The sequence below is a fragment of the Myotis nattereri genome, assembly GCF_964212035.1.
Source record: "Myotis nattereri genome assembly, chromosome: 10".
NCBI lineage: Eukaryota > Metazoa > Chordata > Mammalia > Chiroptera > Vespertilionidae > Myotis > Myotis nattereri.
In genome coordinates this window covers 31067286-31139374 of record NC_138085.1, presented here as the reverse complement: position 1 = coordinate 31139374, position 72089 = coordinate 31067286, and the positions used below count along the sequence as shown (strand labels likewise).

At 43.5% G+C, this 72089-nt stretch overlaps 1 protein-coding gene across 1 annotated transcript; it reads right to left on the bottom strand.

Moving 5' to 3' along the window:
• Nucleotides 1–32177: 32177 nt before the first annotated feature.
• On the bottom strand, nucleotides 32178–69635 carry SUCLG1 (succinate-CoA ligase GDP/ADP-forming subunit alpha). Its single transcript, XM_081101320.1, has 9 exons — nucleotides 69519–69635; nucleotides 59045–59148; nucleotides 52285–52401; nucleotides 47528–47740; nucleotides 47331–47388; nucleotides 41444–41527; nucleotides 39179–39330; nucleotides 34117–34305; nucleotides 32178–32418 (listed from the first exon to the last, which is right to left on the bottom strand). Exons 1-9 carry the CDS (start codon nucleotides 69574–69576, stop codon nucleotides 32392–32394), a joined length of 1002 nt encoding a protein of 333 aa, XP_080957446.1. The 5' UTR covers nucleotides 69577–69635; the 3' UTR covers nucleotides 32178–32391.
• Between the last annotated feature and the right edge of the window lie 2454 nt (nucleotides 69636–72089).

The window sequence follows — 72089 nt, the reverse complement described above, 5'->3', positions numbered from 1 at the left end:
GTTCTAGTTCTTTCGTGGATAAAATAAAAGCGATGAGCCCCACCAAGTGGCTCAGCTGGTTGGAGCGTTGTCCCAGACACCAAAAGGTTTCAGATTCAACTCCAGTCAGGGCACATACCTAGGTTGCAGGTTCAGTCCCCAGAGGGGGGTGGCATGCGAGAGGCAACCAATATCTCTCTCTAATCTCTCTCTCTCTCTCTCTCCCCACCCCCCTTGGGTGAGGGCTTTAAAAGAGATGAAAATCTGGGCTTAGCATCACGTGTGAGAACTGGAATGATCAAAATTGCTGCTGTTGGAATTATTATTGCTATTGGACCTTTTTTTTTTTTAGCTGGAATATCTCTTTGCTTTTAAGGTTATGATTTACACTGATCTCTGCAATCCGGCATGTTTTCTTGCTGTACCAAACTTTCTTTTAGTCCATGGTTTTACTGATTACTAAGACGTTCTTTTCTCTCTCTCTCCCACATGGATTCTTGCAGGTTTGGGTTCTGGCTGCTGACGCACTGCCCTCCACCTCAAGTTGTCACTAATTGAGAAAAACAGGAGAACAATTATGGTCTTTAACTTAAAAAAAAAAAAGCTATATTACAGAACATACTTGTGGACGAAAGGAACAAAATTGAATTCAACATCTGTGTTAATGGAAGGCATCCTGCTGACCCAGAAATCCCAACCTGATGTTCCCACCATATAAGAAGGGAAAGTGAAGGAGGGGGGGAAGAAAGGAGCAGTGAGGAGAGAGGGGAGAAAAGAGAAGGAATAGCAGAGGAAAAGGAGAGCAAGGACAAGAAAGCTATTTCCTTGTATGTAAATAATTGTGTTGCCAGTGAGATTAAATCACATGCTGTCCACAGTGCCAGGCACAGGTAAATGCTTCTAAAAGGCAGCTGACAAGGATGCTTATAGAGAACAGTTCTGATCACGCGTTGAACATAGTTATCCTTTACTCTCTTGGGTCAATTTCTAGAACCAGGGGTTCTGAGCACACGAGTATAGAGCTTAAATTATTAATACGTATTGCAAACGGCCCTTTAGAAAAACTGTCAATATTTTAAACGTTTCCATCCTGAGAGATGAAAAGAACCACTACATTTATTACCACTTCTTTCTGAATTTAACCTTGTCAAAGTTACTTACAGACATTATTTAGAGAGTCTGTTCTCCCCCTCATAGCCCCACCACCACCACCACCATTGCCTGCTCCTTATAAGCAATTACTTTTAGTGCTTATTTTAGTCCTTCATTTTACTAAGTAATATGAGACAATGTTAGGAATTGTTGAGGTTTCCTTTTCATCATTATCTACCTATTTCCTATATTAATTTTCTTTCATATCAATGCCTCTCTTCCTAACCATACACATGCTCATTTCCCCACCTGCCCAATATGGACCTTTATAATTCACATTATATCAATATTTAGTGTTAACATTATTATGACTAATAGGCTCAGAAAGAATTAACCCCCTAACCTGGATCTATCAGTACCTCCCCTCACTGTACACTCCCCACTCCACTCACTCATTTGTCCCTCAAATATTTCTTCAATCACATCACTCCTCCCCTGAACCGAATCCAGCATGGCCAGGGGTGAACCTGAGTAGGGGCGGTGAAGGATTAAAGAAAACAGACAAGAGAATACAGTTGGGTCCAGGTGGATCACTGTGCCTGGATGAGGAAACAGTGACAGAGCCTGTAGGCTGAGTCTTTATGTTATAGTCAGATCACACAAAGCAAAACAAGGGCAAGATGTTTACAATGTTCTTGAGAGTTTCAAATCTGCTTCTTTCCTGTTGTTGCCATTCTCTGAACTCTATCAAGCCTTGTTTAGGCAATACTTGCTGCACCCCCCACAGCCCACATCCCTTAGCTACCTAGGACTGCAGGGTCAGACTATAAGGTCAAGTTTACAACCATAGCCTTTTGGCTATAATTGTGCTGGGAGGGCTTTGCCCTCCAAGCTGGGACTTGTATGTGGCTTTGCCACAAATTAGTCCGAGTCTTGATCCAAACACTATAGCTTCTCTCCACACTCCCCTCAAAATCATTTTATTGTGCTCAGCAATGTTTGGAATAAATATGAGTCTTCACAATCTAACCCCACTTCAAACACCAAAACACACTCCTCCCAAATACTGAAGGAAAAGTTTACTGAATCCACCCACCCAAGTCTCCTCTCTGATCTAGTCCCCAGAAATTCTGAAGATCTATAATAATAAAATATGCTAATTAGATCGGACATCCTTCTGGATGACCTTCTGGACAAAGCCAGGGGAAGGCCTACTCTTGCATGAATTTCGTGCATTGGGCCTCTAGTTTATAAATAAGTGTTTTGACTGAAAGTCTCTCTACCATCAATTCCTTCCACAATTATATGGATCTTTCCTGTCTTCCAAAGCATAAACCCACCTCTTTCAAAATGTTTTTCCTGATACACATTTTTTTTCCTGAGATAACTCCTTTAGTAGATGTGCTATGTATACCTATACTTAACCATGCTCTTCTTGTTTCTATAAATTCTGAAGGTTAGAAACCGTATTACTCACCTCTTTCTAATCCTGGAGTAACTACTCCATGTGCCCTACATATGGGCTTCCCTGTGGGGAGGTCGAGTCAGACCATCTGAATTATAGCCACTAATTTTTTAAAGTGCTGATGAAAACAACACCTACCTTATTCCCGTCCATGATTTGGGTTCAGAGACGTGCATATATTTATGATGTGTGAACTGTGAGGGCTTTGAGGAAAGACCCGGTTAGGGGTTGAGTTGTACCCCAAAATTCACACGTTGAAATCGTAGGCCCCAGTAGCTCAGAATGTGAGCTTATTTGGAGACAGGCTCTCTACAGAGACAACCAAGTTAGACTTAGGTCACGAGGGTGAGCCCGAGCCCTATGTGACGGGTGTGCTTCCAAAAGGGGGAAATTTGGACACAGAGACATTCGTAGGGGAATATGATGTAAGGAGACACAGGGAGAAGATGGCATCTACAAGCCAGGGAGAGGGGCCTGGAACAGATCCTTCCCTCACAGCCTCCAAAAGGAGCCAACGTTGCCGACACTTAAATTTCAGAATTTCAAAATTTTTGTTCTGTACACCACCCAGTTTGTGGTACCTTTGTTAGAGCAACCCTAGCAAACTAATACAGATCCAGTAATTAAACATGTGTACATGCTTGTAGCAGCAAAACCTCTTCACTCTGTAATGGCTCTTTTTCTTCTTTTTCTTTTGTCAAGGTCAAGTTATATTTATTGTAATATTTATGTATTTCATAACAATTTCCATGTGGAAAACTATGCTATCATTGTCATCATGAACTAAGTTCAGACTTTGTCCAGATTTTCTTCGTTTTTACCTAATGCCTTTTGTTTCTTTTGTAGTTAAATTTATTTGGGTGGCATCGTGTATTTGTGTGTTTTTCTTCAAACCCGTTCTCCTTCATTTATATGTAACACTAGAGCAAGCAAGAAAATGATGCAGAAACTTACAACCACCTGAGCGACTGCTCACTGGTGTGCACAGGTGGTTTCAATGGTGGTCATTAGTGGAGCCCATTCTTCCCTGACAGGAAGGTACCAACACAATCAGTCTGGATTGTCCCCCTAGAGCAGCATCTTCCAGCAGTGAAGGTATGGATCCAAGGTGAAGAATATGGCCCTCCATGGCAGGGCTGGCAGAAATGACATCTCTGGAATGAGGATTGTGTGGGAACAGGAAGTACCAGAGAGAATGATCAGAGAAGTAGAGATAGAAACAAAGGCATGTCCTGGGAAGAGAGACTGGCTGCTGATTTTGATGAAACAGCAGCCAAGGCATCAGCCAAAGGCTACGGGTAACCTCATCGAAGGCTTTGACTGAACAACAGAGTCGCAGCAGTTTGAGTAGACGTATAAAAGACAGCGCAAGGGCCATTAGAGCTGTTCTTGTCCAGAGGTGAAAATCCATATTGATTCCACGATTGTGCAATAACCAACAATGCAAAAGCAAAGGCTTATGGAAATAAAAGCTACCTTCCTAGGTAGGGGATGGGGGAGTGAGCAGAAGGCAAAAGGAAACTTCTTACTATCTCCTTTGGGGACCGTCTTTCCCTGAGAGTTTTAGACCAGATCCATCTATATTAAAAAATGAGATCATAACTTTCAAATGGGGTTTCTTTGAGGCCTTGTGAAATTTAATCACATGGGTAGTTAACATGAAGATCATCATGAGGTTCTGGGCATTTTGGGAACCAAAAATGAAGAGAACAAGTTTTTTGGGGATGGGACAAGGAGTGGAAGTACTACGCCCAGGAGAGAAGAACCAAACATTACAAAATGGATTGATTGTGTTCTGGGCAAAGGGAAGGGGGTGCAGATGCTTGTTCTGGTTTGTCAGTTTCAACTGGGTGTGCCACAAGCTTAGTTAGTGAAGCACATTATTGCTTCCGCTCCCCACCAAACCCGGACACATTAAGGGGAGGGCATACATATGGGGTTGCTGGGCCTGTGGGCCCTGAGGACAGCCTCCAATCAGAAGAAGTGTTTCTATATTGCGGAGATGCCATCTCCTAAGTCACAGACAATTCAAGGCATGTCTGGCCTACCTGTAATTGTTCATGAGAAGTGTATGCCGCCTAGAATGCTGGAGAAGCAAGCAAGGTGAAAAAGGCATCTTATTTGCAAGCTTCTAGTCTGGGAAGGGCTACCAGAAGGTTGCTATGTGTAGAACAAGAACAAAGTTTCTCCCCTAGCCGGTTTGGCTCAGTGGATAGAGCATCAGTCTGTGAACCAAAAGGTCCCAAGTTCAATTCCAGTCAAGGGCATGTACCTTGGTTGCATCTCCTCCCCGGCCGGGCCCTGGTTGGGGCTCGGTGCAGGAGGAAACCAATTGACATTGATATTTCTCTCTGTCTTTCCTTCTCTCTTCCACTCTTCCTAAAGATCAATGGGAAAATATCCTCCGGTAAGGATTAACAAAAAAAAAACAAAAAAAAAGTTAAAAAAATAAAAAAATAACAAAGTTTCCAGGAAGTCCAATGTAATCTAACTCACTTTGTATGATTTGGGATTTTAGTCTTGGGAAATTCTGGTCTATGTGAAATGGAAGCCTTGATGGGAAGAAAGTTAAAAGAAATTGCCTGTCGATATCTATTATTATGAACAAGAAAGTAGAACCAAGATGCATCACTAAAATATTTGGATTATGACAGGAAAAGAAGGCAAGCCTGTGCACCTACCATTTGAAGATCCTGTAGGAATTAGGTCTTTAACTGGCAGAATGCAGCAGGGAAAACATGATTGACACCAGCTGCAAGCAATTTGAGGCGATTTGGGAAGGACCCAGCTCACAGGATATCCATTGATTTTCGCTGGTGGGCAGGGTAAGTGAGTCTGACCTCATTTATACTTCGAGGCGAAAGGGTGGGTGGTATAAGATGCAGAGGCAGATGTTCTTTAATGAGCAAAGGTTATTAGAAAAGAGGCTCTGCAGAGGGAAATTAAACACAAAGAATTCCTGCTCAGAAAAGAGGGGCATCTCATTTTACAGAAGATCTAGCAGATTCATAGGAGAAAATGGGTTTAGGGGGAAATTATGTTGGTCAGAAATAGATGGGAAAGAGATGTTTGCACGCGATGTTTGCATGAGCATGCGATGTGTGTATCAGCATGCGATGATGTGATGGGAAATTTCTACTGCCCTAAATATTTCAGAGGCTCATGGAATATGGGGGAAACTCTGGTGCTTAGATCGAAGGAGATGGAAGGCTGGCCCCTACATCAACAAGGTACTTCATTTCAGCGTCGTTGAGGGAACAAAAACAAAGATGATGTTGCTACTTCCTGGGCTGCTCTGTTGTAAAAGAGGAGCTAAGGTTTGTGGGGGAAAGGTCAGTACAGGCAGGTGATTTTCTCTAATTGGCCACTGGTTTTTCAATTAACGTTCCTCTCTTTGCCAGGCATTTTCTGGGGCCTCTCTGCCTCTACTCCATCACAGCCTCCATCCTTCCCCTGAGGTTTTCCTACTCCCTTCCTGGAGCTTTAACACATTTTATTGGTAAGATCATCAGGTTAACAGGGAGGTTCTGTTTTCATAATTTGGCAAGCCAAGCCCTGGCCAGTTGCTCAGTGGTTAGAGTGTTCGTAGGAGACAGAAGGGTTCCCGCTTCCATTCTGGGTCAAGGGTTCGTACCTGGGTTGCAGGCTCAATCCCCAGCCCTGGGGCTCCCAGTCGATGTGTCTCTCTCACATGGATGTTCCTCTCTCTCTCACACCCCTCCTCTTTCCCCTCTACTCTCTCTAAAAAAAAACAACAGTCAATGGAAAAAATATCCTCGGGTGAGGATTTACATAAATAAATAATTTGGCAAGCCACGTAATATTCAGCTGGGTAGCAAGGAAATGGTTTTGGCTGTCAAAGATTACAGGTGGACTTACACTGTTCCTGAACCTCGGCCGCTAAGCTGGTCACAGAGCAGCACCGGAAGCAGCATGCAACTCCATCAAAGATTTGTTCCACGTTTTGAAGTCAGCTGCCACTCTGCTTCATTTAGCACAAGGTGGGTGGTAAGGCTCGTCGGAAAGGGGGCCCAGAATAAGACCCTGAGTGGCCCAGTCAGCCTCCAGGCTCACTCATTTCTGAGGCAGCATGGCACACGCACACACACACACACACACACACACACACGAGTCAGCAGGCTCAGAACATGTTTGTCTCCAGCTCTCCATGACATTTCTGAGGTCCTTTCTGGTTGTAGATGGTACTTTACTGAATTTCTGAGCAAATGCCCTGAGTGTTAGGTGTTTTGTGCAGATCCTGGTAGGGCATCTCTTAAAGACGTCAATATAGCCAAAGTGGAGGCAAATAACTTGGCATAAGTTATAGGGGTGCTGCCTGAGACATGGATTTTTTTAAACAAGTGTTTGTCTGGTCCAAAAAAAGAGAGTGAAGTTCTGCAGAGAAAGGTAAGATATCTGTTTGGGAGTTTGGGAATTCAGGGGTGGGGGAGTGCTGGTGCTGAAGTAGGAGATAACACATCAACCCCAGGGCTAGAATTTTGGGGCCCAATTGGAAACTACAGGGGGGTAGTTCTGATCATATTCACATTCTTCCTTAGGAATCTTAATATTACTTTTAGTTGGGGTCAGAATCTGAAATGTATATACTACTTTGGCTGTTTGCTTGTTTTTTTCACACCAGTCCAAGTAAGAGTTTCACTAAGTCTCGGGGACTAGAGCACCTACTGGATACATCCTTCAAGGGATGTTCCTGGCAGTACCACTTACTGACTCATCCCTGGAATGCCAATCCCATTCCAAAGAAAACTGCAATGCTGTCGCCTTGATGCGAGCACCTAAAATATGCTGGCATTTCTTTAGGTAAAGTAGGCACTTCCTTCAACGCACAGACTCCTATAAAGAATTCAAATTCCCAGACATGGGCAGCAACTCCTTGAGCATAGGGTCCCCCAACAACCCTCTGCCATGATCAGGCCTGGAGGTTATAAGACTGCAGGTGCTCAGTGGGTCTGGTTTTGGAAAACCCTTAACTGGCTCTAGCGCAGTGGTTCTCAACCTTCCTAATGCCGCGACCCTTTAATATAGTTTGTCATGTTGTGGTGACCCCCAATTTCATTGTTACAAATTGAACATAATTAAAGCATAGTGATTAATCACAAAAACAATATGTAATTATATGTGTTTTCCGATGGTCTTAGGCGACCTCTGTGAAAGGGTCGTTCGATTCCCAAAAGGGTCGCAACCCTCAGGTTGAGAACCGCTGCTAGAGTATGTGATGCACTGAGCTCCCGAGACAGGGGTTACCCTGAGCCTGGGAACTGGGCAAGGCTTACGTCCAGGTTCTATAATGATCCTGAAGGGACGGAATGGAACTGATAGTGAAAGGACAGAACGGAACTGAGAGCTGTGTCCCTAACTCCTCTCCCAGGAAAGCCACAGACTGTATCAGTTACTCAGCCTGCCCTTATCTCAGCCAATGGGAAAGCAAGGGAAACTAGCCCCCAGCCCTCACTCAACCAATCGGAATCAACCAAGTGCCTCCACCCCTCTCCCCAAGCCCTATAAATTCTTTGTTCTCTTGGGACTCGGGGCTCTCTCTCGCATCCAGTCATAGAAGCGGAGGGGGACCAAGCCCGGGCTTGAATAAATGACTCTATGCTTTTGCATCGGACTCGGCTGCCTGGTGGTCTGTCTTGGGGGATCTTGAAATCTGGGCATAACAATCTCAAGAAGTTAAGCCCCTGCCCTGGTGTGGAAGCACCTAAGATGCTTTATAAAGAAGCCCCATCAGATTCGTTGAGAAGCAATGTCTGCTGGGTGCTCAAGACAAGACAGCAGTCAGCACCCAGAGCACTTTCTGTCCTTAGATTCAGCTAATAAAGCAGGCATTTGGTGGGGGAATTAAAATGGGAAGAATATGTTCAAGCTAGGCAGCTTGAGGGGCCCCAACACTCACAGACACAGCCTTCCCCTAGTCTGTAAACTCTAGGGCAGCTGTTCTCAACACAGGCTATACAGTGTAACCAGCCAGTGGACTGGGACTTTTTTAAGCAACTGAAGCTATAACCAAGGAAGGAAGGAAGGAAGGAAGGAAGGAAGGAAGGAAGGAAGGAAGGAAGGAAGGAAGGAAGGAAGGAAGAGGGAGGGAGGGAGGGAGGGAGGAAGAAAGGAAGAAAGGAAGAGAGAGAGAGAAAGAAGAAAAAAGACAGACAGACAGACACCGGTGGTAAAAGAAAAAAAGACCACACCCCACATCAATTGAATGGCAGTTCCTGAAGATGAGGTAATGTTTCAAGCATCCGGGTAATTCTAATATGCAGTCCAGGTTCAATACCCATCTCTCTGGGCTACTTTTTGACCCAGGCATTACATTAGAAGTACCTGGGCACTTGATGACAATGTGGATATGGAGGTCTACCCCGGACTAATTGAATCCAAATATTTAAGGCTGCGGCCCAGGCATTGTTTAACTCCTCAGAGGATTTGTTTATGTAGCCAGCATTGACAATCATTGACTCCAGAGGAGAGCCCAATCCAGGTAAGTGGCCAGGGTGTCTAAGGAGACCTCTGTGACATTGCCTACGTCTACACACAGTTTTGGACTCTATGAAATCTCAACTCAGAAAAATCCCGGGCAAACCAGGTGTGCCTGCCTGTGCACAAACCAACTCGCTCCTGAGATTATCCTCCAGAGCCAGGTCCTCGTTAGGGGAGAGGCAGGAGGTAGCTGAGGCTGAAGCAGACTCGGCATTTGGCCTTGGACTAGATATAGTTAGGAATTAAGTCTTGACCTCAAGACTTATTTAGAATTAACAGAATAAGAGACTCACATACTGATAGTCCATTTAATTACTCTTCTTCTCTAAAGTAAGGTCTAGCTGCTAGACTAGTGCAGACAGTCTGGCCACAACAGACAAAAATTAGACCCAGGTGGCTTCTCATTAAAAGCCCCCAGTAGACACCGCAGCTGGTTGGGTTTAGTGGATAGAGCATCGGCCTGCGGACTGAAGAGTCCCAGGTTCAATTCCAGTCAGGGGCACATGTCCCTGTTGTGGGCTCGATCCTCCAGTAGGGGGTGTGCAGGAGGCAGCCGGTCAATGATTCTCATCATTGATGTTTCTACCTGATGTTTCTATCCTCTCTGAAATCAATAAAAAAAATAAATAGATAGGTAGATAGATGATAGATAGATGATAGATAGATAGATAGATAGATAGATAGATAGATAAGTAAATAAGAAAAAAAGAAAGCCCCCAGTAGAAATTTGAGAATGTCTCTTCTGCACTTCCTGGTGCCAGGCATTCAGTGATGAGTAGTCTGTCCCCCAGCCCCCAGCTGGTGCAGCCATACAGGCCCCCACCACATCTGTTTAAATAAAAGAAGGTTGTCATTGTATTTGGCTTGGTTCTTCTGCCAGACACATTACTATTAGGTTAAGTATAAGCATCTACAGTGAAATTTAACCACTGATGATATAATTTTATACTCAAATGTTAGTAAAGTCTGGGGAAGCTTGGGTTTCACATACTGAGGTAGTAACAGAACGGGCACTCCAAATGAGGACTTCTGGCTGCAAGTGTGATATTCTTATTCCTGAGCTATGACTTTCACCTGCAGAAGTTGTACTTAGCCTTCACCCTCAGACAAGAATCAGTGATTCATCGTCTGGGTTCTGAAGAACTGGTTTACATCCTAAGCAAACAAGCTGGCCCAGGTTATAACAGCTCGAAGGCCATAGAAATAGTTTATTCCACACCAGAAAATGCCCCCCGAATAAATTTCTTATTCATCATCAGAGATTTATCCTGAGGTGGAAAAGCAGCATATGGACATAAAGTTGTCGGTCGAAGCACATACATCTTGCTATAGTCATCAAGTAGCAATGGTAAGTAGATATCTATATCATATATGTTAGAGATAATTTGCTAATATCACAGGTAGATTTTTAAATTAATATTGGATTTTAATCATCTCATTTGGCACTCCAATTAAATTTTTAGAAGGAAATAAATGTAAAACAATCGGGTTTTATTGATTTGGGTTTCCACTGGAGTTTTAGGGTGATGAACTCCGAGATGCCTTAGCTTTTCTGTGGAGTAAGATAATCGGATGACAATAGGTCTATGACTATAAAGACATCTGACCACCTCTCTATGATGCCGTGCAACACGTGTGCACACTGTGTGCCTGACTAAACATAACCCTAGGGGCTCGACCCTAGCTACATTTTTTTTCTATTTGTTTGAAAACCTTGCTCTGTGCAGGTCTCTGATCGGTCGTGTGTGCTGTTCAACCTTTTCATTGTAAATGACTTAAACCCCATCTCAGACTTTCCATTTGGCTTGGATGCTGTCGTTTGATTTTGAGCTTGATAGTTGTGAATATTTTATTTAATATTGGCTTCTTCCATGATTTTATTGCCATCCAAAAGTCTGTTAACAAAAACTAAAATTAACTTTATTTGATTTTTCAAATTATACTGACTTTCCAGTTTGACTTTTAAAATTTAGTAGTCAAAAAAGAGAAAGAAGAAGATATACATAATAGAAATAGTTGTGTTTATAAAAAATTATTTTTCAATATTTAAAACAGACGTAACAAATTATTAAAACTTGTAAGCAGTTTAAAAGATAAAAAAGAGATATGCTTTACCTATGTATATTTGAACCCACAACTATCGTGTAATCTCTACAAAACCTTCCCATCATTTGTGTGTACTCTATGTTTAACCCAGATTCAAACACATAGTAAGTATTTTTTAAAGCCATAGTAAGTTGTTCTATTTTTTCAAGTTTTTTTTTAAATAAAGACCAAAATAACTTTTCTATGTATTCATTATTTGAGCTGACTTGATATTCAGTTAAAGACCAAATGCTGAACTAACCCAGGATGTTACCCATCAGTTGCAGAGTGCCATTGAAGCATAGTGGTCCCTGTAAGGTCTGGGGCTGGGAAAATAGGGTCTTTCCTGGTCCCACCAGCTGAGTTGGACAAAACAACCCAGAACTGCCGAGCCACATCCTGCTGGACAATAGCTGCCACCCTGGGACCCACCAGAGCATCCTGTTGTGCTGATGGCCAATAAATAACCACCGGAGACTTCTCAAGATGGCCAGGGTGCAGCTGCACCAACTTCCCGCTCATCAATCACCCGCCACAAGCTACCTCAGATAAACCTGATTGGTCCAACAGCTGCATAAAAAATCTCTGCCAGGCACAGGCGGGTGTGACTCCCCCGGCCTGCACCTCCAGACCGTGGGACCTCACCCGAGAGCTTCCAATAAACGCGATATTTCGCTCTTACCCTGCTTGTCTTGGTCAATTTATTGGCTTTGGTCAGATAAAATCTCACATCTCAGATTAAACCTTACCTTAAACCTAACAGTCCCTCCTTTGGGAAAACGACTGTTTGAACTACTCTGTTGTTCTTAGTCTCTCATTCTGTAGGTCAACTCTGTCATTTTTAGATGGTAAAATAACTTCGTTTTTTTAGCTTGAATAATAGAAAAGATAAACTTGCCTGTCGGACCTTGCAAGCTAGCCATCTAAAGGGGCTGATACACTGATACTGACACTAATTCACATATTCTGCCGAGTGTTTGTTCATCCAAGGTGACAGGTGTGTGTATAGATATGATATGTCCTCAAGGTTACACGCTGTCTACAAAAATAACGTACACAAAGAACTAGAAGGATATAAAAAGGAAATACTCCTGTGTTTGTTCAGAATTTGACAGAGGTAATCTGCTCTGGACATGTGCGCAATAAAGATGACTCCTAACTGATTGGCTGATTAAGGCGTCTTGTCCAGCTCGCTGATTTTCGATACAACAACATCAACACAGGTACTGGCTGTAATGCCTGCAAATTGAGGCTGAGGTATCTGTGAAGTGGGAATTTGAGGGGTAAAATAGGACAGGTTTAGGAAATTTTAGAAATTAAGGGGACCATGGAGGAAGCACAGGGCTGAGGAGCAGCAGAAGGTATATTTCCATAGAATAGGGAAGCTAAAAAGCTGCAACAGGTACATTTCCATAGAATGAAGGAGATGGGAACAGCAAAAGGTCTATATTTACAAAATAAAGGGAAGGAAGCTCTTCATCCAGAAGGAGAAGAAAGCCCAAATGGAATAAGGAAATAATAAGGAAAGAGGGGAGGAAAACCTCAGGTATCATGTAAGGTTCGACCTTTAAGCCAGGAGTTACTATAGTAACCAATCTAAGGCACCAGGATCTGCAGCCTTTATAAGCCATAGGGAAAAGGAACTCAGGGGGACCCTTTCCCCCTCCCTACGTGGGAGTCCATTCTGTGGGACTCTTTCCCTCTCCCCACGTGGGAGTCTGTACTTGTTCTTCAATAAATCTCCATCTTTGCTATCTATACCACTTTCCGTCTGTGGATTCATTCTTCGATTCCAGGGGACAAAGAATCTGGGTTCCAGTCCAAAAATTCCGTATCATCTGCACATTCCAAAATTATAATCTAATACTTTTCATAACTTTTAAAGAATATAATTTTTATTTGATCATTTTTCCCAATAACTAATTTTTCCCAATGGCCTTTTCTCCACTACAAATTGTATCCAGTAAGAAATAACTTTTTTCCCTCAAAGAAAATAACAGCTTTACATAGTAAAACAAATTTAAAACGTCATCAATATTGATAAGGCCTATGTATAACTTTATTAGAATCAGTGATGAAAATGTACTTGTATTAAAACTTTTATGGTAAATCATATTGATTTATTATTTTTCCACCCATTGTTAATGAGGACGATTTGTTTAGCTTGGCAGGCAACGGGAAATCATTTGCCATCTTTGATTACAAAACTGGTACAGGAAAAACCCTCCGCGTGTGATGGATGTGGGAAGCCTTGCCAACCACCCCATGCCACCGCTCATCTCACCTGGTTTACAGAGCTTTTCTACATCAGAAATTTCACAGCAAGAGAAAGCTTTTAAAGCTAAGGGATGCGGGAACCCTTCCAGCTAGAAAAGACAGTTTCTTCTCTTTCCCCTCCCGTGGTCGGCAAACCACGGCTCGCAAGCCACATGCGGCTCTTTGACCCCTCCAGTGTGGCTCTTCCACAAAATACCACGTGTGGGCGTACGTACAGTGTGATTGAAACTTCGTGGCCCATGCACAGAAGTCGGTATTTTGTGGAAGAGCCACACTCAAGAGGCCAAAGAGCCTCATGTGGCTCGCGAGCCGTGGTTTGCTGAGCCGCAGTTTGCCGACCGCTGCCCTAGCCTACAAAAGACATTTCAAACACCCCCTCTAAAATCAGGCTTTAATTTACCCTCAAACCTGCTCCTTCCTGGTTAGTAAATGACACCCACATTTGCCAAATTGCTCAGCCCCCAAATCCTGACTCCTGAAGGTAGTCCTGACTCCGCTCTTTCCCTGAATGCCCACATCAAATCCAACAACAAATTCCATTTGTTTTGCCTTCTAAAGAGATTCAGAATCAAGCATTTCTTATCTCCCCATAGCCAATGTCTGGCCCTGTCCTTTCTCACCTGCCACCGCTCACCTGTTCTATGGCAATAGCCTCTTGACTCCAACCCACACTGACATCTAAGATTCAACCTTCTATCTCATTTAAAACAGCTTCTTCCACTGGCTTTGGTCTGACCAAGTCCAGCAAGAAAAGAGCCTTCACCATCGGCGCCTCTGATTACTTCCACCTTGCCTATCTCCGCTCCCACACTGTCCGTGTTTTCTCTGTTGCCCCAGAAAGAACAGTGGGAGTGACAGGAAAACATGCAGAGAAGCCCTCAAGTGACTCTTCAAAGACCAAAAGGGTTTGATCCAAGCGATTTTCAGTTTCCAGATAGAAACACAGAAGCAACTGGCTTATTTCTCATTCTACCCCACCAGTGTGCCTCTGACGGAAATAGTAAGCTGAAGAAGGAAGACAACTGTTGTCAGACAGAAAAGAAAAATAAATACAAAATATGGTTTTAAGTCGTGATCATTTCTCAAAACAAAATAAAACAAACTGAGACAAAAGAGTTATTCAGATGGGAAGGAAGACAATTGGATCAAACAAAAACAAGTACAAGTTAGAAAGAGAAAGAGCTGTGTAGACGGTGTAGACTCCATCCCGGACCCCCTCAGGGCACCTGCGGGAGGCAGGTAATCGATGTGTCTCTCTCAAATCAACCTTCCTCTCTCACTGTCTCTCCCCCTCCCTTCCACGCTTTCTAAAAATCAATGGAAAGAGTATCCTCTGGTGAGGATTAACCAAAAACAGATAGTCTTTTATCTGATCACACAATGGTACTCCAACTCTCACTATGCTGCCCATATTCAAGGCAAGAACAAGGGGCAATGATGCCCGCTCCATCTGCTCTAACAGGAAAACGAAGTTTCCCGAAGCTCCCACTGCCTCTTCCTTTACATCAGAATTAGGCCACATGGCCGAGTTGAGACCTGAGGTCAGCTGGGAGCATGCAACCACAGGCTTACCCAGGGCTGGGCACTGACTGATAATGATAAGTAAGAAGGGGGAATGGATGTTGGGCGAGCAACTAACCGTGCCAGTCGCAAGTCCTGGCAGGAGGAGCGCCAGGTTCAATAGGCAGCCTGTAAGAGAACAAAAACAGAGGACCAAAACCCATTCCTACTCCCCAGGCATCACGGGATGAAATTAATCTAAGGCTTTAGAAAGGTGTCAGGGTTGCCCTGTTCATAGTAGATTTCTTGCTAGCCCAGGTACAGTGCCATCATGAATGTTTTCACATTTATCTTTGTAAAATAGAGCAATGTGTTCTTGTTTTTCCTGCACTCCTCGCCTGTGGAACAATCTACCACCCGCATTTGTCTCCTGAGTTCTCTCCTGCTCCGAGTCCTTTCAGAAACATGGGCATTTCAAAGTCGACTCAACAGAACCCAGAGCAGCGAGTCCTGTGGAATTTCCAAACCTTTTGGCAATAACTGGGGGAGAATTTGTCAGGACAGATGGTTGCTGAGGACAAAGAACTGAGCATCACCTAGGAATGTGACCCTTGGGCTGTGTACCCAACTCCCTTTATGTGGACATCTGTGTGGTCCTGGGAAGCCATCGCTAAGTCACGCTGGGGTGGAATGAAAAGTTCCATCTGTTCTGCTCTTCCCCGCCCGGTCACTAGGATGGGGTGTTGTAAGAGGCCCTCTCATGAGGTTGCCTAGTGTTCCTATCTGATAAGTCTCCCCACTAAATCCTTTTTTTATTTTTAATCCTCACCCGAGGCTATCTTTCCACTGATTTTTAGAGAGAGTGAAAGGGTTGGGGAGAGACAGAGAGAGAGAAACATTGATGTGAGAGAGGCACATGGATTGGTTGCCTCTCACATGCGCCCCGACTGGGGCTGGGATCGAGCCTGTAACCGAGATACAGGCCCTTGACTGGAACTAACCTGGGACACTTCAGTCTGTGGGCTGACGCTCTATCCACTGAGCCAATGGGCAGGGGCCCAAGTCCTCCTTTTGCCCCCTACCCTCCCCAACACCCTCTACCACCTGTCCCTAAACTAGATTACAAGTAGGTAACATGGCAGGGACAATCTTCTTTTAAAAAATTGTAGTTTTTATTATCTCATACATGGAAGCATACCAATCATTCAAGATAGAGAGGTTCATATCTCCTAGAAATAGGTAATTAAAATATATTTACACATGTAAAGATATGTAAAATCTATCTATGCCTTTAGAGAAAAATTACTATTTACCAAATAAAAATAGACTCTTACTTTCCAAATATTTTCAGAATCCACCCTGCTTGGACCAAGTTCACCAGCACCAGGCCTGCCCTTCCTCCTTACCCATAGCATCTCCTTCTTCAAGTCACAGGCCAGGCCCTCCCTCCCTTGGCCACTGTCTTCCTCACTTCCCTGTGCACAGTTATGCAAATAGAGAACAAGTGCTCTATCTTTGTTCTGGGATGCTGGGTTCTGTGAACAACCAATGTCATTTATTCCAAATACACACTACCTATTCTCACCGTACTTTAAAATTGCATCCATGTCCTGACCGGTGTGGCTAAATGGTTAGAGCATCAGCACGCACAGTGAAGGGTTGCGGGTTTGACTTCCAGTCAAGCGCATGTATTTGGATTGTGGGTTCCACTCCCTGTCCTAGTTGGGGTGCATGCAGGAGGCAACCATTTATTGGTGTGTTTCTCTCATATCGATGTTTCTCTCTCTCTCTCTCTCTCTCTCTCTCTCTCTCTCTCTCCACCCCCCTCCCTTCTACTCTCTCTAAAAATTAATGGGGAAAAACTATCCTCGGGTGAGGATTAACGAACAAATGAATGAAAAATTCCGTCCAGGTTGTCACTCTCACTGAGGAGAATTAAGAAGAGAGTATATGCTGACTTTTTTGGAAAAGCAATTGAGACCAAGGAAACCACCCTGGAAGGGAGCTGGCCAGCAACCACAGCAGAGAAGGTGCCGCAGGCCAGAGAGCTCTCCAAAGGAGCGAGTCTCCACCAGCATGCAAAGCAGACTAAGCCTTCCTCTTGCAGGATCTCCAAATTGCCCAGAGGAGAGAAAGCTTGTAAAAACTCTGGACTTCCTGTAGCTAATAAAGGCATCTATCCATTGGCAAAATGAAAGCAGGATCCTCCATGATGAATGGCAGGGTAAAGACATTTCTGCATTCTTAAAATGGCCCTTAAACACCATGTAAAAAAAATAAATAGAAATAAAAACTCTTGGATGGCCTAGGTCAGTGGTCGGCAAACTGCGGCTCGCGAGCCACATGCGGCTCTTTGGCCCCTTGAGTGTGGCTCTTCCACAAAATACCGACTTCTGCGTATGGGCCACAAAGTTTCAATAGCACTGTACGTGCGTGCCCGCACGTGGTATTTTGTGGAAGAGCCACACTCAAGGAGCCAAAGAGCTGCATGTGGCTCGCAAGCTGCAGTTTGCCGACCACTGGCCTAGGTGATGACTCTAATCGTGGACCACTGTCTCTGAAGACAGACAGCAGACAGGTTGATGAATGTCAAATGACATAGCAGACCCAGGGTAGAAAAGTTGACTCAGTCCCTATGGAATAGAGGGATGAAGGAACTAAAGAGAATACAGCCAATTTGACCCCAAGGTACCCTGGAAAGGTTAGGGATTGGAGGAACCAATTCAAAGCAGAAGGTGGGGAGGAAGTCAGGAGCTAGAAACAGATGGATGGAAAGTGTTGTTAGGCTGAGCTATATGCAAATACCTATTGTTGTGGGTTGAACTATGCACTCCCCCCTCCCCCGCCCCATTCATATGTTGAAGTTCTAACTCCCAGTATGTCAAAATGTGACTTTATATAGAAATATGGTCATTGCAGGTGCAATTAGTTAAGATGAGATCATCCGAGTGGTCCCTAAGCCAATGTGACTGGTGTCCTTATAAAAAAGGGAAACTTAGACACAGACAGACACACACAGGGAGAACACCGTGAGAGATAAACACAGAGATTGGGTTGGTGCATCTAAAACCAAGGAGTGCCCCAAATGCTCTTTTTCAATTGTGTTATAATCTTTATAATTTAGTTTCATTGAAATGTTTGGTTTCCTCACAAGAATTCCTTCTGAAAGAAAAAAAAAAGTATGTGCAAATTATTCTGTAGGTTTTAAAAGATATATTTTTAATAATAAAAAAGAAAGCAATAGCTAACAGAAATTAAATACATACATACATACCAAGGAATGCCAAAGGTTACCAACAAACCCCCAGGAGCTAGGCGAAAGGTCCAAAACAGCTCCTCTCTCTCACGGCCCTCAGAAGGAGCCAACCCTGCCGACACCTTCTTGATCTTGGGCTTCTAGCCTCAAGAACTGTGAGACAATACATTTTTGTTGTTAAAACCAGCCAATTTTTACTTTGTTACAGCAGCCCAGGAAACAAATACCCTTATATTTAACTAGAGGCCCATTGCAGGAAGATTCGCGGCTAGGCATCTCCGCTCCAGCCCGCAGCGAGGCTTGGCTTCAGTTGTCTTCAGTCTTCTCTCCACACCTGAGTATGCAAATTAACCCGCCTTCTTTGTTGGGTTAATTTGCATACTCATCCTGATTGGCTGGTGGGTGTAGGGGAGTGAAAACCAATTTACATATTTCTTTTTTATTAGTATATATATGCTTTTTGACCAACAAAAGAGCAGTAATTTCTGTTAGTTTGCTCTGAATACAAGAGATAGTTAAGCTAGACTGTTGGTTCTCCCTCTCCCCAACTTTAATCTTCGGGGAAAATGACAAGGTACTTCCAATCTCTTGTGTGTTAAGCAGATCAAAGATTAACAAGTGCTATTTTAGCCGATGGTGATCCATTAGTGACTGTGAATCTCAGATTCAGCTATGTGGCAGACGGTGGCTGGAGGGGGCAGAGGTAAGGTGAGGCTTCTGAGGGGAAAGCCAGTTTGGGGCCAGTGTTACCACCTGCCCAGGACATTCCCTTAATGCAGCTGCAGGTGGGATGATGCAGGACGATGCTGTAGAGCCTCAGAGTCATGTTCTGAACATCACCATCACACTCACATGCCTGGGCTGCACTGGGTTCTTAAATGGGAAAGTTAAAAATCAGACTCTATGAAAAGACAAGCCACAGACTGGGAGAAAATATTTTCAAATTGCATATCTGATAAAAGACTTGTATCCAAGAGTACATAAAGAACTCTCCAAGCATCATAAGAAAACAAACAACTCAGTTTTTAAAGATTGGCAAAAGATTTGAACAGCCATCTCACCAAAGATATATGAATTGCAAATAAACAAAGTAAAAGATGTTCAGCATCATTAGTGTTAGGGAAATGCAAACCCAAACCATAATAAGGTATCACCACACACCTATCAGAATGGCTAAAATTTAAAAGACTGACCACACCAAGTGTTGGAGAGGATGTGGAGCAACTACAACTGTCATACACTGCTGGCAGGAATGCAAAATGGTGCAAACACTTTGTAAAACACCTCAGCAGTTTCTTTTTGAGTTTACTGATTTTTAGAGAGGAAGGGAGAGGGAGGGAGAGAGAGTGAGAAAGAAACATCGATGTGAGGCGCAACATCGATTGCCTGCCTCTGATAGGGAGGAACCCCCACAGGGGATTGAGCTGGCAACCTGGGCATGTGCGCTGACCTGGAATTTGACTGCAACCTTTCGGTGCACAGGACAAAGCCCCACCAACTGAGCCACACCGGCCAGGGTTTCAGCAGTTTCTTAAAAAGCTAAACGTGCACTTACCACACACCTCAGCCATTCCACTCTGAGGCATTTTCTCAAGATGAATGAAAGCATATGTCCACACAAAGACTTGTTTGTGCCTGTTCATTGCAGCTCTGTTTATCAGAGCTAAAACCTGGAAGCAACCCAAATGTCCATTAACAGGTAAAAAGATAAGCAATTTGTTATACATCTATTCAGTGGATACTACTTACCAGTAAAGATAAACTATTATGCTGGGTGAAAGAAGTCAGACTGAAAAGGGAACATATTGTATAAATCAACTTGTATAAGGCTGTAGGAAACGCAAACTCGCCATAGTAACAGCAAAGCAGGTCAGCAGTTGCCTGAGGGTAGATTCCACAGGGACGTAGGAGACATTGAGGAGGTAGGATATTCATTATCTAAATCGTGGGGATGGTGTCATGGTTTCAGGGGTGTATATTATGTCAAAACTTACCAAATGTTACACTTTAACTGCATACATCTTACTCAGTATATTATACCACAATAACGCTGTAAAAAAAAAAAGCTAAGAAAAATTAGATTCTATTAAACTGAGATTTTATTTTCTCCCTTTGCTTCTCTTAACAAAAAAGCATTTTAGTGGTTTAAAACAAAAGACACATATAGAAAAATGTATTAAACCACAGCAAAGCCATAATAATAAGAAGGATCCATGTTAATGTTAATTTTGTTAACACCAGAGGTTTTATTTGCTGCAAATAAGCATTAGATTTGGTTTTGAGGCCTTGGTGGCTGAGGATGGGAGGAGGGGAGGAAATGGAATGGGTTGCAGTTCCTATCATCTCGTAAATAGAAACAGACCAATTATTCAACAGAGAGTCGCTCCTGAATTCCGAGAGTAATTTAGCACATGGAATGTTAGGAGGGCCAGCGAATGATTTAATGAACGATCCTTTCAACAGCAATTTCAGAGTACCAGCCAAAACCTTCTTATGTAGCTATTGCCTCGATTCAGACAAAGGGCATAACATGAAATCTAGCCATTCTTTAGGGTTCTGATCAATATGGTCAGAAAGGTAGCATTGTGCCTTTCTGTACAGAGCAGTATCGGTAAATGCTTGCATCCTTGGTTAGACAGATAAACTGCGCCTGAGTCTCCAGGCCGCACCTGCTGATAGATACACGCCTGGATTTCAAGCATCTTTTCTCTTGTCACCTGCCAGTGTACGCGACCTCGGCGCTCTGACAAATCAGCTGTCCTCCCAGCGTTTCTGCCAGATGCATCCCTGCTCCTGCTGCCCCACCGCACAGACCTCACCTGGTACCTACCGCTTGCCGCTGCCTGGCGGGGTTCGCTCTGAACCTGCTCCGGGGTCACTGTGGCTCATGGGGCCACTTACACTGCTGCCCTCAGCCTTTGAGACGCCCCAATGTGATGCACGTTGTGAGGCAGAGCAGAGGAGCCCGCTGCCCATTGGCTCATTAAGTTACACTGTTAGCAATCCTTCTGGGCCCCGAGGCTTTACAGAGCTTCTACTGGAAAATGCCTGCTGCTTCTGCTTCTCTCTCTCTCTCTCTCTCTCTCTCTCTCTCTCTCTCTCTCTCTCTCTCTCTCCTCTCTTCCTCTCTCTCTCTCCCATATCATTTAAACGGATAAACTCTCCACCGACCTCCATGGCCCGGACTTTCAGAGTCAATGTGTTGGTTCTCTCCCTAGATCTGAGACTTGCAACTGAGACACAAGGCAGGGAGGGAGTGAAATGGATGTCGCCAGAAGCAGCACCCCAGCTTTGGAACCTGGGTTTCCTGGCTCCTTCCTCCCTCCCACCTCCAAGTGGAGTTTGTGGTATTAGCCACGAATGCCTGGTCATCCCCTAATCCCTGAGCACAATGAGCACCAGGGTTCTCCACCTTCCTGCAGGGTAGAATCATCTGGACATCTCTGAAAAATCACCATGTCCCCAGTACACCCCGACCAGGAGGGCTTGGATGGATCCGGCATCAGTGTTTGCGAACGGCCTCCCAGTGATTCTAACATACAGCCGAGCTTGAGGACCCGTGGTAGACTCTAGACCAGGGGTGGGCAAACTTTTTGACTCGAGGGCCACAATGGGTTCTTAAACTGGACCGGAGGGCCGGAACAAAAGCATGGATGGAGTGTTTGTGTGAACTAATATAAATTCAAAGTAAACATCATTACATAAAAGGGTACAGTCTTTTTTTTTCAATAGTTTTATATATTTCAAACGGGCCGGATTCGGCCCGCGGGCCGTAGTTTGCCCACGGCTGCTCTAGACAGAAGCTGAAGTTCATGCCAGACACGCATCCACAATTGTCGCGTGTCTCCCAAGACAAGGGGAACTGAGAGTTAACTGACTTCGCATGGCGTCTTCCCACCCTCAGTGTTGTGCCCTTTCCCATAACGGTATCATCTAAAAGTAAGGAAGCTGGAGAATATTTAATAGAAAAAAAAGTAAATTAAGATGTGACAACCAGAGACAGTGAAGAGTCTCAGTATAATCAGAAAAACAAATTTTATGCTCAAGGAAAACCCATTCCGGGAGTCACCTGCTCCCACCTTCGCTTTCTGCTGTTTGTTTTGTGCTGAAATGATATTTTGTAAAGAAAGCATATTTCCGGCTCAGCCTGCCCAGGACACCTCCTGCACGTGCTGTTTACATGATGGCATTTAGAATGATGTGTCAATTTCAAAGCCGCAGCGCCCAAGCTCATCCCAGGTTTACTTGGGCGTTAATATTCACGAGGGCCTTTCTGAGGTCTAGGCAGGGACGTCGGCAAACTGTTTCCAAAGACCAGGGTCCTCGACTGTAATAAACAAGTCATTCACACGGAGAAATGAGAGACCTGCCCCGTCTGCCAAATGAAGGCAGGCCTGCCTGAGCCAGAAGGATTGATGAAGCGAGCTTAGAGAAAGCGGAACGCTGGGTTCAAATACATCAAACTTGCCGAGTATGGAGAACATACCAACAAGCCGCGGGAATGGGTGTTAGTGCCTAGATCATGTTGATTTTGTTTTTTTGTTTTTTTTAGAAAGCATTACCTATGAAAGCGCTAAAACCTAAAATTTGGCCAAATTATGGCCCAGGGATCTCAGACACCGGCCTCATCCTGGGGAAGAATAACTGCATTCCTTATGGCCTCCTTCTCTCATGACCAGCACAGCATGGCTGTCCATCCGGCCTGGATGTATAGAGATTTCCTGTGATCTGTCGTGCCTGGCAGCCCAGGTCTTTCCGTAGCATCTGGGAGAACAGCTCTGGCCTGATGCACAGCAGTGGCACCAGCCGGCGGTGGCAAAGGCCGAGCAGCAAGGGGCTGTGGCTTGCTCCCCCAACCCGTTTGTGTCCCTCTCACGGGGGCCTGTTTTAGATCGCATCCATCCACACCTTCAGCTTCAAGTTCATTTATTTGATTTCACAGGCACTCACAGAGTTCTCAGCCTGTGCCAGGCACTGTTCCAAGCACTTATCCGTAGGAACTTGTTCATTCCTTGCAACAGCCCTCCCTCTGAGGAAGGCACTACTGTGATGTCAGTGCTACAGATGAGGCATCTGAACCCCGGAGAGGCTGAGCAATGTACTCAAGGTCCCCCAAGGAGTAAGTGCAGGATGTGAACGCAGCTGACCCCTGGCCTCAGAGCCCTTTTCCTAATGACGGTTCTACTCTGCTTTCCTGGCTGCTGTGTGACCTAACCATTGCCTTACTCTAACAATTACATGGCTGTTTAAAAATAGGTCCCTGCTGCCCTGGCCAGTTTGGTTCAGTGGGTAGAGCGTCATCCCTCGGACTGAAGGGACCCGGGTTTGATTGCGGTCAAGGGCATGTACGTTGGTTGCAGGCTCGATACCAGCCCTGGTCCAGGTGCGTGTGGGAGGCAACCAATTGCTGTGTCTCTCTCACATCCATGTTTCTCTCTCTGTGTCTCTGCCCCTCCCTTCCACTCTCTCTAAACATCAATGGAAAAATATCCTCAGGTGAGGATACAAAGAAAAAAAATAGGTCTGTGCTGTTTAAATGTCTTTAAAATAATTATGAGGGGAAGACTTTGGGGAGGGAAACATGTATTCCTTTTATATTTTTAGCCAAAGGTCAACAGCAGTGGTTCTCAAATTTCTTCCTATATCAGAATGCCCTGAAGAGCGTGTTAACACGCAGACGGCCGCACGCTTGGCGTTGCTGGGTGGGTAGGTCTGAGGGGGAACCAGGCGCACACCTCTAACAAGTTCCTGAGTGACGCTGACGCTGATGCCCTGGGGACCACACTTTGAGAACCACCGGCCTAAAGCACTATTTTAACTGTTGAGTGGCTTTAGACTAATAAACGTTTGGCTCTGAATGGTTTTTATTCTAAGTTATTTTTATATCATTGGGAAGAAGGGCAATCTCTCCTGGAAAAAAGAAAAAAAGAAACACAGAGGGTACTCATAGGATTCCGTGCTGACTGAGAGCGAAGATGCATGGTTTCTGTAACTTTTCTATTTCTGAGAAAGAAAAAAAAAAGATTAGTGACTAAACCAGAAAGACATTTCGGGACCCCTGAGATGGGCAGGATGGGCTCTCAAGGAGCCAGGGCTGCTCACTGACCACAGCATCTCGCGGCCACGGGCATGGGCTTCGTTCACTTCATTGACTTCACATTCCTCAGTATTTGAGCCTTTTTACCTACGTCCTCATATGTCACCTGTTTAAGTAACCCTTACATTATCATAACGGTCACACCCCCATTTTAATAAAAAGAAACATTGAATAGGTAAAATATAAGTGATGCAAATGTGTACTTACATTTAGTCTCTCATCAATTAAACAATATTTTCTAGAATTTTGTTATATACTTAACACTCTGCTGAAGACCCAGTGGCACCTAACCCTAACCCTAACCCTAACCCTAACCCTAACCCTAACCTAATCCTACAAACCATGGATTTAGTCAACAACAAAAAATCACGATGCAGCTGGGAAGGCAAGTCGCTCTCATTCAAAGAGAAAAGAAAGCAGACAGATATCAGAAGTAAGAGTGATATCATTCATAATTTATAAAACAAATCCTTTTTCCTTATACTAACATCATCTTACTGTTTTATTTATTTATTCAACAAATAGAATTTGGGCCAAGTACTGCGCTGGACCTACCCTGGGAATAGAAATAAAGGCCTGCTCCTTGCCATTAAGAAGTTCACAGTCAAGAGAAGAGAGACACTTCAACATTTTTTTACCAAACAAATGTGATCAGCACCGTGACTAGTACCAGGGGCCTGCACCGGAGGCTGCTCACAGGGTGGTCCTGGCCTGAGGCGTGAAAGGTGGGAAACTGCCGGGGTACGGGGTGTACAGGACAGAGGACTCAGCACCGCAGAGGCGAGCGCCTCCCAGGGGCTCCCTGATTAGGACTCACCCCACATTCTAACTACACACAGTCCCATCCAGGCCAGCATCCCAAGGGAAGCAATAGTGTGGGCAGTCAGGATCCACTTCACCATTCTCAAATATAGATGCATTCGTTAGGTAAAGTCTAAAATGTGTCATTGTTTATTGAACATGACAGAGCTCTTAACAAGCTATGAGCATGACCCAAGGAGACAGATGTATTTCACAGCTTCCAGGTGCCAAGTACTCTACCAGACACCAGCGATATAGCTGTCCATTAGGGGCACACATTGGCCTCCTGGATTGAGCATCTTGCATTTGCCTTAGCAATTTTTAAGGAAGAGAAGATGTTAGGTGTCCTGTGGAAATCTAGGCCAATGACCTGGTCACCACAGTTAATGACCGCCTGAGAATATGAAATCTTTTAAAAGTAGGACAGCGCAGCTGGCATGGCTCAGTGGTTGAGTGTCAACCTATGAACCAGGAGGTTATGGTTCGATTCCCAGTCAGGGCACATCCCGGGTTGTGGGCTCCATCCCCAATGTGGGGTGTGCGGGAGGCAAGCGGCCAATGATTCTATGTCATCACTGATGTTTCTATCTCTCCCTTGCCCTTCCTCCTGAAATCAATAAAAATATAGTTTAAAAATAATAAATAAATAAATAAATAAATAAATAAATAAATAAATAAATAAATAATAAAAGTAGGACAAACTCAAAGACCCTCATAGAAAGACTATCAGGGAGAGAAATGGGTGAGAGGGAGCAGCAATCTGCTGCTACTCGTCTTTGCAGGTTTTATGCCTGTATAACGGCTCCTGTGTGTGAGACATTTTAGTACCTACCAACTAATTGTTCCGATTTTGTAGGCGGCGATAAATCCTGGCGCGGAAGGGAGGTGCAGGATGTGCGCACGTGGGTTTCTGGGAGCGTGGCGTCTGTGTTTTCCAGCAGAAAAGACAGCGAGCAGGATTCGGCAGTCACTCGAAGGCTGGGTTCCCATGGCTGACTCTGCATCACCAACTGCCCTGAATTAACTCACACAGTAAGACTCTGAGGGAGGAGGGGAAATGTTAGGTCAGCCCTCATTTTTAAAAAAACGCTTCTAAGCCCAGCCCGCATGGCTCAGTGGCTGAGTGTCGACCTATGAACCGGATCACAATTCCCGGTCAGGGCACATGCCCGGGTTGTGGGCTCGATCCCCAGTGTGGGGTGTGCAGGATCGATGATTCTCATCATTGATGTTTCTATCCCTCTCTTCCTCTCTGCAATCAATAAACATATATTTGAAAAATGCTTTTAGAGGGCCCTGGCTGGGTGACTCAGTTGGCTGGAGCATTGTCCTATACATCAAATAGTTGTGGGTTCCATTCCTAGTTGGGGCATTTAAGGGAGGCAATGATGGATGTTTCCCTCTCACATGTCTCTCTCTCTCTCTCCCTCTTTCTCTTCCTCTCTAAAATCAATAAGCATATCCTCAGGTGAGGATTTTTAAAAATGCTTTTAGGAGGAGACACATCCTCAACTATTATTATCTACTGCGCACGAGTAGTGTGTAGGCTAATTTGAGTTCAGGTCAAAGTTTCAACAGATTGACTTTGAATGTCCAGGCAATGGAGGTGGGTCGGGAGTTTATAGGTTTAAATACCATAGACACAGATTTGGGGAACATTCAAAATCTTCTGCTGTTTTCTCCCTCTCCTCCCTTCCCAGAATATAGCAGTACCTCGAATAACATCTGGTCGGTCAGTGACCTCCAAGTAGTGGCTGGATCAGAACAATGTATTATAGTTTCAACGAGAGTAGTCCTATCACTACTGTCCCAACTGGCTGACTCACATTAACACACCCAGACTCCTGCTGCTTTCTTCCAGTGTGAATGAACTTTATGGGGCATAATTATCTAGAACAAGGTAAAAGCCTTTACCTTGTCTGCTGTGGTCTGTTTATGAGATTACTCAGACCGGTTTTGGTATATGAGTCTAGGTGACCGGGGACCCTGTACCCTTACATGTCACCTCCTATCTATGAGACACAACAGAAATATAAGGTAATTTGGAGTCTATTAGGAGCATAAAGAAGCTAGGAAACCACACCTTGGAGACATCATCAAAATGAAGAATGCAAAAGGAAGCGATTTTGCTAGGGCTTAGCTTTTTATTTCTGAACTTTGTGCATAAAACCATTCCTTTGAGCCTTGCAAAGTAGGGTCTAAAAAGTGTCCTTTTCCTTGACTTTTTATTGAACATCAAGTAGGTGTAGGGCATGACTCCGGGAGTCACACAGGGACATAAAATGCAAGCTCTGCCCTTCGGAAATATACAGTCTGCTCGGTAGGCACAAGAAAGACATAAAGAAGATAAATAGCAGGCCCCACTGAGCATCTTGAGGCGCACAGGCTGTTTGGGCTACAGGAAGTCCAATGCCAGGCATGGCCCCACGACCTTAGGGGCAGGTGGGGTGGAGGAATATTGATGGAAAGGGAGGAGAAGCAATTAGGTTAACGTTTCGGACAGCCTTAGGCTTGTAGGAAGGCGGACTTTCAGCAGGCTGGTGGTCAGAAAGAAAGGAGGAACAGACATGATTTATCTCAGGGCTCAGCAAACGATGGCTCACAGGCCAAACTCGTTTTTGTAAGTCCTGCCAGCTAAGGGTTTTACATTTTTTAATGGCTGAAAAACAATCAAAGAAATCGTTTGTGACACATGAAAACGATATGCAATTCAAATGTCAGAGCTGACAGTGCTGCTGGGACAGAGCCGCACTGCGTTCTCACAGCAGCCGTTAAGGAGCCGCCTACGATATTTACTCTCTGGGTTTTTACAGGAAAACAAAACAACAGCAAAAAATAAAACCACCCCTGCCCTCCCCTACTTTACCCCAGGAGCTATCCCTTGACCAGATCTAAGACCAGGGCAACTCTTGGGGTCCAGGTCATGGTGGGTCATGCTGGGCTATGGAGTTTCAACTTCGCTTTCTCGATTCATTCAAGGTTTTGAGCAAGAACAGCGGAGAATGGGGAGAGGTGTGACGATAAAGACAGAGGAGAGGGTTGAGGCAGAAATCAGGTACGAGTCAGTATGTCGCTGAAGCCTGAGGTGACAGACTGTACTGGCTCCCTTCACGATTCTCCTGAGGACGTCTCGTTCTTTCTCTTCTTCCTCCCCGTTCACTCTCTGCTGAGGACTTGTCCACATTTCGTTGAGAATTTTTTTTTTTTTTTTAAGAAGGAAGAAAGAACCCAATGGCAATGCTTCATCCTGTCACCTGGAACCTTCCTCCTGATGCACTGGAGGGTGTGCCTGACCCCACGCCTGCAGTGCCCCCTGGAGGCCTGCAGAGCGAAGTGCAAGCGGAGACCTCAGGCCTGCCTTCTCTATGCCCAGGTCCCGCCCCCCTGAACAAGCAGGACTCACCCATGCAGACTGCTTTAGGAATGGCACCCTAAGCCCCACCCCAAAAGACGTCTGCATCTTACTTCCATGAATCTGTGAGCGCTACCTTATTTAGGAAAAGGGTCTTAGCAGATGTAATTAAGGCTCTTGAAGAGGTCAAGTGGATTATCCTGGGGGGATGGGGGAGGAGAAGGGTCCAAATCCAATGGTTAGTGTCTTTATAAGGGAGGCCCAGGGGAGAGGGGACAAAGGGGAGACGGTGACCTGAAGACAGAGGCAGAGATGAAGAGATGCAGCTGCAAACCGAGGACCCACAGGCACTGGAAGCTGACGATTTCCTGAGCCTCTGGAGGGAGTGTGAGCCTCCTGACGCCTTGATTTCGGGCTCTGTCCCCCAGAGCTGAGAGAATAAATTCCCGCTGTTTTACTGCCCGGTGTGTGATCATCTGTATGGCAGTCCCAGGACAATAACAGGGGCTATTTCTTTGTCCTGCCCTTGATGACAGTTTTATTCCCATGTAAAGGTTCAAAATCCTGACACTAATTTAAATCACAAAATCGCTTCAGGATTCAGTGTGTCCAATTCCAAGTAATAGGAAAGTTCATTCAGACCTAAGGCTTCTCACCACTTTCAGCTTCACCATCCCTCCCCCTGCACCTTCCTCCCCCCTCCCCCTGACCTGCCCAGCTGATTCCTCCTCCTCACCCTTTCCCTCGAAGGCCACCTGCTGATTCTCATCCTTCGGGGCTGGAGCAGGAGCAGGGAAGTGCTAACTTGACTGACACTGTTACAAACGGACTTCGCTCTGTCCAGTCTTGGATGGTGTTTGAGGATGACTTTCCCCCAGAGTCCTTTCCTGTGGGCAGTGCCTCCTCCTCCTCACCCCATCACTGGAAACCTGACCTTGTGGAAGGTGCCATGCTTGTCCTGGATCACCACTGACTCCTTCTCCAGCTGCTAGGAATCACCAAAGACCAACCAGATCACATGGCAGAGGCCTCCCCACCCCGGCATCCAAATTAAAGGCCTCATGTTGAAACATCCTTAATTCAGCCGCTGAGAGATGCTTTCCTTTCCACATCAGAATACTACCGAGCTGAAAGCGATTACAAGACAGAACTCCTTTGTCTGAATAAAAGGCACGAGTGCTGACCTCACCTGCCCGCTCCGTTTTCCCTTGGATCACAGCAGATTTAACGTGGCTTTTGATCCTGAGCAATTTCGAATCTTGACTCCGGATCTGACAGCACTGACACCAGACTCCCAGCCCCACAGAATTCTGAGGGAATTCCTGACACAGTGAAAGTGATGAAGAATCGCAGCTCCTTCGGCAGTGGCCTTTCCTACAGCTGCCCGGACCACCTTGACTCGCGGTCTCAATCGTCTGTGGTCGGCTCTTTAGCGAGAATGAAGCCAAGCACAAAGTCCTGACCTCTGCCCAGCCCTCCAGCTTTGTACCATCTCCTGGCCATGGACATACTCTAACCATGCCCTCTGCCAGGGTGAACCTATCCTACATGTAGAACAGGTCAAATTCAAAGAGGGGGATCACGGTCACAATTCACAGTTTGAATGACTGTGCCTTTAACATCACTGAAAACGTCTATTCTAATCACCTTCCCTAAAGGGCTTGGTGATGCCCCGATCATATGCCCTCCTCACCCCCGTTGGGTGAGGCACCTGAAGAATGAGGGAAGGTCAGTCTTTTCCAGATCTTCTCCATTACAGCATCTCTGTGCCACTCAGGAAACAAGGAACAAATTGTCTGGAAACCACATAAAGATGGTTTCCTCGGCCAGTGCTACCTGCCTCTGAGCCTCAGGTGCACGTCCCGCCCGCCTGCTGTGCTCTGGACAAACGCTTTGTGCCAGGCGACTTCTGGAGAACCACTTGGAAAAGCCAGCTGGAGAGCAGCCTGGGACCAAGAAGCGCACACGGCACAGGGGCCACCAGGACTGCGAAGTGTGAGTGCCGGGTTCTCCAAAGACATTGCATCGCCCGCCTCCTGAGCTCTCCGCCCCCGAGTCCCAGGCCCTTCACCTCCCGGCCCTGGCCTGCAGCCACAGTCCTCACTCCCTAGAGCAGTGGTTCTCAACCTTCTGGCCCTTTAAACACAGTTCCTCATGTTGTGACGCAACCATAAAATTATTTTTGTTGCTACTTCATAACTGTAATGTTGCTACTGTTATGAATCGTCATGTAAATATCTGATATGCAGGATGGTCTTAGGCGACCCCTGTAAAAGGCTCCATTCGACCGCCAAAGGGGTCGCGACCCACAGGTTGAGAACCGCTGCCCTAGAACAGTGATGGCGAACCTATGACACGCATGTCAGAGGTGACACGCGAACTCATTTTTTTGGTTGATTTTTCTTTAAGTGGCATTTAAATATATAAAATAAATATCAATAATATAAGTCTTTGTTTTACTATGGTTGCAAATATCAAAAAATTCTATATGTGACACGGCACCAGAGTTAAGTTAGGGTTTTTCAAAATGCTGACACGCCGAGCTCAAGAGGTTCGCCATCACTGCCCTAGAACATCCTAGATCTCTTCACTCGTCTCAGGAACACTCAAGGAACCTAATACCATGGCACACTGACCTACCTACAAACACCCTTTAGTTTTCAACTCCTTAGAGAGCACACCAATTACTCTTTCCCCTGGGGAAATTAATGTAGGGTACAATGCAAAACTCCACTAAGGATTTTCCTGGAGGTATCGGATTTTGCCCAAAACAATCATGGTACCTGAGATCTAGTTTCTCCCCAACTTCTCTCAAAACAAGACCTGCTGCTGCTGCCCTAGCCAATACCCCCAAAACCTCCTCCAGCCCCTCCCAGGGCTTGCTGTCCTAGGCACTGGGTGTTCCTTCAGCTCCTCAAAGTGAGTTCTACCCCCCTACCTTCGCTGCATGCACCTCCCTTTTGCATGGCTGGTACCTTCTCAGCTCTCAGGTCCCACCTCCTGTCCCCTACTCACGAGGCCTTCCCCAACAGCCTTTCTTCAAGGACACCTCCCTAATATTATTTTTTGAAACTCTTGCTTGTTTCCTTCAGAGAAGTTACACAGTTTAAAACATTCTGTGTCTCTTCCACCTCAGAATGTATGCTGAGCCCTCTGTCCCGGGGCGTGACAAGAACCTACAGGAAGTGCTTGTTAACAAGCTCCCTGTTAAGCACAAAGTAGGGTGGCTGACAGCGTTCCCGCTTTCTTGCAGTGAATGTCTTAAAACTCACAGAAATATGGGCTCTGGACAAAGAGGGGAAGAGCCCTCTGCAGAACTGAAGGACAACACAGCGTTGTGGAAGACGCTCCGTTTCCCAATTAGACAAAAACCGAATCAGGTGAGCTTCTACCTGCAATCCTGGTGGTGATGATGATGATGATGATGATGATGGTGGTGGTGGTGGTGGTGGCTTATCATGTGCCAGGGACTTGATATATTTATCTCTGATCCTCAAAACTACTCTGCAAGATGGGAACTATTATAAATACACATGATACACATGAGCAATCTACAACTCCAAAGAGACCTAAGGCCACTCTAAGATTATTAGATAAATGTCACACTAAAAATTTTTATCTCATTCTGTCAAAAGATTTAGTTAGAATGTTTCCTAGAGAACCCGTTAAAATACATACTCGCACACTCACAGCTAGGCACGCATGCACGCACACCCCTCAATTCCTCCTACCGCCCCATCCCCACACTGGGCAATAAAAAGTCGCCAATGTCATATTCAGATCAAAGGTAGATTTATTGTCTGTCTCCGTTACACGAGGTGAGGACACCTCAGTACAGAACTTTCGAAGCCTTGTTTCTGTTTTGGCGTCCCGCTGTGTGGAGCCCAGGGACAGGCGCAGGCCGGCAGTGCACAACACAAGCAGCTGCCACTGGCTCACTTTGCACAATGATTCATTCCGCAGGCTTAGGGCACTTTCTGTTTTCCCTTTCATAGCATCTTCCTCTTTTCAAACTCCTTCGGAGACAGAAGAAAGGAAAAAGATAAAAGATCCAAATTACATTCATGATCAAAGTCATTTGAAAGCTCTTCAGGATTCTTTGAACAACCAGAAATTACAGAAGCAAAGTGTACCAGGACGAGGTGCTTGACTACAAAATAGCAGCTCTCAAATTAGTCCATGTCAGCCTCAATGTCACTGAGCTGGTGCAGACCTTCAGTTTTACGCCTCCCAAACGTGTAGGCGAGGGGCTGTGAATTATAGTTATTTCTCCAGGGCAGAGTTGTTAGGAGGAGCTGGCAAACCTGGTTGTGCTTACCCAGGTTTTTAAAGCCATATGTGAACCACACTGGCCCTTCCCATTAGGCAATGGAAACTGGTTGCACAGACTCAGTTAAGATTTGAACAAAAGACCAAGAAAATCAGAACTATCTGTGAGGAAAACAGTCCCGAGAATCACATTTCTCTAGACCGGAACAGCAATTCGGAGAAGCCTGCTGCCACTTACTGGAGTGAAGTGGTAATGCAGGTCTCCAATGTGAATTTTTAAGCACTTGCTTTTCCCCTTCCACTCTTTTAAAAACCTGTCTCCACACATTCTAATAACCCAGATTTCTTTAAACACTATGGCATACAGTCACAGCGTCATATTTCAAAAGACAGGATTATGCTTTTGGAATAAAATAAGGAGTCCATTTTATAATCCCTAAAACAAGGGTAAGATTGCACTGTTTCCTCTTGGGAATACAATTTGGGCCTGTGTCCTGCTTATAAAATCTGATGTTTGTTTGCTTTTTGTTACGGCTATAATCATCATAAAAAACAAAGAGAGCCTTAAATGATCACGCAAAGAAACAGGCTGAGACTCAATGCAAAGGGATTATTGAAGATAACAAATCTTAGAATACTTTAAACCACAATGTCCTATTAAAAAGAGAAACAAGTCCAGCTGGCGTGGCACAGTGGTTGAATGTCAACCCATGAACCAGGAGGTCACGGTTCGATTTGGGTCAGGGCACATGCCTGGGTTGCAGGCTCAATCCCCAGTAGGGGGCATGCAGGAGGCAGCCAATCTATGTTTCTCTCTCCTATCCTTCTCTCCCTCTCCCTTCTTCTCTCTAAATTCAATAAAAACGTATTAAAAATCTTTTTTAAAAAGGGGGGAAAGAAAAGCAAATGTTTAAGAAGTCACCCTCCAACCTGTAACAATAATGACCTCCCATCCCAACCAGGGCCAGAAACTGAAGGCTGGAACACGAACCCTTTTCTCTAAATCTCCCTCCACCCCAACTCCCTCTTCTCCAGCTTTAATTCCTGTTACTCAGCCGCCAACCCCTCCCACTGGAAACAGAAAACTATGGGATCAGGGTAGCTGCATCCCAAAGGCCCTCCGTGGGGAAGAAAAACAAAACACAAGGCAATTTTTTGACTGCTTCTAGAATGGAATTTGTGGTATTTACGGACTATGAAATGCCTTCCTGTGGATTATATCCTGCCACTCACAAAAGAGCAAATCCCAATGGTTAATTTAAAAAGAATTGTTTTTAATCAGAACATCATTCCTGGTCTTGCCCGTGCAGGACATTGAAACATAAAGAGAGTTGCCAGGGACTGCTGAGCTGCACACAGAAAGAATACACAGATAAGACCCAGAAGAAGGTCAAGGTTCCCAGGGGCTGGGCGGGCCCACTCGAAGGCCCATGCGAACAGCTCACCTTGTACATGGTGTTTCCCAGCTGTGCAGGCGACATGCTCACCACAACCCCTGCGCTCTGAAGGGCAGAGATCTTCTCCTTTGCGCCACCTTTTCCTCCAGCAATAATGGCGCCTGCGTGACCCATTCTCCTGCCGGGAGGAGCCGTCAAGCCAGCAATGAAGGACACCACAGGCTTGGCTTTGGGGCCCTGAAAGGTGAGATTTCAAACATCTAATGAAGAAGCTGATCAACGCTGAACATCAATTTCATGACTATCGGTGAGTGGCTTGGCCAGGGCCGTCACTCATCCTCACTAAGGAAACCACACAAATATTAATCTGTGAGTGAGACCAATGCTCTCCCCACCTGTGACGACTCCACTTCTCATACAAACGCAGGAAGACCGTCCAAAGCAAACTTTTTACCTGATTAAACTTCCACTTCGCTGTACCAACTGTTGTATGAATACACACAAAAAAGCACACTTGAAAATACGTGTCATGTGGTTTGTGATAATTAATTAAAACACACGATTAGCTTGTTTTATTCAACCTGCTTTTATCTTAATTCTTTACGAGTTCACCCTTACACCCTCGGAAGGAGAGATGAGCTGGGAAGTGGTGCAGACGTGCCCAGTGCTGACACAGTTCGTCCTTCCGCATCCGCAGGTCACACTCAGCGTCAGCACTGACCTCATCAGAAAAGCCTTCGGGAGGGATGTTGTCAAGGTGACAGTGGCAGACAGAAGTTTTCCAAAATATTAGCATTCGCTTGAAAGCTCAAACTGTACCACTGGCAACAAATACTCCCAGCTGTTTTCCTTGGCACGGCAGGTTTGCTTTGCTCGTTTCTGAGACGAGGTCTGCAAATACCTAGGTCTGGTTAGCCACTCTGTCTGCCAGTTGTTCTTCCGGGTAAAACTGGTGAAAAAAGCAGCTAGTTCAGCTCACCGTTTAGTGGCAAAGTGCTTTACTTCCCATTTCATCACAAACTGACTCAAGGGCTAAGATTTAATTTAATTAAATTAATGACTTTTCCTGCTTCCTAAGGAGAGTCTTCAATAAAATTGGCTTTTGGTTTCTTTTTGTTCCCCTGGAGTACACGGCAGTGAACGATGACTAGGCAGTTTGCGGGCCTGCCCTCCGTCCTGCTGAGGTGCCAGCAGGCCGGGCTCCACGCGGTCTGAGCCTGCTTACTCCAGCCCCGCTCCCGCCACTCTTCCTGCTCAGTAATTCCAGACGCCCCGCCTCTGTCCTGCTGAGGGTGTCTCCATCCTCCTTGGGTTCCTGGCAAATTCCTACTTAACTTTTAAGACTTCTCAAGCCTTTCGGACGCCTCCTCCCACACTCTCCACAGATGCCCTTCAGCCAATCATCTTCTGCCTAACGGCCCTGCGGTGCTTGTCACACACTTCTACTCACACGCAGCACTCTGGCGGTAACTTATGTCTCCGTGTTCCCCATGGAGCTGTGAATTCCCTGAACACGGGGACTATGTCCTCACTTAACAAAAGATTCCACAGTCATTTATTCATTCACTCGCGAGCTCTGCAGAGGTTATGAGCATCTCACACGAGTGGCATTAACTCCACTAAATTCCTGTGTTCCTGTACTCTAATAGTGGAATACCACTAGGAAGGAACAAGATTATGATGAGACTAAATGCCAAACAAGTTTACACTCCATTCTGTTAACAAAGAAAAGTCACTTGAGATTTTTAAGCAGAGAAAATACAATTAACAGACTTTGGGGAATTGGAGTCTGAAAATAGGTCGTAGAAATGATGACAAGAGTGACAGCACAAAAACAGAAGGACCAGTTAGGAAGCAACCAGTGGAATCTCAGCAGATACCCCTGACCCCAGCAGAGGACCCCTGACTCCGGCCCCCAGTCCCTGAAATCTGACCCTTGCGCTCCAAGGCCTGAGGGAGAAGGAGGGAGACCTGGGTTTCCAGGCAGGCCATTAACCGCCCTGGGCCAGTTTCCTCACTCACAGGCAAGGACAAAGGGTCAAGTAAAGGTTAAGCAATACTACTTTTGCAAATAGTTACTGTCATTGTAACAATGCTAAATATAGTAGTTGTGGCAGCAGACACCATTATTGAGAGTTTGCTCTGTGCCATGTATTGTGCTAAGTGCTGTGTATATCAACTCAACTGTCCACCTGGCATCTTGTACAGCAGGTCCTCAGTAAAAATCAGCTCCGTAAGAATTAGCCAGGAAGAGAAAAGCATGTCCAAATGAAACAAAACGTGTATGTTTAGTTTTGCCCATTAACATCTACCCTATTTGAGGGATTCAGAGTTGTGCCTAAGTACATTTTAAAATTCACTTTAACAAAGTGTAATGTCATACTAATTTAAATCTTTTTTTCTTAAAAAAAGGTCAATTTTTACCTACATTTCAAACTTTACACTTTTCTGAAGTCAAGAGATTCTAATACATCTTACTCCAATCTACTTTATTCTTCACTTATTCAACATGTAATGATGCCTACTGTGCCAAGGGCTGGACTGGGCACCAAGGATACCAATTCCCTACTGTCCATAATAGTCTAGAGTGACAGCCAGATGGTATGCATGCCTGGCAGAAGGCGTAAGCAAAGGCAGGTGGGAATGAAAACAACTGGCATGTCAGATGGGGCAAGGTTCTGAGAAGGAAGGGTAGAGGGATGTGAGGGGCTGGAATACCACACGAAATCTGGCCTCTATCCTGATGAAATAAGAAACTGTAATGGTTTAAAGCCAGGAGGGTGGAGGCACCGATGTCTGTGTTTCTGAAGGGCAGACAATTTGGTGGCCACAAGCAGGATGGCCTGGGTGGCAGGAATAAAGGAGTAGAGATATCAAGAATAAATTTTCAAATAGGCCAGGAGAGAGAATATGAGGGCCAGAACCAGGTCAGAAGAACTAATTACAGATGACAGTCTGAATCCCCACACACTGAGACAGATGTAAGGAACTGAATGGAAACAAGATGAGAGATATAAGATGGTTCTGAGGTTTCTGCCTTGAAGCTGCATGAAACATGATGTTGACGATATGCAATAACCACTCACACTTAAGCAAACAGGCACAGCAAGTAACGCCAAGGAACATAAAGAAGAGAAGGACCTGAGAAAAAACAAGAGGAAGGAGAAGATGAAGAATTTATTGAGGCCATTGGTGACCTCTGCAGAAGCGATGTCAGGAGAGTAAGATTCAGCAGCAACAGCAGACAGCTCAATAAGAGTGCCTACTACGTGCCTGGTGCAACTCTGCTATATGTTCCTAAGACATTTAAACCCCACGGTCCTTACAACTATGCTAGGAGGTAGGCACTGCTGGAGTCTATCTGCCAAGAGAAAATGGAGGCAAGGTGAAGTTAAGTAACAGGCCCAAGGTCACACTGATTCTAAGGAGCAGACAGATGCCAGGGTGCTGAGGATCAGTCGGTGAATAAAAGTAAGGAAAGAGATCCAGAAAGTGAGGGAGAAGTTGCTACATCTCCTACCGAGATCAGAGTTTAAAATCACTACAGCGTGGTGGGCACATGGTGCAATATACAATTCTTGTAACATAGAAACCCATTATGTTCATGTTAACCAATGTCACCCCAATAAATTTAATTTTTTTTAAAAATCACCACAGCCATAGGCAGTTTGGCTCAGTGGATAGAGCATCAACCTGAGGACTGAAGGGTCCTGGGTTTGATTCTGGTCAAGAACATGTACCTGGGTTGCAGGCCCTGGTTGGGGCTCATGTGGGAGGCAACCAATCGATGTGTCTCTCTCACATCGATGTTTCTCTTTGTCTACCCTTCCCTTCCACTCTCTCTAAAAATCAATAGAAAAATATCCTCAGGTGAGGATTAACAACAACACCAACAAAATCACTACAGAAGAAAATAAAATCAAGTATATTCAAAACAGTCCTTGAATATTCCTTAAAACATGCTTAAATACGCACTGTTTTGTGTATACTTACTACCCTGTAGGTGATACTATTGGTTCCGTTAACTCTCCAGTATTCATTACTTTTCTGTGACATTTAATTCATTCACTCCTCAATTTCCTTCACAGACACAGAAAGTAATCTCCGCCCACTTGCCTGCCTCCTGGCCCTGCTCCTTCATTCTCAGTGTCAGGGACATCCTCGAACTCACTGGCTTGTTGCCCCCGGGTCTTTGCCATGGCGTCCAGAGCACACAGTCACTGAGTGGGGCTGCTGGGCACCGAGCTGCTTCAGTCCTTACTGCACCCTCTCTTTCTTTTCCACCCCAGAAATAGAGCCTAATTCCCTTAGCCAACAGAAGTTCTGACACAATTCCACACGTTTTATCTTTAATTCTAAGAGAGAGGCAACAGAGAAAGCCTTCACAGGACATAGGTAATAAAGCTTTTCTACTTGACCTCTGAAGGAAGTACTACTCTGCTAAGAAATTCTGAAGCCAGAGGGAGGTGAGAACCTGGGAAAGGGTATAAAAGGTAGGGTCTTTAGAAGGTTATCCACGAAAAAGAAAAAGAACAGTTATAGCCCCTAAGATCAGGAGAAAGAAAAAGTACAATGGCAGGTCAAGTGAGGACTTTTGGGCCAATGACCTGAACAGCTAGCTCTCCGTTCAGCAGGAGTCCAACTAACCTGCCATACATGTGTGAAGTGATGCGTAGAGAGGAGAACTCAGAGCGGAGAACAGGCCCCGCGGCAAAGGGAGAGGAGAGCCATCCAGAAAGCTTCCCAGGGGCCAGTATGAAAGACTCAGCTCAGCACGAACCAGGAGGTCTCAGGTTGGATGCCTGGTCAGGGCACATGCCCAGGTTGTGGGCTCGATCCCTGGGAGGGTTTGTACAGGAGGCAACAGATTGATGTTTCTCTCTCACATCAATGTTTTTTCTCTCTCTCTCCCTCTCCCTTTTCTCTCTAAAAATCAATAAAAAAAAAAAATTAAAATAAATATAATAATAAATAAAGGCCAACCTCAGAAAGGTTTGATTTTATCTTTCGTGTTTTCTTGAAAACTTAATCTTTATAGAAATAATTTCCAAAACAAGCCAATGGTATTATTCAAGAGCAAAGAGGTATATTTTTCCTAAGTCAAACTCACTGAATTATGTTGCTTCAAAAATTCTGCAGCGTTTTCTTCTGCATTACCACCAATTTCACCAATCAGGATGATGCCTTCTGTGGCTGGGTCATTCAGAAAGACTTCCAGGCAGTCGATAAAATCTGTTCCATTAAAAGGATCACCTCCAATGCCTGAAAAGATCAATGAATATCAACAGTATGAGAATTAGGTTGAGAAATGTTGTTTCAATTTTTTCTCTATTTTGTCTACCCTGCTCACCAATATTTTCAAAGGTATCATTTCTCTTGCACTAAACATTTTTTTAAGAAATCACAAAATGGTGCACTTAGTTGTTTTTAATATTACATGAACCCTCAATGGTGGTTGGATTCTGATACAAAGAAAAACCTCTTTTTGTTTTAGCTCCTTTATCAATTCTCTTCCCTCCCACAAATTTATGCTTAGATAACTGTTTAAAAATGAGCATTTTAAAGAAAATGTATGTTTGTGTTACAAGCAAGAATGTCTTCTCTCATTAAACATTTAATAAATTTCTTTGCACAAAGTAACTATAAGTGAGGCACGTTTCAGAGAACACTCACAAGTGTTAAGACACAAGGCCCAGTGAAGGACGGGGTGAAGGGTGCCCTGGCGCCTTTCCTTCCCTCAGCTCCAGGGTGGGTGATGACAGAGATACACGGAGGGGCTCGACTCCACGTACGTGACATTTGAAGAACAAGTACTTGGATAGAATTAAAGACAATATTCCTTACAGACTAGATGCCACATTTTTTTAAAGTTATAAACTCACTGAAGCAGGACTGATTTCCTACCTTTAGTGCATCTCTGAAGAATGGAGTTCAGGAAAGGAAGCAGCATTTACTGAGTGACAACATGTGTCAACTACTGTGTCTCAGTACATGTCAGACCTGCCATCTCCTAATACTTCCTACCTCTCTGTGACATAGGACCTGTTAGTCTCAATTTGCAAATTAAAACAGAAGGTGAAGATGGAATTGGCAACTGTTTCACAACCTTTCTTTTTTGTTGTTGCAAATCCTCATCCCAGGATATTTTTTCCTTTGATTTTTAGAGAGAGTGGAAGTGAGGGAGGAAGGGGAAAGAGAAAGAAAAAAAAAAATCGATGTGAGAGAGACACACTGATTGGTTGCCTCCCACATGTGCCCCAAACAGGGCCAGGGATAGAGCCTGCAACCCAGGTACTTGCCCTTGACTGGGAATCAAATCCATGATCCTTCCGCGCACAGGCCACAAGCCGATGCTCTAACCACTGAGTCACCAACCAGGCCTCAAAACCCCTCTTATTCTCCATCAGACTAAGTTACCTAGAATCTAAGATTGTGCTTCATACACAGAAAAGCCATGTTTCCTATACTAACTTATGGATTTGAGTCTTCATAAAAAAACTCCATGGCCATAATTTTTATTATAAAAATCTATTTTTGAAAGGTTTTTAAAAGCTATTCTAAGAATATGAAGAAATATTTATGAAAATGAGAAATTTGCTTGGCTTTTGGCAACAAATACCAAAATAATTTTAAAATCTAAATACCTTTTTAATTTTACAAGTGGGAGGCAGTATAATGCAGCAAAAAGAGCAATTCTGGGGAGCTTAACCTTCCTCAAACTAGACTTGCTCACCAACTTTTCAGCTCAGAGGTACTTTAGAAGGTTGCCATAAGAATCAGATAATGGCCCTGGCCAGGTGGCTCAGTTGGTCAGAGTGTCTACTGTGCACCCATCAGGACACACACCTTGGTTGTGGATTCGATCCCCAGTTGGGGTGCATACTAGAGGCAACCGGTTGATGCTTCTCTCTCACACATCAATGTTTCTCTCTCTCTAAAATCAACACAAAAACATATCCTTACATGAGGATTAAAAAAAAAAAGAATCAGATAATAAATGGCAAAGAATTCAGTAACTGTGAAGCATTGAATTATATAGCTTATAATGATAGCAAATGATAACTATAACAACAAAAGTCCTAATATGAAGGACTGCTTGTTCCCAGCAAGCAAAATAAGTGATGTTTTCAGGCACCAAACCTCTCCCGGAGCCACATGTCTAAGGATGCTTGCTCTTCAGTGTGGAATCTTGGACTATGAATCTTGAAAAACACAGTAGGGCTTCACATTCATGCAAATTAAATTTGAGATCAAAGCATCTTTTTAATAAAATGGTATCAAAATCTCTTGCAAATGGTCAAAACAACAATTACTATATACTCATTCAATGAAAATACTACATTTCAATGAAATGATATTAGCACAAATCCCTCACCAATGCACAAAGACTGCCCCAGTCCAACTTGTGTTGTTTGGTGAACTGCTTCATAAGTCAGGGTGCCAGATCTGGACACAATACCTTAAAGAAAGATTATTCAAAAATGTTAGAGTGTGTTCATATGACAGACTATCACAGAACAAACTAAATTACAAATATGAGTACATATAAAATCCACTCCATGATATGTCATCCAAATCAACAATATCTTCAAATGATGAAATAAGAAGAAAAGGCTTAAATTAAAGCAGGGAGGTTTTAAAAGCTAGATATAGGAGAAAGCACATTACTAGTTGGGGGTATTTTATGACCTATAAAAGCAATGTAAGAAAGACCTATATTACCTCTTCTAAGAATCTTTGGGAAAGGGATAATAATATCCATGTGAACTTGGGGGGTACAATCTTGCTTAGGGTGGAAGAATACAGTGGGGCCTTGACTTACGAGTCTCCCGACTAATGAGTTTTTCGAGATACAAGCCATCTCTCAGCCGATTTTTGGCTTTGAGTTGCGAGCTAAAATTCGGGTTATGAGCCAGCTTCAGATACCCCACCGCTAGTTGGCGCAGCGAACGTCACAGTGAACGCCACAACATCAGCCCAGCATCACGTGTCTCACTCGTTCACTTTTTGATTTGACATACGAGTAATTTGAGTTACAAGCTGCGTCACGGAACGAATTAAACTCGTAAGTCAAGGCCCCACTGTATACAGATTAGACTTATAGATACCCAATCTATTAAACTACCAAAACCTTCAGCCTTGGAAAACCTCCATCAGTCACATTTAGCAGTGCTATCTATTTCTCCCACAACTATTTTTCTAATCATTTTCAAAGAACATATAGGGAAGTAAGGTCCCAATTCCTGAGTTCAAGTCTACCAGGTAACTTCCTGTATACAACGGGCCTGTGTGAAAGGACCTTATTTCACATCGGGACAAGGTGCGCAGACGTATGGGGTGCGGCGGCGGCAGCTAGACCATCTTCTCTTGACGGAGCTACAGAAAAGGTACTTTATTTCATGCCACAATCAGTAAATAATGAGTGGATCCTTAATTTTAATAAGTTGAGAAGTATAAATGAATGACTTCAGTTGTTAGAACACATTATATAAAAATGTTTTTTTTTAAATAAACCAACAAGCTGATATGGGCTAAATCAGCACATGAATTCTGGGTGGTGTCCATGGTTTGCTTTCTTTAAACTTCTGCTCTGGAGCACTTTTTAAGAACCCAGAAGATTCGTTTCTAACAATAAGATCTCCCTCCCAGGGCAAGTAGACAATAAAGATGTCTATTCTTCCTAAACTGACATATAGATTTAACACAATTCCTGTCAAATCCCAATAAGAATCTGTCTAGATATAGAGAAAATCTTTCTAAAATTAATATAGGAAAGTAAAGAAACTGGAATAGCTAAAAAAAAAAACTTTTAAAAAAGAAAAAACCAAAGTGCAAAGAATCAGTCTATCCAATTTCAGGACATTATTGTATCAAGAGTGTGTGGTATGTTCTGGTGTTAAATAAGCACATGAGTCAATGAACAGAAGAGGGAACCAGAAACAGACCAACACCAATATATCAACTGATTCTTGACATAAATGCAAAAACAATTAACGGAAGAAATATTTTTCTTTTTTAAAAAATGTTTTTATTGATTTCAGAGAGGAAGAGAGAGGGAGAGAGATAGAAACATCAAAGATGAGAATCATTGATGGGCTGCCTCCTACACACCCTACACTGGGGATCAAGAACAAACCCAGGTATGTGCCCTAACCAGGAATCAAACTGTGACCTCCTGGTTCATAGGTCAATGCTTAATCACTAATCCATGCTGACTGGGTGGAAGAAATGTTTTTTTTCAACAAATGATGCTGGAACAATTGTACCTCCACAGGCATTAAAATAGAAACTTTTGATCTAAGTCTCACATCTTATGGAAAATTTAATTGAAATTGAATCATGGATTTAAATGTAAAACTAAATCTTTCAGTAAAAAGATAGGACTCTTGCTAGGCAAAAAGTTCTTAGAGTTGACATCAAAAGAACACTTCACAAAAGAAAAATAAATAAATTAGACTTCATCAAAATAAAAAAAAAAATTTGCTCTCTGAAAGGTGACGAAAGAGGATGAAAACACAAGCTACAGAGTGGGAGAAAATATTTGCAAACCACATATCCTATAAGTGTTAGTATCTAGAATAAAGAGCTCTCAAACTTAACAGAAAAAAGCAAATAATCCAATTAGAACATGAGCCAAAAACAAAACACACATGACACATTTCACTAAAGAAGATATATATTAGTAGGTGACAAGCACGTGAAATATAATTAAATTCACAATGAGATATCAGTGAACAATTATCAGAATGGCTAAAATAAAAAACAGTAATACCAAAAATGCTGGCAAGGATGCGGATCACGCAAGTATTACTGATGGAAAAGTAAAATACTATGGCTAAAATGGATAGAAATGTGGCAGTTTCTTAACAAACATGCAACTATCATACAAACCAGTAATTGCACTCCTAAGCATCCCAAAGAAATGAAAATTGATGTACATACAAAAGCCAGGACACAAATGTTTACATGTTTATTAGAAGCTTTATTAATAACTAGAGGCCCGGTGCATGAAAATTCGTGCACTGAGGGGAGAGGGGGAGAATCCCTCAGCTCGACCTGTGCCCTCTCACAGTCTGGGACCCCTTGGGGGATATCTACCTGCCGGCTTAGGCCCACTCCCTGGGGGGTAGGGCCTAAGTTGGCAGTCAGACATCCCTCTGGCAGCCCGGGTGCCCTCGGGGGATGTCTGATTTACAGCTTAGGCCTGGTCCCCATGAGGAGCGGGCCTAAGCCACAGTTGGAGCCTTAGCACTGCCGAGGCGGTGGGAGACGCTCCCACTTGTGGCTGAGCTGAGCTCCCCCTGTGGGAGCGCACTGACCACCAGGGGGCAACTCCTGCATTGAGCATCTGTCCCCTGGTGGTCAGTGCTCATCATTGCAACCAGTCGTTCCGCAATTAGGGTCAATTTGCATATTACCCTTTTATTATATAGGAAGGATAGTCCCAAAGTGGAAACTGAGACATCTTTCAAAAGATGAATGGTCAAACTAATTGTGGTATATTCATACCATGGAACACTACTCAACAATAAAAAGGAATAAACTACGGATATATTCAGCAACCTGGTTGAATCTCCAGAGAATTACAGTGAGTGTGAATAGCCAATCCTAAAGTATATACTATATAATCCCATTTATAAAGCACTCCTGAAATGACAAAATTATATAAATTGTGAACACATTTTAATTACTAAGAATTAAGAAAGGGGTGGAAGCAGGAAGGAAGTAGGTGTAGCTACAGAAAGGCAACATGAGGGATCTCTGTGGTGATGGGAACATCCTTTATCTTGACTGTATCAATGTCAATATCCTGGTTGTGACCTTGTAGTACAGTTTTTGCAAGCTGTTACCATTGGGGGAAGCTGGACAAATGGTACACTGAAATCTGTCTATATTATTTCTAGCAACTATATGTAAATTGGCAATTATCTAAATATAAAAAGTATAATTAAAATAAAAATTTTAAAAAGGATGGAAGGGTCAAGTATGTCACGTATGGTTGAAAGTAAAAATAATGTCTATCATAAGAGAACTAAAAACCATAGTGCAGTTAAATATCAAGTTGGAATCAAATCACTTCAGTAAATTCAATTAGCTGATATATATTTTTATTAATTCACTAACACAAACTGGAAAGTCACTATAGTATTGCACTGCTATCGTAGTACATTACAATGTTCCAAGAAATACCCAAGGGACTAAAAGATCCTTTCCCTAAACTCTTAGCTTAAGGATCTGAAGATAATAAGGCTTCTGAGGACATAAGCTTTGGTATCAAAATAGAAATAGTGCATATAATCATCTTTTCTCTCCTCACTGCCTCAAAAACCTTGTAGTATCACATACTTTCTTTTAGGTGAATTTGTTTTAAAGCCCTTTTTCTCAAAGGAATTAAAAGCAATGTCCCAGAGGATTGCCTCATCCATGTGTTATGGTCTTTCAGAGCACCAAGGTCTAAAGGATTTCCCTTAACTTCTCGGTTTTTTGGTTTTTAGGTTTATGGCCATGTAGAAAAGCAGGGTAGGGATCAGAAAGACAACTCGGCATAGGGCACTCCTTCTTCTATGATCACCTCAAGTCTACAGCAGTAGCCATCCAAAGCAGACCAAAGAGCACAAAAAATACTCAAATATGACAACAGGATCAGTGTCTAAATGAGACAAGCCCCCACTAGAACTCAGATGGTCTATGGAATTCCCATGGCAAGTATCCTACTGGCATCAGGGCTGCCAGCTCTAGGAGATGGTAGTAATAAAGAAAAATTATGACCTTTAACCTAGTCCTGTGAACTACAAAGCTGACATTCACTTACTATGTTGATTATTCTTATTATTATTAATAGTCATGGCTTATAAATTACTGTAACCATCAATTACTGTGCAGAAACAGTACAGGTTAGTGAGGGTTAGGTGTGAAGAGTATAATAACAGGCATAATGGGCTTTGAGATGTTAATTTGGTTATGACCTTGAGAACTAAACAAGTAGCAGTACAATTTTCCTGAAACATTTTGAGAAAGTTTGTGATATCCAAGAGGGCAAAGTAATTATAGGACAGGACACAAAAGAACTAATAATAAAAATACTCACATATATCTGATAAAGAATTTCTATCCAGAATATTTATAGAATCCTCATAATCAACAATAAAAATATAATCCAATAAAAAATAATGTGGAAAAATATTAAACAGGTAATTCACAAAAGAAGATATATAAATAGCGAATATGCACATTCTACCTCATTAGTCATCAGTGAACCTCATTAGTCCTCAAAACCACAATGAGACACCATTTAACTCCCAGTAGAATGGCTAAAATTAAAGACTGAAGTAATAGAACAACTGGAATGCTCAAAAACTGACAGTAGGAAGGTAAAAATGAACAGCCACTTTATAGAATTATTTCACAATTTCTTAAAAAGATGAACATACTTCAACCCTATGACTTAACAATTCCATTCCTAGGTATCTTATACCCAAGAGAAATGAAACCGTGTCCATAAGAAGACCTCTACATAAACATTCACTTTAGCTTTATTTATAATGGCTCAAACCTGGAAATAACCCAAATGTTCATCAATGGGAGAATAAACAAATTGTGATATCTACACTAATAAAAGAGAAACATGCAAATTGGTGTCACTCCGCTATGCCCACCAGCCAATCAGATGAGTATACAAATTAACCCAACAAAGATGGCGGTTAATTTGCATTTGCAGGCGCAGAGTGAAGACTGAAGACAACGTAGAAGGAAGCCAAGCACTGCAGAAGGGAATGAAGCTGTGGAGAAGCAAGCGGGCAGCAGAGACAGGAAGGAAGCAAGTGGGGTGGCGGAGGAGGGAGGGAAGCAAGCGGGCAGTGGAGGAGGGAGGGAAGCCCCCCTCGGTGGGTTTCGCTCCCTTCTCTGCTTCGCTCCAGCTGCAGGAAGCCCTATTCTTGCAGGAACCTTCCTGCAACGGGCCTCTAGTAATTACATAACAGAATATTAGTTAGCAATAAAACGAAATTAACTATTGATACACCCAAGAATCCATGGCACCTGAGCAGGAAAAGAATCTTTTAAAATACCCCTAAAATATCTTCATTGATTCTATAGAATCATTGCAACTTCTCAAACTCATTTAATTCAGGATATAGAACTGATTCACTACAAAACTCCCCTGCCAATGAAAATGAATTTAACTTACACAGTCACAGATTCTCTTTGTAACTTCTGAGCTTAGGACAAAGAATTTTTTCTGAATCTATAAGAAACATACTCACCAATTCTTCCTTTCTTGTGAATATGGCCAGGCATGATACCAATTTTACATTCTCCAGGCTGAAGAAAAGGAAATCACAGTTTCAGAAAAGTGAAAAGAAATGGTAACTCCTAGGTCATCCACACAGTACACTTGGACTGATCCAAAGGTAATGAGCCTTGTGAGGCTAAATCCGGGCTTCTTCTTTTGTACACTCACATTGATGACTCCGGGGCAGTTTGGCCCGATCAGCCTTGTCTTTCCCTGGCGCAGTATTTTGTGTTTGACCCGTACCATGTCCTGCTGTGGGATACCTTCAGTAATGCACACGACCAAGGGCATTTCCGCCTCAACAGCTTCGTCAATGGCAGCAGCAGCGAAAGGAGGAGGGACATAAATGACAGAAGCTGTCGCTCCTGTCTGTGCTTTGGCCTGAAACATTAAGCACAGAGCACTTTATTATTGGTTAAGTCATAACCATTGAAAGATGAATTCAGTACCAGGAATTTAATAATGTCTTGGGGTAATAAAAGGACACCACCAGGAACATGGTATGTCCTCCTGGCTTCCTCCCTGCCCCCTTGGAATGCCACTGAATTTAAAGGATCAGAGATATCCCTCAGGCGATAGCTTATCAGTAAACCTGAAAGCATGGCCTGATTTGCATTTGTGTCCCTCACTCCTATGGCCATGTTTATTTCTGTTGCTTATAAGACAATGTACCACCTATTCAGTACCAAAGACCCTATACCTCCTCAGGCGAAAAAGGACTATTGAGTCCCTCAGCCTCAGAACTAGACTCTCAAACATCTTTTTAAAAATACAGTATAATTGCCCTGGCTGGTTAACCCAGTTGGTTAGAGCATCATCCCAATACGTCAAAATTGTGGGTTCAATTCCCGGTCAGGCCACATACAAGAATCAACCAGTGAGTCATAAATAAGTTGGAACAACGAATCAATATTCTCTCTCTCAAATCAATCAATTTTAAAAATACATATGTTATACTTGATAAATATAAGAGACAGCAAAAGTGAAGTGTTTTTTAGCTGACAATTTTTACTCTAACTGCATATTTATTAGGAATAAACATGTGTAAGTGGCCACAGAAAAGAATGTGAGTGAAAGAAGCATTAGGCATCACCGCAGCGCTTCATGCTTAGACACTGAGGCCAAGAATATTAAATAACTTGCGTGGGATTATATAGCTGGGAAGTGGCAGAGCCAAGATTCAAAACTATGTCTATCTGATTCCAAAGCATCTAGTCTTTTCAGTTACAGCAGGCCACCTCCCTGCACGTGTTCAAAGGTAACCTAGTCATGATATAAATCAAAACCCTTTGGATGTCTGTGCCATGGGATTTTACAATGAATAATACAAATACAAAGCTACAGAACATTCAGGTGCAACTAGAAGGGGACAGAAGTAAAAGACAGTGATGCTCCACATCCCCAGAGTCAAAGGATGCTGCCAAATCATCCACAAATGATGCCAATGGTTAAAAATATGTTTTTCAGCCCTGACTGGTTTGGCTTAGTGGATAGAGCATCAGCATTCAGACTGGAGGGTCCCGGGTTGAATTCTGGTCAAGGGCATGTGCCTTGGTTGTGGGCACATCCCCAGTAGGGGGTGTGCAGGAGGCAGCTGATCGATGTTTCTCTCCCATCAATGTTTCTAACTCTCTATCCCTCTCCCTTCCTCGCTGTAAAAAAAAAATCAATAAAATATATTAAAAAAATATGTTTTTCAAAAACTCTGTTCAAAATGGTAACAGAGAAAGGGTAACAAAAGAAATAAAAAGTAGGATGAAACCAGAAGTCAGGTCATGGGCAAGTAGGCATTTTATGGAAAATATTTCCTACAGCTCTCTACCTCTTAAGGCTACAAATACTGTCAGAAGCTGGAGGTAATATTGGATAAAAGGTATCCATCCTACTCACTCGGAAAGCTCCTTGTAAGAGCTGAACAACTGAGAAATAAACAGTACCTGTCAAAGAACTTACAGAATATTCCAAATATGTCTATTTGTATTATGATAAATAAAAAATAAATTGCTTACAAACAAAAATTTTCTTTAAAAGAAAGCAAAAAAAAGGCTCATGACAAAAGTCAAATCTACCTGGAGGAATTATGAAAACTGCTCCTCCCGTATTTTGAAACTGACAACAATAACCAGACAAGCAAAGGAAGCTAACACTGCCTGTCCTGGAGGCAGACATAATCGAATTTTTTTAAAATATATTTTATTGATTTTTTACAGAGAGAAAGGGAGAGGGATAGAGAGTTAGAAACATCGATGAGAGAGAAACATCGATCAGCTGCCTCCTGCACACTCTCTACTGGGGATGTGCCCGCAACCAAGGTACATGCCCTTGACCGGAATGGAACCTGGGACCCTTCAGTCCGCAGGCTGACACTCTATCCACTGAGCCAAACCGATTAGGGCCATCATCCAATTTAAGGGGAGAAAAATACAAAAAAATTAAAGCAAAAACTTTAAATGATTCTTCCACTGATCATATTATTTGTAGCTTTTTTAACTCTCTAAAATACAATACACTTAAAGCACACACACACAGTACACCCTATTTTCAAAATTAAAGTAAAATAAAAAATTCAAATTTGAATGATAACTTCGTTTTTTCCTACATCTTAAGATTCAAAGTACAAATTAACTTATAATTTGAAGTTAGCATTCTGAAAAGAAATTGTCTACAAATCTGTACTTTAAAAAATAATACTAAAAGCATGCCCTAAAAGAAAGGGAGGAGCAGTATATAATTTTTATCATTAATTCATCAATCCAAAGTACTAAGTTTATTTCCTAGATATTTTTAATTAAATATTCAAGAATTTGTACTACCATTTCCTTTCATTTTTTTCTTTTTTGTTGAATTTACTGGGGGTGACACTGGTTAATAAAATTATAGTTTTCAGGTGTACAATTCTATAATACATCATCTGTGTGATTGTACTGTGTGTTCACCACCCCAAGTCAAGTCTCCTTCCATCACCATTTATCCTCTTTACCCTTTCCTACCTCCCCTCACCCCCATTTCCTTTAAAATACTATTATTTTTATATATAATCATGTAAGTATACAAAGGAATTACACATGGCTTAAATTAGCTCTCTATAAAGGCAAAAATTTAACTTTACAAACCTTTATATCATCTGAATTTGTATAATAAGCACATATTCGTTTTGTAATGAAGTTTAAAAATCATTTTTAAAATTTTATTAAGAAACTAGAGGCCTGGTGCACAAAATTCGTGCACTCAGGGGGGGGGGGGTTCCCTCAGCCCGGCCTGCTGTCCCCTCGTGCAGTCCGGAAGCCCTTGGGGGATGTCCAGCTGATGGCTTAGGCCCGCTCCCCAGGCTGCTGCGGAGGCAGGAGAGGCTCTCGCAACCACCACTGCACTCGCCAGCCGTGAGCCTGGCTTCTGGCTGAGCAGCACTTCCCCTGTGGGAGCGCACTGACCACCAGGGGGCAGCTCCTGCATTGAGTGTCTGCCCCCTAGTAGTCAGCGCATGTCATAGTGACCAGTCGTTCTGCCGTTTAGTCGATTTGCATGTAAGGGTTTATTATATAAGATCAGCAATTTGGGGAAGAGATTATAACTCTGACTTGTCAATGTGACACAACAGTTTTTCACACGGGAACAGCACACTACTCTGATCCATGCTAAGCCTGCCACTTATCAGCTTCGAGACTTTGAACTAGACCCTTAACCTCGCTGCACGAGTTATATCCTTGTCTTTAAAATGGAGAGGATAACAGCACCTACCTCAGAATGAGGCCTGACTGAGGCACTGTATGTGAAGCACCTAGTACAGTGCCTGGCAAACGGCCCATGATCAGTAAGTGTGAGGGCTGATGCTGGCATGTGCACTACTAACATCCTGGAAGAAGAAAGGATGGAAAGGGTAACAAGCCAAACGGAAGCCGAGCCACAGCACGCTTCCCCTAGCAGCTGATGTGTGTCTGTAGCCAGAAGTGACACCGGCTGCGGAGAAAACACCCTGGACATGTGTGACTCAAGTGGATCCATTGGTTTTCACTGTGACTTAAATTTCTCTAGGTTACGGGATTTTAAAATGGCACATGACTCTCCCAAAAGGAGCACAATTAAGATCTGTATCCAAAGGATGCTCATTCCTCCCTGCTTTTCTTTTTTTAAAATATACTAACACACATATTTACTAGAGGCCCAGTGCACAAAAATTTGTGCACTCGGGGGGTCCCTCATCCCAGCCTGTGCCCTCTTGCAGTCTGGGACCCCTCAGGGGATGTCCACATGCTGGCTTAGGCCCACTCCCCAGGGGATCAGGTGAGGGGATGATGGCTGTTTGCAGGCTGGCCACAGCCCCTTCAGGGTCGGGGGCGGGTCCCCACTGGGGTGCCTGGCCAGCCTGGGTGAGGGACTGAGGGCCATTTTTAGGCAAGCCACAGGCTGGAAGCAGGAATCTGGGATTTATTTATCTTCTATAATTGAAACTTTGTAGCCTTGAGCAGAGCTCAGGGCCGGCAGGGCAGGTGGGAAGCTTGGCTTCCTCCATTGCCAGGGGCAACCCAAGCCTCCTGCTCACTCCAGCTCCATGACCCCTGCCATCTTAGTTAGGTTAATTTGCATATTCTCTCCTGATTGGCTGGTGGGCATGGCTTGTGGGTATAGTGTAGGTATGTAAATTTGCATGTTTCTCTTTTATTAGATTAGATTGATTTCAGAGAGGACGGGAAAGGGAGAAAGAAATAGAAACATCAACAATGAGAGAGAATCATTGATCGGCTGCCTCCTGCATGCACACTGGGGATCAAGCCCACAACCCAGGCATGTGCCCTGACCACGCCCTGACCAGGAATTGAACTGTGACCTCCTGGTTCATAGGTCGACACTCAACTATTGAGTCATGCTGGCTAGGCCCTCCCTGCTTTGCTTTTCTTGCCACACCACACCCAAGTACCAATAATTACCTCCTTTACAGTATTAAAGACCGGTAAGCCCAGGTGCGTCTTGCCTCCTTTCCCTGGAGTGGTTCCTCCGACGAGTTTGGTGCCATACTCCAAAGCCTGCTGGCTGTGAAAGGTGCCCTGAGGGGGAGAAAGCATAGGACTCTGAGAAGGGGCAGGCTGGGAAGCCAAAAGGCAATCTTCAGCAGCTTGGAAAAGGAAAACAAACAAGTGAACTACTCAGAGATAACAGTAGCAAATACCCAGCATTCTCACCAACTTACTACACAGCTTTAAACCATGAAGCAAATAGGACTTTGCAAAGCCAAAAAAGCTGTTTGTTAAAAAAAAAGGGGGGGTATATAGAGGGGGTGTCTCTTTTTATTCCGTTTTCAAATTTGTGTGGGGGTCAGAAACACCCTCATATTTGCTTGGCACCTCTTTGTCACTATTCCTCAGCTCCTGGAGTCCTCACACTCCTCTTTACTCAATTTAAGACCCATGATCAGTCATTACACTCACACGGCAACCTTGGCTCTCCCTCACTTCAATTACACATCTGGCAAAATCAAAACCTTCATTAAATCCAATTCTCCACCTACTCTAAGATGGCACATTTGTAGCCAAACAGTAGCTGAAGAAAAAACAAACCATGCTAACTGATCTCACTTTAAATTTATGGTCACTACCGTAAGTGAGCCTTTTAAAGCTGCCCAGACAACATCTGTATTTCCCTATCCATCCACTCTTCCTTCTCAACCTCGACACTACTGACATTTTAGACACATCGATTCTTTGTTATGCGAGACTGTCCTCTGCTTTGTATCATGTTTAACAGCATCCCTGGCCTCCACTCGGCAGATGCCAGTAACACACCCTCTTCCCCACCGCCATCAGCTGTGACAACCAAAAATGCCTCCCGACACTGACCCATTCTTTCTCACTAGGCGTCTGGGCTCTACCTCCCCTGGTTTCCCTCTTCTCACTCTCTCCTTAGACTTCTCTTTTTCATCTAAATTTGTGCCCTTGGTGACCTCCTCCCTTATCATGGCAATAAATATCCATACGGTGACCCCTCTCCCATACACATACAGACAGCCCCCCCACACACATATCTAGCCCAGACCTTTGCCTTAAATTCTATGCTCACACTGTCAACTGCCTAGCTAACATCTCCACTTGGAGAACGAGTAGGTGTCTTAACTTAAAGAGCTCAAAACTGAGTTCCTGATCACTCCCCTCCAGTCTACCCATCTCAGTGAGTGACAACCCCACTCCTAACAGTTGTTCAAAACCAAAAATACTGAAGTAAACCTTGATTCTTCTCTTTCTCTTACATCTCACATCAGATGCATCAGTGAAGCATATTGCCCTACTTTCAAAATAAAACTGACATCTCACCCTTTCTATGGCTCCCACCTTGGTCTAAGTCACCATCAACTCTTGACCAAGTATTGCCCTTGCTCCCTTTCAATCTATACTCAACACAGCAGCCAGTGATCCTGTTAAAACACAAGGAAGATCGTGTCACTCCTCTATTCAAACCTTCCAGTGGTTTTCCATGTCATTCATAGGAAAAGCCAAACTCTTACTGGTACACTGGCCTACAAGTCAGTATCCAACCTGCCTCCCCATCTCAGAACCCTTACCTGCCTGCCTCATTTACTGTTCTCACTGCTCCTTTCACTTGTCACAGTGGCCTTGCAGCTTCCACACATACCAGGCACATTACCGCCTCACAGCCTCGCAGTCCCCTCTGCAGCATCCCTGGCCTCCACTCAACAGATGCCAGTACCACGCCCTCCTCCCCAATGATATACTGCTCCTACATATCCACTTGCTTCACTCTCACATCTCACTTAGATCTGGACTCTGGGCCTTCCCCTGAACACATGATATAAAATCCCCCCTTCGCAATCACCACCATGACTCCACAAACTTGCACACATTTCTCCTTCTCTGGTTTATTTTTCCCATAGCATTTATACTTCCTAACATATCACATAACTTACTCATGGATTTTGTTGATGTGTTTCTCTCCCCTGCAACTAAAATGTAAATTCCATGAAGGCAGTGATTTCGATCCTTTTTGCTCACTGTGAGATGGCACCTAAACCAATACATTACATACAGAAGGTTCTCAATTAAGGACTTGTTGAAAACTGTGTGGGGTCTATGTGGTCATTCCACAAGGATATAAAAATGCTGACTCAACTACTCAAATTCTATTAAAGCAGTGGTTCTCAACCTTCTGGCCCTTTAAATACAGTTCCTCATGTTGTGACCCAACCATAATATTATTTTCATTGCTACTTCATAACCGTAATGTTGCTACTGTTATGAATCGTAATGTAAATATCTGATATACAGGATGGTCTTAGGCGACCCCTGTGAAAGGGTCATTCAACCGCCAAAGGGGTCGCGACCCACAGGTTGAGAACCGCTGTATTAATAGAGTAAAAATTAGGGCCTTAAAAATTAGTACATTTCCTAATTCAACTACTCCATTTTTCAAACTAGGAAGCTTAGGCCCTAGCAAGTGAATGACTTGTCTCAAGTCAGTGATGGAATTTTGGAAAGAACCACAGCTCTCTCTTTAAAGCAGCGCTATTCGAAGTATACAGACTCCTTCTGGTCTGCAGTGACATAAACACACACACACACACACACACACACACACACACACACACACAAATGACAAGAATGGAAGTCAGGAAGAAAGGAAAAAATCTAATAAAAAATACAAAAAGTGAGAACATTTGCAAATTTTTACAGCAATATACTGCTGCGGTTTTTCTTGTATTTTGCAAAGGTGTTAATCTACATTAGAATGGCAAGGAAAAACAAACCGAAACTGGACTTTCATTCCTAATGTAGCGCTAAACAGCAGCAACATTTCCTGTTAGTAAGCTGATTTTCCTTAGTTTTCCCATTATCCTTAGCCAGTGCACAGTTAAGAACTGGAATAATTTTAGCAGCCATCTAAGTGAGTATAAGAAATTCCATTGGAAACCTGCACTGTTGGAATCCACTCTGAAATAAAAAAGAGCTAATAAGACAAAATGCAGATTTCCTATGAAGATAAGCTCTGTATTTCAGACCTCATCATTACCTATAATATTGGAATCTTAACCAAGAAATCTAACTAAAGGAGAAACAATGAAATCTAACAACCTTAGATTTCAATATTTGGGCAAACTATCACCTAATTAGAGACAGTTTCAAATAGTCCTTACACCATGGATAATGGTTCTTAAGAAAATAGGCCAGAGGTTAAATGTCATAAGATCATATAAAGTTTAGCAAACAGAAAAACAAAATTATATGTAATAAAAATATGTGGGGAATTGGGGTTAATCAAACATTTAGTTATATGCTAACAAAATTAATAATAATCAAAAAGAGACTGCATTTGACTTTCATTGGCAGGGTATGCAACCTAACATGTACTTCGATTCTTAGATGAGCACCAACTTTGTTTAGAATGTAGGAGTGATACTCATAAAATACATGGCTATCAGAATAAAAAAGTCAGTTTCACCTATAAAGAAAATTTCAAGGTTTTGTACGTGTTTCTTTTTGTTAGTAGTGGCTTTTTTTTTTTTTAAGATAGTAGAGAAAGAAAAAACAAAAGTCCACTGCAATTCATATTTTTGTGCCCAGTTATTTCAAAAACAAGTCAAAAAGCAAAGGGACAGTTTATATAAAACAACCTTCAAACCAAATTCTTTTTCTTAAAAAAAAAAAAAAAAAAAAGAACCATATAATTTTAAGTAATTTCTAAGTACTTTAAAAATAAAAGTTACAGAAATTTAATATTTAGGTGGCATCCTCTATCTAGATCAGGGGTTGCTAAACTATGGCCTGAGGACTTTGGCCTTAAATTAAGTTGTACTAACATACAACCATGCCCATTCACTGACAATTGTCTATGGTGGCTTTTGCTGTTACAATGCCATTGAGTGGTTGTAACAGAGCCAGCATGGCCCACCAAGCCTAACCCATTAACAACCTGGCCCTTTACAGAATAAGCCTGCCAACTCCTACTCTAGATTACCAAAATGCTGCAGCATGGGCATGACAATTTTTTTAATTACAGAAAAATCAATAGCATTTAAATTACAAAAAAAAAAATCATTATCTGCTCTTATCTTGTCATTTCTGCTTTAGTGATTGATAAAGGGATACTTTGAGTTAAGACACAATCATCTAATTGATTTGGTAGTATCCCCTCATTAAAGAAAAATCTGTGCATCTACTATGGTGCAACTACAAATTTGTACAAATGTTTTAAAGGGCAACTTAGCAGTAGCTGTTGAAATTTTTAATACATAAAAACTTTGACACCCATAACTACTTTTGAGAATATATTTTATAGACATACTAGTGGCCCGGTGCATGGATTCATGCACATTGAAAGGAAATTAATTAGAAGAAAGATTCATGCAGTAATTACGTTACTGCAAAAAATTACATGTCAAAATAGTATATAGAATATAATATTATAAAATTACAATACAAAATATTTTAATATCGCTATTTGCCCTTTCTCTATAATAGAAGTGTCAGAGATGAAAAAAAATTAGTAAAATGTATATGAAAATAATATATAGATTAATAAATAAACAATAACATGATATAAAAACAACAAAGACATGATAGAAAAATAACAAAAACATGATATAAAAACAACACTGATAAAAACAATGATTGATAAATTGATTAATAAACAACATGATATAATAACAAAGACATGATATAAAAACAACAAAAACATGATATAAAAACAACATTGATAAAAACAATGATAAATTGATTAAACTTATTATAATATCTCCCTGTACACCACATTAAGAGTAAAAACACTTTCACAGTGCTTGACTAATTTCCCCTGTGATGAAGTATTTACAACTTTTACTGTAACGTCACATACTCTTCAAACTCGAGAGAAAGCAACATATAACTGACCATGACCATGTCCGAAAAGAGGTTCAGGTAGGAATATTCCTACTCTAACTAGAGTTTGTCCTTATGATTTATTAATAGTCATCGCAAATGCTGGCATCACGGGAAATTGCCTTCGAATTATTTTAAATGGAAGGCCAGTGTCAGATGGGGACAAATCAATTCTTGGCATCAGAACAACCTCTCCTTCTGCAGATCCTGTTAATACTTCAGCTTTGATTATGTTAGGTCACAATCTTTTGATAATAAATCTAGTACCATTACAAAGACTCCATTTACCATTAAGATTTCTCAGTAGCATGATGATTGTACCTACTTTCAATTTTAATTTATGACATAGCATTCAAGAAGGAGTAATATTATTAAGAAATTCGATGGGAAATTTTTCCTTTTTGGCATCATCCGTTGAATCAATGGAATTATCACTCAAATAAGTGTGAAAATCCCTTTGAACATTTTCCATTTTCCATACATGGACTATTTGGATTTTGTATTCCACATGGCCCATGTACCATATTTGATTTTACAAATTGAAAAAGTTGAGGACACTGGTCTTCATCTGGAATTTCCGCCTTAGCTATACGGTCAATGTCATCTTCCATTCGTAATTTGGATTCGCTGTCTAATATCAATAGTATGTGAGAGTGAAGTGAGGTAGTCCGCGTTTCTGAAATTCGATGGCATGAATATTAGCTATTATTTTGCCAAATAAATCAAATTTACATATATCATTTAAAAGAGCATTCAGCTTAAAATTAAAAACCCTGGTACGTTGTGCCAATAGTTGGTCTTCAGATACATTCTGGCGTCACATGCAACTGGGCCAGCGAGAGCTTTATATGTATCACACATCCGCGAGTCAATATTTATTTTTAAATTGCCAGTGTGTGTCATATGTACCGGCCAGTTGGTCAGTCAGTCAAATGGTCAGATGGACGGTAGGTCACTTAGCTTTTTATATATAGAGATATTTGTAGGATCTATATTATACACTGTATAATGTGTTTTAAGATATGTATATATAATATTGTATGTATTGTAGAATAAGCTTTGTAGAATGCACATTATATAAATATACATATGAGCAAGAAAAATATCTGGAAGGACACATTCAACTTGTTAACAGAAGGAATTCCAGGAGAGAAGAATGATGGAAAGAGGGAAAGGAGATTCTTATGTTGCATTTTATTATGGAGTCATAGTGCAGATATATTTAAACTTATGCAAATTCTATAATGTAGGCAGGGGACAGGGAGAGAGAATAAATATAAAAGAATGAGAACAAATTAAAACGCTTCCAGCAATTCTTCCTGTTAGTCTCCTCCAAGACCATTGCACAGAGAGAGCATAAGATGGGAGAAGTCAATGTGCTGCTACCTCAGCCTGTCTCAGACCCAGGAGCCTCTCTGGGCTGGCACATTTCCCCACACTGATTACAGAGCTATGTTTCACTGCGTATTATTTTTGTACAAGACTTAAACACAAGCCGCCTACTTTACCTACTGCTTAATTAAGGAAATTGTGATCTGTCCTAGTGCTGGAGGAAAACCAGTAGTGTTACACTTGCTGGAGGAGAACATGTGGGTTTCCAACATAATATAATCCCAGGAGGAATTCTCAAGGAAAGTTTAAATATAATTTTCATCTTAAAGGCTGAGTATAACGAACTTCCTCCTAAGATACAACTCCACTGCTGTACTGTGTTCCTTTTCTGCAACAATCATGCATTATAACTTTTGTTGTATTAAAAACATAGAAAATCATGAAAAATGTTTTGCATCTATAGCATATATCTTTTTTAAAAAATCTTGAAACATACCTGCTTACCAGTGAAACCCTGACAAATAACCTTTGTATTTTTATCAACGTAGAGATGTTTCCGGGAAGCTACATAGGCACAATGCCGAATTCCATTCTGTTGCACTGAAAAGTAAAGCAAATATGATACATTACAATTTTTCCAAACTTCTGGATCATCAATTGAACTTGGTGACAAAAAAAAAAGACGCTGTTCTGTTTTCCAGAATACCCCTTTACTGAGAACCTCTATCTTACAGCTTTTTCTGAGCTGACAAAGAAAAGCTCAAGTTTATAACTTTCAATCCTCAAAAAGAAACAGGCTGAAAGACCAATGGCTCAAACTCAATCCAGGGACTGAAATCCAGGTGTCTCTCCCACTAATAATGTTTGCTGGACAGCCACATGTTTCCCCAGGGGACCCAACCCCGTGAAGCCCAAATTCTATAAACAGCAGGTGAGAGAACAGTAAAACTTTGTCAGAACTCTGTATCTCATTCCCCAATAATAATACTAACATTAAATATTAACATCAAATGCTAAGTCTTAGAATAAAACTTTTCTAAAATAGAATCCAATGTTAAGTCATAGAATTAAACATCTAAAATAATCCAGTTACTTCATTTAAATTCTTCAAATATAACACTCAAGACCTTACATATAAAAAAAATAGAGAAAATATAATAGGAAAAGTAGATGTGGGAGAAACATTTTTAAAAAGTTATTTTCAGCAACCTATCTATCTCAACAAAAACTGAGAAACCTATGTAGTTACTAAAGCCAACTCCCCATATTTCAAAAACCAACAGAAAGTAGAGATCAGATGAATTAAAATTGTGGGCTCCTTCTGACTACCTTTAAACCCCCATCAGAGCCCCAAACTACTGTGTCCGTGGCCCATCCATGGTCCTTTCAAAGTGCTTGGCTGTCCACCTATAACTGAGGTAGTCCAGAAAAGCTAGCTCCAGAAAAGCACATCTTATCACGCCAGGCTCCACGCCAGGCTTTTCGTCTTGAATCACTGCCTCATAGCTCTCCTAGATCTTCGGGCCGTAGGTTCCATAACTTATCTGCTTCTGGCCCTCTGAGCACCCCCTGGGTCATCTCAACTCACATGCTGAGCACAGCTTCTAATACTTTGAATTCTGGAGTCCCATCGACCTCCAGGGGAGAGACAGGCCCATGTCTCCCTACCAACGGGGAAGGAGTCTTCTGTGTGCACACAGACCTGCTGGATGACAAACAGCTGCATTCTTGAAGTAGATTATGCTGAGCAAAGGGCCATGAGGGAGCACTGAGGGTCAAGTCCTGGCATACTGGGCACAGCCAAGCAGCTGAACCCGGGCCAGTAGACTCTCCAACAGGAATCTGTGGCCTAAGAACCCACCCTAGCCAGTGCCGTCACTCAAGACCCACTCTGGTCCTTAGCTGCCAATTCTCCTAGCTGGATACCACAATCCTTATGAAAGAGCTGCACCCTTTCCTCCCCGGCTGCTATTCCTGGCAGAATCCGCTCCAGCAGCCCCCCAGCTCCCCATTCCCGGAATCTCCAATAAATAGTCCATCTATCTGGAATTTTCAGGCAGGAAAGTAGATTTGATTAACGAGCAAATGACAAAATCAGAATACCTGGAGCCCATCCTTGCTAAAAGGAAATGCTTGCTTTTTGAAGGTAAAGTCTTGTCCTCCACATGTTCTTATACCCACTCACTTAGGAAAGGAGACATCAGACAGTTAATGTCTTCTGCTACAGGGGAGGATAATGTTTGCCCCCTCTCATCCTGAGAAAAGACAGGTCTACCTCTGTACATAAACATGACCTCAATACCAGAACAACTAAGACTACTACCTTCTCTTACTCCACCTCCTACCCCGGACCTTCTAGATATACTCTATGGAGCTCAAGCTTCAGAACACCACATGGCTGGTGCTCCTAAAAACTGCTTTGAAAGTGTGAGGAATAGCAGCTCCCCTTCCAGTTTCCTAGCCCTTTGTTATTGCTCAGCCTGTGCAATGACCCTGCTATTCATTTATTTAATCAATATTTGGGAGAACCTATGCCAAGCCACAATGCTGAGTATCAAGAAATAAGTGCCGAGTAAGAGAATCTGGGCCAGGGGTGGGCAAACTTTTTGACTCGAGGGCCACAGTGGGTTCTTAAACTGGACCGGAGGGCCGGAACGAAAGCATGGATGGAGTGTTTGTGTGAACTAATATAAATTCAAAGTAAACATCATTACATAAAAGGGTACGGTCTTTTTTTTCAATAGTTTTATTCATTTCAAACGGGACGGATCCGGCCAGCGGGCCATAGTTTGCCCACGGCTGATCTGGGCCCTCAAAAAACCCACAATCCATCTGAACTGACATAAAGTGGGCCACAACCGCACAGTGTGAAAAGTACTGTTGTAGGCCTTGGGCAGTTGGGGTAAATCTCCTACCCCAAGTAAATCTGTGCGGGGAGAGTAGAAGTCAGGAGACGCAGGGATAGAGAGGGTAGGGTTAGGAATGGATTCCTCATTGGGGCTACCTCCAAATTGAGCCCTGGGCTGCCAGCAATTCATTCCTAAAATCTGACACTTGACCTCCCACTTTCTAAAAAAAAGTGGTTTGTGTTCCTGGCCATGGCTATAATCCCTCAGGAACTAAAAACTCTCTTCACCTCTGCCCTAGTCCTGGCCCATGTATGCCCTATGTTCTAAGGCATATAATAGATGCAAATATTAGTACCCTATGTTATGTGCCGGGTACTAGGGATTCAGGGCACCATGCCATCCAAACTGATACCTGCACCGTAGGGATAAACCAGTCACAAGAGGTCCTAGGTAAGGAATCACTGCTCTAGAATATGTAGATCAACTGAATGAGAAATGACAGCAATCAAAGTGGCCTCTGAACCCCAGAAAAAAACCTTGAGGTGCCCCAGCAGCCACAATGGTGATTCTACAATCACCATTAGGGTGTTCTACCCTAATGAAATTCTTAGTATACTAGATAACATATAATACTAATGCCACACACTGTATGAGGATGGGCGTGTAAATTTTGTTACTTTCTTTACTACATTATATCTAAGTAGAATTAATTTCTGTTTAAATTTATTTTTAGATTATTTCAAGTACCATCTAAATATTTTTAGAACTTCTCACTGTAAATCCCTGAGTGTAAGAACCATGTCTTATACACCATGGTAAGTGCAGGTGCACGGAAAATGTTTGAATTTTAGGACAAGAGGCAGGGTCTGCAAAAGAAACACTATATCAAGCAAAATGTCTTAAATTCCACCCCTTTCTGTGTGATTTGAAAAATATAAAGATTGGAGGTTTCCCTAAAATCTGTAGATTACACAGAAGTCCAGCCCTCAATACTACTAGCTGTCCTCAACACCGTATCAATCTAGTACAAATTCCATGCTAACCTTTTTCTTTTCTTTTTCTTTAACAAATGAAATCCAGGAGCAGTCATGTGATACTGAAGAAAAGAAAGAGCTCAGAGCAAAACATACCACAAGCAGAGTGAAGGCAATGACAGACCAGGAGAATGTTTTCATAACATGTTAACAGACAAGAAATTAACCTTAGCAACATGAAACACCAACAAGAAGAGACCAAAAGCCTGACAGAACAATGAATAAAGGCCACAAACAAGAAAGACAACTGAAGGCAGAAAAATGGTAAATCAAACATGAGGAGACACTGACTTTACTAATATTAAGAAAATGAGCATTTTTAACTAAACACCAGGGCGGCAGGAAGGCCTGAGGCTGGCCGCCAGGAAGAATTTCCCAGTGGTGAAGGCTGTAGCCGCCGCACCTTGGGCCCCCTCCAGGGAATGTGGCGGAGTCGCCTTCTCTTCAGGTTCTTACAAACTGGCCAGCCTAACCTTGGGACTGAGTCCCAGGAGCAGCTGAGAACACAGTCCCAGGAATCAGACTGAGTGTGTGCTCAGCTGCTCACCAGCCGTGTGATCTGGGGGAAGTCTTCTGATCTCCCTTCGCCTCAGAGGTCTTCCCATCTGTAAATGGAGTAACAGCTGCCCACGAGGATGCTGTGACGTTGATATGAGATGATGTCTATAACTGGGTAGCAAAATGACTGGTGTACTCCCAAAATTGGGTTCACATCCGATGTGAGCACAGATGTAAATCATCTTCTAAAGAGGCCATATATAATTCACATTTTAAAATAAGTCCAACCAGAATGTTTTATACATGTCTTCATGCATATTCTATGTTTGTATGTAAATATACTAATCCATGTCTATATATAACGTATATGTGCACACACGTAAACTTTTAACATATGAAGCATTTTAAAGGTGCAGCCACACTGTAAAATAATAATATGATGTACCTCATGTGCAATTTGGAAATTAAGTGAATTCATAATATGTAGAGCACATAACATAATGCCTAAGGAAGAGCAAATGCTATTTCACTATTAGCTATTTATTACCATTTTTATTACTAATGCAGAATGAGAAGACCAAACTGCTCTGAGGTGTTCATTGTGCCAGGTTATCTGCCAGGTACTAGGGATTCAGGGCAGAACAAGATGGATGGACTCAGGCCCTACCCACATGGAGTCTGTATAAAAGATAAACATTAAACTGAGAAACACAAAACTACAAAAGTGCAAAATGTAACAAAGGCGATGAAGGAAAGGCACTGAGAAATGGGAGAGAGATGTGCTCGCAACAGGGGTTGCAAATCTATACCAGTCAGCCACCAGCTGAGTCCTCTTCCACATAGAGAGCAACCACATCCTTTACAAGATGCTGTGGGATTAATGAAGCTACGGCCAAAGAGCACCTGCTCAGATTTGACTCAAACCACAGTACCATGTTCCTAACCATCACCTGAAACTCCGTTCATGAAAATACTCCTCCTTCAGCTCACCTCTCAAACTGTGTCCTTGTTACTCATTTATTCCTGTGCATACTCATGAATTTAACAAATGTACACTTATTAGGAATACTAGAAGCCCGATGCACGAAATTCGTGCAAGGGGCCTGGCCCTCACAGCCCTGGCTTCGTCCCTAAGATCATCCGGAAAAGCATCCGAGAGGACGTCATTCAGCTGTCCAATCTAATTAGCATATTATGCTTTTATTATTATACTAGAGGCCTGGTGCACAAAAATATGTGCACTCGGTGGGGGAGGGGGGTCCCTCAGCCCAGCCTATGCCCTCTTGCAGTCTGGGACCCCTTGGAGGATGTCCACCTACTGGCTTAGGCCCGCCCCCTGGGGGATCGGGCCCAAGCTGGCAGTCAGACATCCCTTTGGCAGCCCAGCAGCCCTTGGGGGACGTCCACTTGCCAGTGGGGAGCAGGCCTAAGCTGCAGTCGGACATCCTTAGCACTGCTGAGGAGGCAGGAGAGGCTCCCACCACCACCGCTGTATTGGCAGCTGTCAGCCTGGCTTGTGGCTGAGCAGAGCTCCCCCTGTGGGAGCGCACTGACAACCAGGGGGCAGCTCCTGCATTGAGCGTCTGCCTCCTGGTGGTCAGTGTGTGTCATAGTGACCAATCATTCCCAGTCATTCTGCTGTTAGGGTCAGTTTGCATATTACCCTTTTATTATATAGGATAGAGGCCTGATGCATAGGTGGGGGCCGGCTAGTTTTCCCTGAAGGGTGCCCCAGATCAGGGTGGGGGTCCCGCTGGGGTGCCTGGCCAGCCTGGGTGAGGGGCTGATGGGTGTTTGCAGGCTGGTCACACCCCCTTCAGGGTGCGGGTCCCCACTGGGGTGCCTAGCCAGCCTGGGTGAGGGGCTGATGGCTGTTTGCAGGCTGGTCAAGCACCCCCCTCAGTGGGGACCCTCACCCCATGGAGGTTTGGCCAGCCTGGGTGAGGGGCTGAGGGCCATTTTCAGGCTGGCCAAGTCCCCTGGCGACGGAAGTTCCCAGCCTCTCCTTTTCTTCTTCTTTTTTTTTTAATTCTGGGATTTATTTACCTTCTATAATTGAAACTTTGTAGCCTTGAGAGGAGCTCAGAGCTGGCCAGGGAGGGGCGGGGGAAGTCTCCTGCTCACTCCAGCTCCGTGGCCACGGCCAGCTGAAAGCAGGTATCTGGGGTTTATTTACCTTCTATAATTGAAACTTTGTTGCTTTGAGAGGAGCTCAGAGCCTGCCTCGGCAGGCAGGAAGCTTGGCTTCCTCCATCATTGGGGCAACCAAGCCTCCTGCTTGCTCCAGCTCCGTGGCTGCTGGCCACCATCTTGGTTGAGTTAATTTGCATATAGTTGCTCTGATTGGCTGGTGGGTGTGGCTTAAGGCATAGGGAAGGTATGGTCAATTTTCATGTTTGTCTTTTATTAGTGTAGATATTATGCTTATTTATTGCATATGTATTACATATGTATAATATATATTACAATACAGCTATCCTGCTCCCTATCCATAGAACAGGGGTGGGGAATGTCCAGCCTGTAGGCTGTATAAGGCCCATGAAATCATTTGGTCTGGCCCTGCCAAGGCATTAGGGGTGATTTAATTAAATGTTTGACCAAATATAGCAGACTAAGTTTTAAGGTGATAATTTTGTATGGCCTGCAAATGATTTTATAAATATCCAAATGGCCCCTGACATAAAAAATGTTCCCCACACCTGCCATAGAATCTTAAAACATAGCAGAGTAGCTCAGCTGCCACTTCTAAACCCCAAACAATCCACTATTCAAATTCAAAATTATATACTCATTTAATAGTTACTTACAAATCAAGCTTAGCTATAAGTACCTTATCTCATCAAATCTAAAACACCACTGCATTTTAAGAAGCATTACTAAGTACTAGAAATAAAAATGCTGCCAATTTATTATAAGAATCCATCCATGATAAAATACAACCCAATTTTTAAAATGTTATAATCTTAAAAAAATTAAAAATGTGGGTGTACAGCAATGAAATGCCTGTCTTTTGGCAACATGAAAGTGTTCCCCTATACTTACAGAAATTACTTTGCACATCCCCAATTATGTTTGTATGGAAGAACAAGCTTGATGTGAGAAAACTCAAATCAGTTTTTCATGGCTACATTGGTGCACTTACATCAAGGCCATCATGCAGGTTTGAAATAAAGAGTTGGTTTTTAGATGCAATAGCAACAGATACTAGAATCTGAAACATCACTGTTGAGGGTCTCCTTTCCCAACCGCACCTCTAAATGTGTCCCTGATTCCAAAACCAGGTCCATACAACTTGGTAAACACATGGGAAAGGCAGGGCAAAAATAAATAAATAAATACTTCACAAAAGGAGGCTTAGCCTGGCTGGTGTGGCTCAATTGGTTGGCGTGTCATCCAGTGCACAGAAAGGTCACAGGTTCAATTGATTTCTAGTCAGGGCACACACTCAGATTACAGGTTCCATTCCTGATCAGGTTGTTTGCAGGAAGCAACTGATTGGTGTTTCTCTCTCTCTCCCCCTCCCTCTCTCTCTCTTACAGTATCACAGAGCACAGCATGTATTAGTGGAAAGGACACTGCAGAGTTAAATGACTGGCATTCTAGTACCTTTCTGATACTGGCTAGGAAACATACTGGGTTTATTTCCTCATTTGCCAAACAAAGGTATGGAATTGTAAGGTTCACTTTCTCGCATTAAAACATCATAATTCTCAGGTTCAAAAATACTAGCTCATCTTCCCTATTTCTTATAAATGACCCACCTTATAGGAACTCCTGGGCTTAGGTTTAAAATGACGCTGATTGCTTTATACTTCTTGAAAAACTTTACTCAACTTCAAAGGTGCTTATAAAAACCTTAAACTTTCTGGAAAGCCTTCCTTATTTTTTGTTTTACTTTCTCTCCCACTTCAACTGAATTATCTCCCTTTTTTCAAAAGCTACAGAACTGGGTTTTTTCACTCAGGAATTTCTGAACATTCCAGGCTGCCCCCAACAGAACTCTGGAAGGCATCTACAAGTGTTTGGGGTTTCTTTCCTAACTCAAACCAAAATTGCAACACTTGTGACCTTCAGCACAAAATGTACCATCAATTAAAACTTCACTGAGGGAACGAAATTCCCTAGCATTTCTAGTCTTATTACTAACCTCAGAGCCTAGTTTGTGACTAACTTTTAAAAACAAAGTTTGCATGGTATTGTTATGGGTGCTGTTTTTCTAGTGGAAGCAAAAATGGGCTTAGAAACGTGGCCTGAGAAAGAGAAGATCTAGGGGACTTAGAGATTTCATACATTAAATATTGTCGTCTGTAACGCCTCTAGTATAGGAGGTAATTTGGTTTAAGTATTTTTTGTTGTTGTTTTTATTTTATTAATTTCAGAGAGCACACCCCCTACTGTGGATGGAGCCCTCAACAGGGATATGTGCCCTGTCAGGGAATCAAACAGGTGACCACTTGGTGCATGGGTCAATGCTCAACACTGAGCCACACCAGACAGGCAGAGATAATTTGGTTTAGATCTCAGACCCTTAATTAACAGGTTGATCACATGACGAGGGTTAACTGAAGACCACTCCAGCAACAGAAAGCTAAACTAGATGATCTCTTAAGGCCTCATGGTCCTTCGAGTCTAGGAAAAAAGAACTTTCAGTTCTGTGAGAGGATTGCTAACTGTTGCTAAGGGTGGATTAAGGATCCTGATCTTTTTTAGACATCCTTCCTTTCTCCTCTAGACTCTCCTCCTGCTAAAGCAGGCTAGAATTTTTTAGACACTCAGAGGAGCAAAGACCCCAGGAGATAAAGACATAGGTATAACTAATTCCTTTTTTCCTTCTGCCTACACTTTCAACTGGCCTTTAAATTATACCATAAGAATCTCCAGAAAACTTTCCCAAAGAAACCCAATCTTTTCCTACTTGCCAATGTTATGTCAGACCTTTGTCCTCAAGTGATCTGGGAACTAAGTGTAGCTATTGCACACACATCCATCCCTATGCACTTTGAAAATGTAATCTTCTCAAAAAAATGAATCGTCTCATCCGATATTCGGTACAAACAGAATTAGAAGCAAAGCCCAGGAAGATAGGACAGTACCTTACTTAATGCTGTTTCAGCCTAGGTGCTTTATATAAACTGGTTTATTTATCCCGAACAATGACCCCAGATCATCCTGTATGTCACCATTTCTAGGATGCACCTTTCTAACATGTCTGAAATCAGGATGCATACGACAGCTGATGGTGTGTCACAGTTTTAATCAGTGATCATTTTCCACTGTTAATGGTAGACAAAACAACGGTGCATCTTACAAATGATGATGTCTCAGGTTTGCTAAAATATGTTATTATTTTCATGGGATTTGAAACAGAAATTGAAAAACAGATTTAGAAGTGCCCGGGGTTATTACACAGACTGTAAGGGACCAGCCAGACTTCAAACCTTGATGTGGCTGATTCCAAAGTCTCTTCCTACACAATCTCCCTAAAAACACAGAGACTTTGAACACGGCCAGAATTTCCTACAGTCAGCGCCGCTCAAAGGCTGGGAACCTTGGCTGCTACGTTTTCAGAAACTGAGGGTTCACACCGCCTCGCGCGGACAGTGCAAATAAGCTGGTTAAGGTCCCAGCCAGCCCTAAGCTTCTAGAAGTCTTCGGGGCTATGCTGCCTCTGCGTGCAGAACCCACCTCTTTGCCGAGCCTGCATTCTACATTAAGGACAATCAGACATGTAGGTCCCTTCTGTGCCAGGGACAGCCTTAGCCCCCAGTTTCCTAAGACATACTGCCCCGACCTCTAAACATGCCGCTCACCCTCCCACCTCCTCATTCGGGACCACCCCGCTCCTCACTCCTCAACAGGCCAATCTGGATGCCGACCCCATCCTGCCACTCATCACCGCGGGCGGGGCAAGAGCAAGCCCCCAGGTCTGCCAGGCTCCCAGACCCGAGTCCTGGCGCAGCCACGCTAGTGCTCCCCCGCCAGCAGCCTAAGTCCTGCCTCCGCCCCACACATCCAGCAAGTTCCCTGCACCCAGAGGGTCCCCGCCTCCGCCCCACACATCCAGCAAGTTCCCTGCACCCAGAGGGTCCCCGCCTCCGCCCACACATCCAGCAAGTTCCCTGCACCCCACAGGGTCCCTGCTTCTACCCAACATATCCAGCAAGTTCCCTGCACCACACAGGGTCCCTGCACCCCAGAGGGTCCCTGCCTCCGCCCACACATCTAACAAGGTTCCCTGCACCCACAAGGTCCCTGTCTCCGCCCCACACATCTAACAAGGTTCCCTGCACCCCACAGGGTCCCTGCTTCTACCCCACATATCCAGCAAGGTTCCCTGCACCCCAAAGGGTCCCTGCCTCCGCCCACATATCCAGCAAGGTTCCCTGCACCCCAAAGGGTCCCTGCTTCCGCCCACATATCCAGCAAGGTTCCCTGCACCCCACAGGGTCCCCGACGTGCGGCCGGACTCTCGCGGCTCCCGGGCCCTGGCCGAGTCCGGCCCCGGAGGGCCCGGAGCGGTCTGCAGGACGACACGGGCCGCCGGGCCAGGAGCTCGCGGGGCTGGAGGAGAAAGTCCCGCCGGACTCACAGAGGAAGGATCGCGACAGGAGGCGGGCGGCGGCGAGCCCACTGCTACCGGAGGCCATGGTCGCGGCGGCAGCGGCGGCGGCGCGGCTGCGGTCACCACCAATGACACTCGCAGGCCCCCGGGACCTGTCAGAGGCCGCGGCCTGGGCGGGAGGGGTGGCCAGAGCGGGTGCCTGAATGGATTCCCCCGGCAAGACCTCTTCACCGAACACTGGAGGAGAAAAAAATAAGTGTCTTAACAGAGAAGTGAACAATAACTTGGCTCTCCTCTTGAAATGTGGGTTTGAGTCAACATTAATTACTACGGCAGTTTAGGTAAAACCCTACGTGAGGCTGGTCGGCGCGTGGCATTGTGGGGAATGTAGTCTTTTGAGAGCGGCGACTCTTTTGTAGTTTAAGCGGGACAGGTGGGAAGGAAACCACACTCCGGAGATGAGGTGGCGAAAGGAGTAAGGACAGGGTGAGGCGGGGTGCGAAGAGCAGTGCAGAACTTCCCGCGGCCCTGGGCCAGTCGGCACCTCCCATTCCTCGTCTGGCACATGGAGAGGATAACGCTCCACCCCGCCTTGCGAGGATCCGGTGGTAACAAGCTGGTGTCCAGGGAGGGTAAGGACAAGAAAGACCGAAAGCTCCTTTCCCGACACTTAATTTCTTGGCAAGTGGATCTTTTGGTAAAACAAGCTGTCATGCATACAGCCCCGGACTAGCCCTAAGTGAATGAGCGCCTGGGGATCCTGAGGACTGAAGTTACAGTTCAAATGTGGCCTCTCCAGCTTTGCACCCACCCGTGGATCACTCCTCGGTGAGAGCTTTCGGGGGAACCTCGGAGAGGCCAGAGTCCAAGGGTAAACAAGAGGTGAAGTCATCCACCCCCTGCCTCCAGTTGTGCCCCTGAGGTTGCTTGTTATCATCCATGAGATTATAATCCTGATTCACCTAAATAGTTATAATCTGCACTGAGCTGTGATGTCTGCGTGGGATTACACACGCTGATTGCCCAATATGTCCTCTAGGGTACCGGGATCGTCGTCATTCCCAGGTTGGGTTTGGCTGCACACAAAATCCCTCCCTCATCTACAGGATCATGTCCTTGTGATCATTTAAATCCCGTCAGTGGTTTCCAAGTAGGCCCAGTATGATTTATTTTAAATAGCAAAGTGTTTCACATGATCATAGTTATGTTTTCAGTTTCACTTAATTGGTAAAAATGAATGATGACAAAAAGTTTACTTTTGGTATGATTTTAATGAATTCTTTCCGTAAGGACAGGGATTTTCGTTTCTTTTGTATACTAATGTCTCCCCAACCCCTAGAACACTGCTTGGCACAGAGGGAGAACCTATTTGTTGAATTGAACTGAATTGATTTATAGGAGAGATAGCATATACATTTGTTTACTGAATCCACACACAATGGTTGATGATATTTCAGTCCCTCATAACTACACCTCCACTGCAATTGCATAGATCATTGGTGACAGACTATTGCACTAGACCAGGGGTGGGCAAACTTTTTGACTCGAGGGCCTCAATGGGTTCTTAAACTGGACCGGAGGGCCGCAACAAAAGCATGGATGGAGTGTTTGTGTGAACTAATATAAATTCAAAGTAAACATCATTACATAAAAGGGTACGGCCTTTTTTTTTTTTTAGTTTTATTCATTTCAAACGGGCCGGATCCGGCCTGCGGGCCATAGTTTGCCCATGGCTGCTCTAGTTAGTAGAAAGCTCCCTTCCCCTGTCCCCTTCAAACAAACCTTTTTTGAACTCTTCATAACTTTTTCTCTAAGTGTGTTTTATAGGCCTGGGAAAAATACTGATAAGACACCTCCCTAGGACAGTGGTCGGCAAACTCATTAATCAACAGTACAATGATTGAAATTTCTTTTGAGAGCCAAATTTCTTAAACTTAAACTATATAGGGAGGTACATTGTTATTAACTTAATTAGGGTACTCCTACGGCTTAGGAAGAGCCACACTCAAGGGGCCAAAGAGCCACATGTGTCTCGCGAGCCGCAGTTTGCCAACCACGGCCCTAGGACATCTGCCTGGACTCCTAAAAACCTAACAAACTTTACAAGACAACCCCGCTGATATCTGTTCAAATTCAACACTTCCTGGTTGCTTAGCAACAGCCAAGGCTTAAAAGGGGAAGCTGCCGTTTGTCTTCTTGCCTTGTATTGGTTAGCAATACTTGGTCCCTTCCCTTCGTGGAAAGTCAAATAAACTTCCTCTCTGCATCTCTTCTTTTAGTTTGAATTCTTTCACAGCCCTCCTCACCAGCCAAACCCTAATGCATGGCAGGGTGTAGTCTTAAAGTTTTTACTGATGTAGTAACCCGGTGTGAAATAGGACATTTTCCTTTGTCTCAGAACCTTGGTGAAAGCCCCAACACTGAGGGCACGGGCCACACGTACCTGCACATTCTCAGGAGGGCAGTCTAGAAGCCATCTATCAGATTTCGATAAGAGGTGTCCCAACTTATTTCCGGATTCTCAGTCCCAGCAGCTCAAATAAGCAAAAGACTGAAATTCATTGAGTGAGGGAATTTTTCTGAGTCATGCGTTCTCAG

What these genes read in the sequence shown, in the direction of transcription:
- SUCLG1 (XM_081101320.1), bottom strand. Translation starts at nt 69,576, where the DNA reads ATGGCCTCCGGTAGCAGTGGGCTCGCCGCCGCCCGCCTCCTGTCGCGA. An exon ending in AGGGTTTCACTGGTAAGCAG is followed by an intron (nt 52,402 to 59,044) that starts GTATGTTTCAAG and finishes TCTCCCCCTCAG; the next exon opens with GGCACCTTTCACAGCCAGCA. An exon ending in TTTTGAAGCAACATAATTCA is followed by an intron (nt 34,306 to 39,178) that starts GTGAGTTTGACT and finishes CTCACCTTTCAG; the next exon opens with GGCCCCAAAGCCAAGCCTGT.